The following is a 70,608-nucleotide window of genomic DNA, read 5'->3' as shown; positions in this document are numbered from 1 at the left end:
TTTTGAGTGAGAAGAACCAAATATGGGTAAATAGTACGAGTTCAGATGTGGAATCTTAGTTGGCATGGACGAGTTGGGCTGAAGGGTTCGTTTCCATGCTGTACGACTCCATGGCTCCATATGACCATATGACAATATGTTTAGCCTATAGTCAGGGAATTGAGTATAGCGGTTGGGACGTTATGTTACAGTTGATTGAGACCTTGGTGAGGCTGCACAGTTAAATAAACACTGCACAGATAACACAGATAAATAAATTAGATGGCACAATGACGCAGTGGGAGAGTTATTGCATTACTCCTCCAGAGACCAAGTTTCGATCCAGGCTACGGGTGTTGGCTGTATGGAGTTTGTAGGTTCTCCCTGTAACGGTGTGGGTTTTTGCCGGGTGCTCCAGTTTCCTCCCACATTCCAACGTCGTACAGATTAGTAGGTTAATTGGCGTCTGTAAATTGATCCTAGTGTGTAGGATAGAACGAGTGTACGGACGGTCATTGGTCGACGCAGACGGTGGACCGAAGAGCCTGTTTCCACGCATAATTCCTAAACCAAAATAAACTAAAGTGGCAGATAAGGCATATGGTAGACTTGCCTTCTTTGATCGTGACACTGGGTCTATGTGTCAGCTCGTCATAATGCAGGTTAGTGCATTAGTTAACATTAGTTAAGCTACATTTGGAGTATTGCGTGCAATTGTAGTCGGCCCATTATAAGAAGGTTGTGGAAGCTTTGGAACGAATGCAGAGAACATTATGATAATTAAATTAGGGGGTATTAGCCACAGGGTGAGGTTGAACAACTTGGATTGTTTTCTCTGGAACACTGGTGATTGTGACAAGACCTGAGATAAACAGATAACATTATGAGAGGTACAGACAGGGTAGACAGAATGTACTATCGGGAATGGACTCGGGAAATTGAGGCTCTGGTCAAGAGTTAGAAGGCGGCATTTGGCAGGTATAAGCAACTGGGTCCAGTGTATCCCCGGAGGAGCTTTGGGAACTAAGGAACAATCTAAAAAACAGAAATCAAGAGGGGAAGAAAGGGGACAGAGATATTGGGCACACAGGCGAACAGATCCAGTGTGATGCAAACACAGGAAGGCCGTGTATATTCGGTGGTGATACAATGAACGATGTTGGTGCTCAGTAGGCCCCGCTCCCCTTGAAAACAAATCACTGCACGGTAACATCTAGAGACAAAAAAGGAACTGGGCGTCAAGTGACAACTTGGCCTTGATGGCCAGAGGATCTGACCAAGTGTCCCGTTCAGTTCTATACAGACCTCGGAACACCACATCTAGAATGTTGTGGTCAGCTCTGGTCTCTCCACCATATGATTATGTCCCAGCGATAGCGAGTGTGCGATAGGGTCCTCAGATATACTCACTCCTGTGCTCATTGGATTGTCCACGTTCACAAGAACGTGTGTATATAAACGGGGTCTTTACTCCCTGCAGGGCTGATCTCACTGCAGCCTACAAAGTTCTACTGCTGCTTGGTGGGGTAGATGCGGGGAATATGTTTGTCCTGACTTGGCCGTCCGGGACCAGGGTTCACAGTCTCTGAATCAGTGACTTGTTATTCGGCAAGCTTCATTCTTATGTCAGCTTTCTCTTCCTCTTGGTTACGGATGTCGAGGAAGTGATACGTATTGATAATCAGAAACCGGGTTCTGGAAGATGCAGCGTGCTCCATGCAGTTTAACCCTGGAAAGACCATTCGCCGAATCGTCCGTACATCCCATTTCAGGGAACGTCGGAATAATGACATGGGACTTTGGGGACTTTACAAGCAGCCCCCGAATTCCGGTCTGACTCTCCCGCTACCCTATAAAACGTAGACGGAGTGGAAGCTGCTCAGTCACTGGGTCCCAGCTAGCACTTCCATCCTAGGAAGCACCATGAAGACAGCGCTCTGCGTCGTTGCCCTTGTAGGAGCCCTGGCGATCTGCAGTTTCCAGAATGTTGCAGCCGCCGTGGGTAAGATATCGTCCTTATTAGTATAGGTTGATGAGTACGGGTGTTAGAGGTAAAGGGGAGAAGGCAGGAGAATCGGATTAGGAGGGAGAGATGGAACAGCCATGATTGAATGGCGGGCTAGACGATGCGTAGAGTGGCCTAATTCTATTCTCCTGACAATGAACCGCGAGCAGCTCATTGCCGTTTAACTCCGACTGGTGGTATCATTGAATAGCTCTCGGTAGAATTTGGAGGGAGGGGTAGGGAAGAATACAACAGCATCTGAGGGGTTGAGAGGTTAGCAGGCTGGAAAATTGTATTGATGGGGCGGGGGGGGGGGGGGGGGGGGGGGGGGCGGGGGGCAGAGATTGTTAGAGGAGGGATTGGCCAGCTAGTGTAAAACACGGAAACCTCTACAGAGACGAGGGCACCAATGCCCTCCTTGCTGTGCATTTTCTGTAAACGTGGGGCAGTACGGTAAACTGCGATGGTGAATGCTGGAAAATCCCTCAGTATGTAACGTTGCCTCTTCCTCCCTCTCCCCCAGTGGAATCGATAATCCCGGAATGCTGTGAGACGTTTAAGACCACTCCGCTTCGTCACTGGAGGCTTAAAAGCTACGAGGCAACTCATTGGTGCTCGACTGCCGCTGTCATGTAAGTATTTTAATGTGTTGCTCCAAACTGTGTTTGAACAAGTGGTGATTGACTCTCAGGTAATCACACCTGCTTGGTCTGCTTCAGATTCGTCAACCGGAGGAATATGAAGATTTGCACCAGAGCCGGAGAGAGATGGGTCAAAGCTGCAATGAAGTATCTGGACAGGAAACACAAGAAGGGAGAGACGAAGTGAAAGATCTGCATTCCAATGGACTGCCAAGAGTCGTCCGTGAAAGTCCGTTCCAACCCCTCAGACCCACTGGTGTGGATGAAAGCGTCGGCATTGCGTCCACATCCCACAGAGGTCGGATTTGTGCCTGGTGCGTTGTGGAGTTGTACATCGTTGATTTTTCACTCGTTCTCCTTATAAACTATATATCCTGTATATTATTTGTATTTCTGCACTTATCTTTTTTTCATTTGTCGAGTTGCTCAGTGTTAATAAACTTTCAACATGCTCTGGGCGATTAATGTGTGTGAGCTTTGATCAGGGTGACTGTGCTCAGAGAATCCATGGGAGCCACAACTACCTACTTGGGGGGGCGATGGGTATGCGGTCGGCGGAAGAAGACGGGTCCGTATCGTTCCTTTCAAAGATAGCGAGGAAAGGGATGAAAGATGTCCGAATAAGAAACCTGAGAAATGGATGTAACCTCTGGTAATCTACATATTCTTTATGCTGCAATAGTGCACTTGCTCCCTCAATCTGGGCCGATCAGAGAAACTATGGAGAGTTAAGACCCCATCACTGATCGCTAGGAAGGTAGTTGTCCATCCCACCGATTCTCTCAGCTCAATAATGTCACCTCTCAGCCACCTGCCACGGCGGCTCAGCTGGTGGAGCTGATTGTGGATGGTCTGCCATAATCACTTTGAATGGCGGTGCTGCCTGAAGGGCCGAATGGCCTACTCCTGCACCTATTGTCTATTGCCAGAGACCCGGGTTCAATTCTGATCGTGTGGAGTTTGCACGTTCTCCTAGGACCTCCAGATGCTCCGGTTTCCTCTCACATCCCCAACACGTTCCCGTCGGTAGGTTAATTGTCCTCTGTAAATTGCCCTGAGTGTGTAAGAAGGAGATGACTAAATGGAACAGCATTGAATTGGTGTGACGGGTGGTCGGCGCGGTGGGCAGACGGGCCTGTTTCCATGCTGTGTCTTTAAACATATCTCTAAAAAGATGGTGACAGTAAGTACGATTATCAACACTTACAGAGGGGAGACAGCCAGGGTTGTGCGGGAACGGGCTGGAAATGTGGAATTGAAGCAAATCAAAAGCGCCTGAAAATTCCCTACTTTGTTCAACAGCAAAGCTGGAAGGAATGGTGGGTGGGCCGAGTAAAAGCACGCCCTACCTTATCACTGAATTATTGTAACGCGGATATTGGATGCATAGATGAGTCGGACAGAGAATGCAAAGAGGGCGAGAAGAGGATAAAAAAAACAATAATAGGATCTAGTCTAAACTATCGAACACGCTGAATGGAGAGAACTAACCAATTAACTCAGCTGGATGATCAAACTGAAACCACAGAAACCACTGTCAGGATTATACTACCATAGAATTACAAGAAACAGGAGCCAGGATGAAACAGCCACCTGGTGAGCCATTGTCTACATAGATTACCCGGCTGTGCGCTCAGGGTGCTGGCCAAATTGATTTACAAGAGACTGAAATAAGACACATGGGCGCCTTGAGTACAGATACACTTGTGGCAGCAATACCTATCGATAATAGACACATAATCTCTGGTACTGGATCACTTAGTCTGTGAGAGACTGCTACCCCATGGTCACAGATTGGGAATCAGAACCCCAGACCTGGCGCACAGTTTGAGAAGCTATTTCTAGATTACGGGGCAAGGTTTCTCATATGGAGATGTGTAAGCAGCTTTTTGAATGTCAGGAGGCGGGAAGATTTAGTGGCATGTGTAGCTATCTGACAAGAAGAGGGCCCATCCCTCTGCGGAGATCTTGTTAGCTGTGCTTTAGGGAGGATCGTAATATGCTATTCTGCTTGTCAACTGGAGGCGGTAAAATGGGCACTGATTAAAACTAAGGCAGCCAAAATAAATCCAGGACAACACAAGACTGAAAATAAAGGGAGGCAAAGCTAAACCGAAATAAGGGGGAGCTTACTCAGAAAGAGATTTTTTTGGAGCCAGATATATGAATTATCGCTAGACATGGGTGAGGTGCCAGATGACTGGAGGATGACTAATGTTGCTCCACTATTTAAGAAGGGTTTGAAGGAAAACCCTGGGTACTATAGGCCAGTGAGCCTACGATCTGTAGTGGACAAATTACTGGAGGGGATATTGATGGATAATATACATAGACATTTGGATAGACCGAGGCTAATTGGAGATGGTCAACAGTGGCTCGGCTGGTAGAGCTGTTGCCCTTCAGAACGAGAGACCCTGGTTCGAACCTTGAGTGCTGTCTGTGTGAAGTTTGTACATTCTCCCCGTGACTGTAGGTTTCTGTCCGGGTACTCTGGTTTCCTCTCACATCCCAAATATGCGTGGGTTTGGGGAGTTAATTGGCCTCTGTAAATTGCCCCTAGTGGACGGAAATGTCGGAGAACATAAAACTGGTGTGACAGACACAAAATGCTGGAGTAACTCAGCGGGACAGGCAGTAGGAGAGAAGGCATGCGTGACGTTTCGGGTCGAGATTCTTCTTCAGACTGAACTAGTGTGAATGGATGATCAATGGTCGGCGTTGACTAGGTGATCCGAAGGGCCTGTTTCCATGCTGTATCACTAAACTAAACTAAACATGCTTTTGTATATAGGTGATCATATCTCATGAATTTAATTGAGTTTTTTGAAGAACCTACCAAGAAGGTTGACACAGACAAGGCCGTGAACATTCTCTATGTGGACTACAGCAAGTCGTTTGATATGGATCCGCATGATAGGCTGTTCTGGAAGGTATGATTGCCGGACATAGAATTGGCTTAATTGATGGAAGCAGAGGATGGCGGTGGCAGGTTATTTTTCAGACTGGAGGCCTGTGCTAGTGGTGTGCCATGGTGATTGGTGCTGGGCCAGTTGCTCTTTGTGGTTTATTTCATGATTTAGATGAGAATGTGCAATGCATGATTAATTGGTTTGCAGATAACACTAAAGTAGGTTGCGTGACACCTCTCGCTGTATAAAATGCTTGATGACAGGGGCAATGTTGTCTCTTCCTCCCTCTCCCCCAGTGGGATCGATAATCCCGGAATGCTGTGAGACGTTTAAGACCACTCATATTCCTCACGGGAGGCTTAAAGGCTACATGGAAGCTCCCTGGTGCTGACTCCCGCTGTCATGTAAGTATTTTAATGTGTTGCTCCAAAGTGTGTTTGAACAAGTGGTGAGTGACTTTCAGGTAATCACATCTGCTTGGTCTGCTTCAGATTCGTCAACCGGAGGGATATGAAGATTTGCACCAAAGCCGGCGAGGGATGGGTCAAAACTGCAATGAAGTATCTGGACAGGAAACACAAGAAGGGAGAGACGAAGTGAAATCTCTGCATTCCAACAGACTGCCAAGAGTCGTCCCTGAAAGTCCGTTCCATTCCTTCAGACCCACTGGTGTGGATGAAAGCGTCGGCATTGCGTCCACATCCCACAGAGGTCGGATTACTGCCTGGTGCGTTGTAGAATTGGACACCATAAAGCATTCACTCGTTCTCCTTATCGACGATATAACCTGTATATTATGTTAATTTATTTGTAGTTCTTGCAATTATCTTCTTTTATTTGTCGAGTTGCAATGTTAATAAAATTTGAACATGCGGTTAATGTGTGTGAGCTTTGATCAGTGTGATCGTATCTGCAAGGGTTCGGGCTGTGCTCAGAGAATCGGTGGGAGCGAAAACTACCTGCTTATAGTGGTGGGCGGTCTGCGCCGGTGGAAGAAGTTGGGTCCGTGTCATTCCTTTCAAAAATAGCGAGGAAAGGGAGGAAACCTCCGGATAAGGAACCTGAGATAGAAATAGACACAAAAAATTGGAGTCACTCAGCGGCACAGGCAGCATCTCTGGAGAGAAGGAATGGGTGACGTTTCGGGTCGAGACCCTTCTTCAGACCATCCAGAGATGCTGCCTGTCCCGCTGAGTAACTCCAGCTTTTTGTGTCTATCTTCGGTTTAAACCAGCATCTGCAGTTCCTTCATCTACATAAGAAACCTATGAAATGGATATAATCTCTGGTAATTTGCATGCCTTCTTTATGCTGCGATAGTGCACTTGCTTCTTCAATCTTAGCCGATCAGATAAACTGTGGAGAATTAAGACACCACCACTGACCGCTGGGAAGGTAGTTGTCCATCCCACCGATTCTCTCAAATTAATAATGTCACCTCTCAGCCCCCTACCACGGTGGCGCAGCTGGTGGAGCTGCTGCCTCACATTGCCAGAGACCCGGGTTCGATTCTGATTGTGTGGAGTTTGCACGTTCTCACAGGACTGCTTGGAGTTCCTCCGGATGCTCCGGTTTCCATTCACATCCCCAACACGTGCGAGTTGGTAGGTTAAATGGCCTCTGTAAATTGCCCCGAGTATGTAAGAAGGAGATGAATAAGTGGAATAGCATTGAATTAGTTTGAACTGGTGGTCGGCGCGGTGGGCAGACGGGCTTGTTTCCATGCTGTATCTCTAAACATATCTCTAAAAAGGTGGTGACAGTAACCACTCACGGAAGGATCTTAAACATATGTCAAAAATAAAACCTTGAATCTGAAATGTTGCAAAGAGAGTTAACCACCCTGGAAAAAAAACACCTCTTCGCCTTAGTTGAGACAGCCAAGGCTGTGCGGAACGCGAAGGAAATGTGGAATTGAAACAAATCAATAGCAAAGCTGGAAGAAGTGGCGGGTGGGCCGAGTAAAAAACCGCGCTACGTTATCACTGGATGACTGGTACGCGGATATTGGGTATATAGATGAGTCGAACAAGCAATTCAAAGAGGGCGAGAAGAGGATACAAAATAATAGTAGGAGCTAGTCCAAACTGACGTTCAAATTGAATAGAGAGAAAATAACCAATTACCTCATCTGGAGGATGATCAATCTGAAACCACAGAAAGCACTGTCAGGATTATACTACCATAAAATTACAAGAAACAGGAGCCAGGATGAAACAGCCACCTGGCGAGCCATTGTCTACATAGATCACCCGGTTGTGGGCTCAGGGTGCCGGCCAAATTGATTTACAAGAGACTGAAGTAAGACACATGGGTCCGTTAAGTACAATGCACTTGTGGCAGCAACACCTGTCGGTAACAGACACATAATCTCTGGTACTGGATCACTCGGCCCCTTACAAACTGCTAACCCATGATCACAAATTGGGAATCAGAACCCCAGAACTGGCGCACAGTTTGAGAAGCTATTTCTAGATTACGGGGCAAGGTTTCTCATATGGAGATGTGTACGCAGCTTTTTGAATGTCCGGAGGCTGAAATATTTGGTGACGTGTAGCTGTCTGACAAGAAGAGGACCCAAACTCTGCATGAGATCTTCTTAACTGTGCTGGGCTGACTTTAGACAGGATCGTAATAGGTTACTATGCTTGCACAACTGGATGCGGTAAAAGTGGAACTAATTAAAACTAAGGCAGCCAAAATAAATCTAGCACAAAACAAGAGTGAAAATAAAGGGAAAACAAAGCTAATCCGAAATAAGCGGGAGCTTACTCAGAAATATATATTTTGGAGCCCAGACAGAGATATATGAATTGTCACTAGACATGGGTGAGGTGCCAGATGACTTGGGGATGACTAATGTTGCTGCTCTGTTTTAGAAGTGTTTGAAGACAAACCCTGGGTACTATAGACCAATGAGTCTACCATCTCTGGTCGACAAGTTACCGGAGAGGCCATCAGTAGCCTCTCCGGTAACTTGTCGACCAGAGATGGTAGACTCATAGACTCGTGCTATGAGGCAACAGCTCTACCAGCCATGCCACTGTTGACCATCTCGGTCTATATATTTGGATAGACCGAGATGGTCAACAGTGGCATGGCTGGTAGAGCTGTTGCCTCATAGCACGAGAGAACCTGGTTCGATCCTGACCTTGGATGCTGTATGTGTGAAGTCTGTACATTCTCCCTGTGACTGTGTGGGTTTCCTCTGGGTACTCTGGTTTCCTACAACATCCCAAAGGTGTGTGGTTTTGTGGATTAATTGGCCTCTGTAAATTGCCCCAAGTGTGTAAGGAGTGGGTGGAACTGTGGGATAACATAAAATTAGTGTGACAGACACAAAATGCTGGAGTAACTCAGCGGGACAGGCAACATCTCTGGAGAGAAGGCGTGGGTGACGTTTTGGGTCAAGCCCCTTCTTCATATCTTATGAATTTGATTGAATTTTTTGAAGAACTAACCAAGAAGGTTGATATGGGCAAGGCCGTGAACGTCCTCTACGTGGATTACAGCAAGTCCTTTGATATGGTTCCACATGATAGGCTGCTCTGGAAGGTAAGGTTAACATAGAACATGGAAACATAGAAAATAGTTGCAGGAGGAGGCCATTCGGCCCTTCGAGTCAGCACCGCCATTCATTGAGATCGTTGCTGATGAGCCCCAATCAATAACCCGTGCCTGCCTTCTCCCTGTATTCCTCTGTGGCAGGGAATTCCACAAATTCACAATTTTCTGGGTGAAAACGTTTTTTCTCACTGCAGTCTTAAATGGCCTTCTCTTTATTCTAAGAATGTGGCCCCTGGTTCTGGGCTCGCCCAACATTGGGAGCATTTTTCCTGCATCTAGCTTGTCCAGTCCTTTTATAATTTTAAATGTTTCTATAAGATCCCCCCCCATCCTTCTAAACACCGGTGAGCACAAGCCTCATCTTTTCAATCTTTCCTCATATGACAGTCCCGGTCATCCCAGGGATCAACCTCGTGAACCTACGCTGCACTGGACATAGATTTGGGTTCATTGATGGGAGCAGAGGATGGCAGTGGGAAGTTATTTTTCGGACTGGAGGCCTGTGCTCGTGGTGAATGTTGCTGGGCCCGTTGTTCTTTGTGGTTTATTTCATGATTTAGATGAGAATGTGCAAGGCATGATTAGCAGGTTTACAGATAACACTGACGTGGGTGACAAATGACACCCCTCCCCGAGTAGAATGTTTGGTGACTGGGGCAAGGAAAGGGTGAATAAGAAAAAGGAATCTTCAAACACGCAGCATGGCGAAGAAATAACACGAAAGGGTGAAAGGGTGCGCACAGGATGGGGAAAGCCATGCATGAGAATGGTGCTTATGATGAGGACTACGGGACAATGTTAAAATGGAGAGAGCAGTGTGTAACTTCCTGGGCCCGAGATTCTCAGTATCGGCAGCACTCACTTCCTTCAGGCAATCCCACAACATCCGTGCAGGAGAGGAAGAAACCTGGGCGACAGCAATCCAGTTTCCTGACCGGCAAGTCCCTCATTCTGAGAGGATGGGCCAGGTTCTGAACAGTCCAGTTAAAAGAAACATCATCCCTGCAATTACCCACCAAGAGGAATTAGTCTGTGCTGCAGTGAAATTAATGTTCCCTGCTGGCGAATAAAGCCCCAGTTTGTGTAAGAAGTAACTGCAGATGCTGATTTAAACCGAAAAGAGACACAACAAGCTGGGTTAACTCAGCGGGTCAGACAGCATCTCTGGAGAAAATGAATAGGTGACATTTCGGGTGTAAACCCTTCTTCAGACTGTCAGAACAAACGTCACCTATTCCCTTTCTCCAGAGATACTGCCTTTTCCGCTGAGTTACTCCAGCAAGGCCAATCGCGTGGACATAGGAATGACGCTGGGGAGTCTTAACTGTGCTCCTTTTATTCGAGGGATATCATTCCTTTTGTAGGGAACCAGAGCTGACCATAATATTCAGCATATGGTCCACCTTGGGCCGTAAAGAAGTGAATGCTAGCGCTTTATCTTGGATTCAGATCCTCTAGTAATGAGGACCATTGTGTCATTTACCGCACAGTGGTCCCGCAGTTGCAGCGCTTTGTGTAGAAGGACAGCGGGTCCACCTGAGTACAGATATTCTTCACTCTGTCACTATTGAAAATACAACGCTTTCCTGTGGCTGGATCACACTGACTCAGCTGCCTATGTTCTCAATGCGTTTCACTCATTCACTCCGTCTGCTACACCCCGTTCAGCTTCTCTACCCCCTGTACTGGGCTGCTCCGGCACCAGGTTTATTTCACCGAATACCCTGGGTCATTTAGGTGGAAATGCCGGCTCGGCTGCTGATCGGGTGGGTAGATTCAGCAGGAGGGTGTGTCGAGTATTCATCAACATACCGAGTCTCCTCAATCTTCCAAGGAAGTACATATATTGGTGGCTCTCTTTATGATTGCATCAGTATGCTAAGACCAGGACAGGTCTTCAGAGATATACACATCCACGAACTTGAACGCTCTCCACCCCCAGATCTCTCTCCATTTGAACTTCCACTTTAGTCTGCCTTATATTTCCCCAATTATGCGCCTATCCCAAAGTTCAGCGGGTCCTTGTCTGCTCCTTTGAGCTCCGACAAAGCTCCCCTAACTTGCCTGTTCTCCTGTTGTTCCAAGGACAAATGGGGCTGCAATGTATGGACTCTTACCACGGGAACCTCTTAATGATACAAATTATAATCAGCCGAGGCCGAGCTCTGTGTAATCCATCCGTCAATGATAACATTGTCCTGATTTTCGGGACTCTGTTAGTTGCCGATTCATGCTAACATTGTGGGATGATCTGGTAACTTCGTGTAACAGCCAGCACTCCGAATTCAACACTCACTCTTGTGATCAATATTCCAGTGATATGGTAAGAATGATAATGTCAAGGAATATGGTTGATTTATTCAGGTGCATTTTATTTTGATTAGAGCTGTTAAGATAGGCTTGGCACTTGTTTAAATGGTAATAACCCTATAACATTCACCCAGAGAGTTGTGAATCTGTGGAATTCTCTGCCACAGAACGCAGTGGAGGCCAATTCACTGATGTTTTCAAGAGAGAGTTAGGTTTAGCTCTTAGGGCTAAAGGAATCAATGGATGTGGAGGAAAAAGCAGGAAAGGGGTGCTGATTTTAGATGATCAGCCATGATCATATTAAATGGCGGTGCTGGCTCGAAGGGCCGAATGGCCTACTGTTGCACCTATTTTTCTATGTTTCTGTGTTTCTAATTCTTACATTTTATACCTGCATTTGGACAAATGGTCTGAGCATTTATTGCAGCCTAGCTGCTTCATATTCACAAATCCAGCCCCCTGCCATCGTATGAGAAGTCTGGTGACTATTTCCCAGCCAGTGTTATCGAAAACCTCTCCCTGCGATGCTCTTGGGACATTGCATAAGGAAACTAACTTTCCATCAAATGCTTTTTTTTGCACATTTAATTAGAAAGAATTCGTGGAGTTTCTTTCTGAAATTACCCAATTGTGATCTTCATGGAAAACTAGGAAGCAGTTTGTTTCCACGTTCACCAGCACCACTCTAAAATTAAAAATCTGACATAAACCAGAAAATGTTGCAACCACTTCCTCTAACCGTCCATTTTATAAATGAGTCAGCACACAGTTTAGCTTTGCTGAATGAAAATTATATGTTAAAGATTTAGAGATTTTGAGTGAGAAGAACCAAATATGGGTAAATAGTACGAGTTCAGATGTGGAATCTTAGTTGGCATGGACGAGTTGGGCTGAAGGGTTCGTTTCCATGCTGTACGACTCCATGGCTCCATATGACCATATGACAATATGTTTAGCCTATAGTCAGGGAATTGAGTATAGCGGTTGGGACGTTATGTTACAGTTGATTGAGACCTTGGTGAGGCTGCACAGTTAAATAAACACTGCACAGATAACACAGATAAATAAATTAGATGGTACAATGACGCAGTGGGAGAGTTATTGCATTACTGCACCAGAGGCCAAGTTTCGATCCAGACTACGGGTGTTGGCTGTATGGAGTTTGTAGGTTCTCCCTGTAACGGTGTGGGTTTTTGCCGGGTGCTCCAGTTTCCTCCCACATTCCAACGTCGTACAGATTAGTAGGTTAATTGGCGTCTGTAAATTGATCCTAGTGTGTAGGATAGAACGAGTGTACGGACGGTCATTGGTCGACGCAGACGGTGGACCGAAGAGCCTGTTTCCACGCATAATTCCTAAACCAAAATAAACTAAAGTAGCAGATAAGGCATATGGTAGACTTGCCTTCTTTGATCGTGACACTGGGTGTATGTGTCAGCTCGTCATAATGCAGGTTAGTGCATTAGTTAACATTAGTTAAGCTACATTTGGAGTATTGCGTGCAATTGTAGTCGGCGCATTATAAGAAGGTTGTGGAAGCTTTGGAACGAATGCAGAGAACATTATGATAATTAAATTAGGGGGTATTAGCCACAGGGTGAGGTTGAACAACTTGGATTGTTTTCTCTGGGACACTGGTGATTGTGACAAGACCTGAGATAAACAGATAACATTATGAGAGGTACAGACAGGGTAGACAGAATGTACTATCGGGAATGGACTCTGGAAATTGAGGCTCTGGTCAAGAGTTAGAAGGCGGCATTTGGCAGGTATAAGCAACTGGGTCCAGTGTATCCCCGGAGGAGCTTTGGGAACTAAGGAACAATCTAAAAAACAGAAATCAAGAGGGGAAGAAAGGGGACAGAGATATTGGGCACACAGGCGAACAGATCCAGTGTGATGCAAACACAGGAAGGCCGTGTATATTCGGTGGTGATACAATGAACGATGTTGGTGCTCAGTAGGCCCCGCTCCCCTTGAAAACAAATCACTGCACGGTAACATCTAGAGACAAAAAAGGAACTGGGCGTCAAGTGACAACTTGGTCTTGATGGCCAGAGGATCTGACCAAGTGTCCCGTTCAGTTCTATACAGACCTCGGAACACCACATCTAGAATGTTGTGGTCAGCTCTGGTCTCTCCGCCATATGATTATGTCCCAGCGATAGCGAGTGTGCGATAGGGTCCTCAGATATGCTCACTCCTGTGCTCATTGGATTGTCTTGTGAAAGTGTGTACATAAACGGGGTCTTTACTCCCTGCAGGGCTGATCTCACTGCAGCCTACAATGTTCTACTGCTGCTTGGTGGGGTAGATGCGGGGAATATGTTTGTCCTGACTTGGCCGTCCGGGACCAGGGTTCACAGTCTCTGAATCAGTGACTTGTTATTCGGCAAGCTTCATTCTTATGTCAGCTTTCTCTTCCTCTTGGTTACGGATGTCGAGGAAGTGATACGTATTGATAATCAGAAACCGGGTTCTGGAAGATGCAGCGTGCTCCATGCAGTTTAACCCTGGAAAGACCATTCGCCGAATCGTCCGTACTTCCCATTTCAGGGAACGTCGGAATAATGACATGGGACTTTGGGGACTTTACAAGCAGCCCCCGAATTCCGGTCTGACTCTCCCGCTACCCTATAAAACGTAGACGGAGTGGAAGCTGCTCAGTCACTGGGTCCCAGCTAGCAATTCCATCCTAGGAAGCACCATGAAGACAGCGCTCTGCGTCGTTGCCCTTGTAGGAGCCCTGGTGATCTGCAGTTTCCAGAATGTTACAGCCGCCCCGGGTAAGATATCGTCCTTATTAGTATAGGTTGATGAGTACGGGTGTTAGAGGTAAAGGGGAGAAGGCAGGAGAATCGGATTAGGAGGGAGAGATGGAACAGCCATGATTGAATGGCGGGCTAGACGATGCGTAGAGTGGCCTAATTCTATTCTCCTGACAATGAACCGCGAGCAGCTCATTGCCGTTTAACTCCGACTGGTGGTATCATTGAATAGCTCTCGGTAGAATTTGGAGGGAGGGGTAGGGAAGAATACAACAGCATCTGAGGGGGTGAGAGGTTAGCAGGCTGGAAAATTGTATTGATGGGGGGGGGGGGGGGGGGGCAGAGATTGTTAGAGGAGGGGTTGGCCAGCTAGTGTAAAACACGGAAACCTCTACAGAGACGAGGGCACCAATGCCCTCCTTGCTGTGCAATTTCTGTAAACGTGGGGCAGTACGGTAAACTGCGATGGTGAATGCTGGAAAATCCCTCAGTGTGTAACGTTGCCTCTTCCTCCCTCTCCCCCAGTGGGATCGATAATCCCGGAATGCTGTGAGACGTTTAAGACCACTCCGATTCGTCACTGGAGGCTTAAAAGCTACGAGGCAACTCCTTGGTGCTCGACTGCCGCTGTCATGTAAGTATTTTAATGTGTTGCTCCAAACTGTGTTTGAACAAGTGGTGATTGACTCTCAGGTAATCACACCTGCTTGGTCTGCTTCAGATTCGTCAACCGGAGGAATATGAAGATTTGTACCAGAGCCGGAGAGAGATGGGTCAAAGCTGCAATGAAGTATCTGGACAGGAAACACAAGAAGGGAGAGACGAAGTGAAAGATCTGCATTCCAATGGACTGCCAAGAGTCGTCCGTGAAAGTCCGTTCCATCCCCTCAGACCCACTGGTGTGGATGAAAGCGTCGGCATTGCGTCCACATCCCACAGAGGTCGGATTTGTGCCTGGTGCGTTGTGGAGTTGTACATCATTGATTTTTCACTCGTTCTCCTTATAAACTATATATCCTGTATATTATTTGTATTTCTGCACTTATCTTTTTTTCATTTGTCGAGTTGCTCAGTGTTAATAAACTTTCAACATGCTCTGGGCGATTAATGTGCGTGAGCTTTGATCAGGGTGACTGTGCTCAGAGAATCCATGGGAGCCACAACTACCTACTTGGGGGGGGGGGGGGGGGGGGGGGGCGATGGGTATGCGGTCGGCGGAAGAAGACGGGTCCGTATCGTTCCTTTCAAAGATAGCGAGGAAAGGGATGAAAGATGTCCGAATAAGAAACCTGAGAAATGGATGTAACCTCTGGTAATCTACATATTCTTTATGCTGCGATAGTGCATTTGCTCCCTCAATCTGGGCCGATCAGATAAACTATGGAGAGTTAAGACCCCATCACTGATCGCTAGGAAGGTAGTTGTCCATCCCACCGATTCTCTCAGCTCAATAATGTCACCTCTCAGCCCCCTACCACGGTGGCTCAGCTGGTGGAGCAGATTGTGGATGGTCTGCCATAATCACTTTGAATGGCGGTGCTGCCTGAAGGGCCGAATGGCCTACTCCTGCACCTATTGTCTATTGCCAGAGACCCGGGTTCAATTCTGATCGTGTGGAGTTTGCACGTTCTCCTAGGACCTCCAGATGCTCCGGTTTCCTCTCACATCCCCAACACGTTCCCGTCGCTAGGTTAATTGTCCTCTGTAAATTGCCCTGAGTGTGTAAGAAGGAGATGACTAAGTGGAATAGCATTGAATTGGTGTGACGGGTGGTCGGCGCGGTGGGCAGACGGGCCTGTTTCCATGCTGTATCTCTAAACATATCTCTAAAAAGATGGTGACAGTAAGTACGATTATCAACACTTACAGAGGGGAGACAGCCAGGGTTGTGCGGGAACGGGCTGGAAATGTGGAATTGAAGCAAATCAAAAGCGCCTGAAAATTCCCTACTTTGTTCAACAGCAAAGCTGGAAGGAATGGTGGGTGGGCCGAGTAAAAGCACGCCCTACCTTATCACTGAATTATTGTAACGCGGATATTGGATGCATAGATGAGTCGGACAGAGAATGCAAAGAGGGCTAGAAGAGGATAAAAAAAACAATAATAGGATCTAGTCTAAACTATCGAACACGTTGAATGGAGAGAACTAACCAATTAACTCAGCTGGATGATCAAACTGAAACCACAGAAACCACTGTCAGGATTATACTACCATAGAATTACAAGAAACAGGAGCCAGGATGAAAGCCACCTGGTGAGCCATTGTCTACATAGATCACCCGGCTGTGCGCTCAGGGTGCTGGCCAAATTGATTTACAAGAGACTGAAATAAGACACATGGGTGCCTTGAGTACAGATACACTTGTGGCAGCAATACCTATCGATAATAGACACATAATCTCTGGTACCGGATCACTTAGTCTGTGAGAGACTGCTAGCCCATGGTCACAGATTGGGAATCAGAACCCCAGACCTGGCGCACAGTTTGAGAAGCTATTTCTAGATTACGGGGCAAGGTTTCTCATATGGAGATGTGTAAGTAGCTTTTTGAATGTCAGGAGGCGGGAATATTTAGTGGCATGTGTAGCTGTCTGACAAGAAGAGGGCCCACCCCTCTGCGGAGATCTTGTTAGCTGTGCTTTAGGGAGGATCGTAATATGCTATTCTGCTTGTCAACTGGAGGCGGTAAAATGGGCACTGATTGAAACTAAGGCAGCCAAAATAAATCCAGGACAACACAATACTGAAAATAGAGGGAAGCAAAGCTAAACCGAAATAAGGGGGAGCTTACTCAGAAAGAGATTTTTTTTGGAGCCAGATATATGAATTATCGCTAGACATGGGTGAGGTGCCAGATGACTGGAGGATGACTAATGTTGCTCCACTATTTAAGAAGGGTTTGAAGGAAACCCCTGGGTACTATAGGCCAGTGAGCCTACGATCTGTAGTGGACAAATTACTGGAGGGGATATTGATGGATAATATACATAAACATTTGGATAGACCGAGGCTAATTGGAGATGGTCAACAGTGGCTCGGCTGGTAGAGCTGTTGCCCTTCAGAACGAGAGACCCTGGTTCGAACCTTGAGTGCTGTCTGTGTGAAGTTTGTACATTCTCCCCGTGACTGTAGGTTTCTGTCCGGGTACTCTGGTTTCCTCTCACATCCCAAATATGCGTAGGTTTGGGGGGTTAATTGGCCTCTGTAAATTGCCCCTAGTGGACGGAAATGTCGGAGAACATAAAACTGGTGTGACAGACACAAAATGCTGGAGTAACTCAGCGGGACAGGCAGTATCTCTGGAGAGAAGGCATGGGTGACGTTTCGGGTCGAGATTCTTTTTCAGACTGAACTAGTGTGAATGGATGATCAATGGTCGGCGTTGACTACGTGATCCGAAGGGCCTGTTTCCATGCTGTATCACTAAACTAAACTAAACATGCTTTTGTATATAGGTGATCATATCTCATGAATTTAATTGAGTTTTTTGAAGAACCTACCAAGAAGGTTGACACAGACAAGGCCGTGAACATTCTCTATGTGGACTACAGCAAGTCCTTTGATATGGATCCGCATGATAGGCTGTTCTGGAAGGTATGATTGCCGGACATAGAATTGGCTTAATTGATGGAAGCAGAGGATGGCGGTGGCAGGTTATTTTTCAGACTGGAGGCCTGTGCTAGTGGTGTGCCATGGTGATTGGTGCTGGGCCAGTTGCTCTTTGTGGTTTATTTCATGATTTAGATGAGAATGTGCAATGCATGATTAATTGGTTTGCAGATAACACTAAAGTAGGTTGCGTGACACCTCTCGCTGTATAAAATGCTTCATGACAGGGGCAAGGAACAGGTGAATTTGAAAAACGAATTCTTATACATGTAGCATGGCGGAGAAATAACAGGAAAGTGTAAAATTAGCTACAGTGGAGTACGCACAGGATAGGGAATGGAAAAAAGCCATGCATGAGAATGGTTGAAATTGTGTTGTCCACCTCCCCGCTAGAGGATGGAGATGACATTGACGAGGGAAGTTTAGATTTTGAGGCGCATTGATGTGTTTATGATGACTATGGGTTTCCCGCACCCTATGACAAGTAAAGAAACTAGCCACAGAACTGATTAGCCACGGCACTGATTAGGACAGGGGCAGTTAATGGACAGTATTACAGTTGAGGAAGTTGCCTACATTTGGCCCATATCCCTCTAGACCAGTCATATCCATGTACTTAAGAAGGAACTGCAGATGCTGGAAAATCGAAGGTACACAGAAATGCTGGAGAAACTCAGCGGGTGCAGCAGCATCTATGGAGCGAAGGAAATAGGCAACGTTTCGGGCCCGAAACGTTTCCTTCGCTCCATAGATGCTGCTGCACCCGCTGAGTTTCTCCAGCATTTTTGTGTACCTTTTATCCATGTACTTATCTGATTGTTTCTTAAATATTGCGATAGTCCCTGCCTCAACTACCTCCTCTGCCAGTTCGGTCTATACAACAAACCTTTGTGTGAAAAAGTTACCTCTCAGATTCCATTTAAATATTTCCCCCCCCCCCCCCCCCCCCCCCCCCCCCCTCCTTAAACTAATTGTGCTCGATTCTTGTGCTCGATTCCCCTACTCAGGGCATGAGATTATGTGCGTCTACCCGATTTATTCCTCCGATGGTGTTATGCACCTCTATAAAATCACACCACATCCTCCTACGCTCCAAAGAATAGAGTCCCAGCCTACTCAACCTCTCCCTATAGTTGAGATCCTCGAGTCCTGGCAACATCCTCATAAATCTTCTCTGTACCCTAACAAAAAACAGAATTATACTGGTATAATGTCATAATCCATGGTCTCACGAGACATGGTCACGGTTGGAGACATGAAATTGAACATTACAAGAACATCTGATACCAATAAGCTTTGCTGTGTTCGTGATAGACTCGGATTAACGTGATTTGTCGGTACCAAGTTTCTACCAATACCATACCTCCACGCTGATTGGAAGGCACTAATGAAGGAGGGCGAGATGGTCGTTGAGGAATTGTCCAGGAAAACTAACCCTCTCTGCGTGCGCCGATTTCCTGCTGCATCCAAAGACGTGCTGGTTGGCAGGTTAATTGACCTCGGTAAATTCCCCCTTGTGTGCAGATGAGTGGTAGCACTTTGAGTTTAATCAGAGTGTCTCTCCGTATATACTGCCAAGGCTGAATAAACAAACTTGCTCGAGAAACTCGCCACTGCTCTACAAGATTTTCTTTGTGTAGAGTCCCGATGTGCGTCCCAATCGAGAAGGCGACAGTGCCCCACGTAAATGCTAACATCGTGGTACACGTCAAACAATTCCATCTAACCGAAGGTTTACCTGGAAAAGCTGTCAGAGGAAATTGTGATGGCAGATACAATTACAATATTGAAAAGACATTTGGACAGGTAGATGGATAGGAAATATGGGACTAACATGGGCGAATGGAAGTAGTGTAGACAGGCCATCACATACATACAGAGCTGTATGATTCTATAATCCCGCGGAATATATTCGCAGTTAAAGGAAACTGTTTATTTTCTTCTTGCATCTCGTTTCACAGCCAATGTTTATCCCCAGGGAAGGAAGACAACATTCTTCTCGGGTCGCTCAGTCTGGGCGCTGATCGCGGAGCCACGCTGCGTTGGAGAGGGGGTTCCGGGATTTAGGCCCAGCAATAATGAAGGGTCACATCAGGATGGTGAGCGACGACATGGATGTTATGTCCCCTGCTCATTCCTTCAGCCAGGGTTTGTGCTTTTGGCAGATGATTGCAGTATTTTCCTCATCTTTTCTAAATTAGTTTACCTCATATCCTCAGAGTGTGACTCATGAACCTGAACGTTCTGTTGGGTCTAACCTGTAACGTAATAGCATCCGTTTACGTACAAGTAGCGTTCAATGTTAACTTGGAGAGGAATTGATAGGAAAATTAACAGGAATACTGACACTGTTGTCTCTGTACTGTACACTGCACAATGATAATAAAGTTTGAATCTGAATCTGAACAAGGTCTTTCTGTTCTTCAGCTTGCTCGAAAGACAATACAATAATTATGTGAACTGGACGGGTGCCAGCCACACTGGCAACTGTATCAATACCAACTGTTGCTGAGTCTTGAGTTTTCTCTCTGCTGTCCCATGCAGTGCAAGGCTTGCTGACCAACACAAGGACCATCTCCACGGTAACGCTGAGCACGGGGGGCGCTCTGCCCGACATGGGTCAATGGCAGCTCGGCTTGATAGTCCGCCCCAAACCCCAGCGAGGTAGCCTTGTTATGTTGACGTGGCCAGGATTGGGAATCCAATAAATCAGCTCTGTGGGACTTGGCGCAGAAATCCTGTCATTCCATTGTAACTTGGCGTGAAAGTTTCCTCATTAATTAATCAGCAGGCGTGCATTCCTGGCACAAGAACGAAGAAAATGCCATGTCAGCCTTTCTCGTTCCAAAACCTCTCTCTCTCTCTCTCTGCTTCAGTATAAATAGTGGACTGCTTCTATGTTTCTATTTACACCGCTTTCCGTGCATCTGCCCATCCCGGGTGTGGTTGGGAGCTAGAGATGAAGGGTCACCTTGTCCTCGGACTCCTTCTCTTGGAACTGGCCCACATCCGGCTCGCTGGTTCTGCAGGTAAGGTCGTCAGGCGAGAGCGATCACATTCTCACAGTTACATCGCGGCGTTTCAAATCTACATTCCGAAGGTCAGCTTGGTGACAGTGGCATGGTGATCTCAGAGAGAGATTGTGGTCCGGGTTACCATCCAGTAATTCCGCCAGGGCGAGGTAAATCCCAGGATCCCCGCCCCTATGCAACGTTACCCGAATTAACAACTTGAAAATGCCCGGGCTACCTACCCCTGATCAACGGCATTTCAGATATTGAGTCCCTAGAATCGCCTGGGCATCTGCTCCTGACCAATGTGATGTGCATCGTGTGCCGGGTAGGAATGACGCCGCAGACATCGTGGCTGGAAACATGTGCGGAGGATCTCGTCAGAAGCAGCGTTTGCTAGACCGGAAGCTTCGTATAGGGAACGTTCCCGAAAACAGTCCTCCCCTACCCCCCATTAAGCAGAGATGGTAGGATTAATTTCCCAGCCAAATCCGGCAGAGAGGCGGGTAGTGCGTCTCGCCCTGTTACAGGCGCTCGCCTCTGGAATAATGGAGGAGCTGATGCTGTGTGGGGATAATGGGTTGCAGCCGGGGTCCATCTACAGCAATGGGTGTAGTTATGGCCCGTGCAGGTTGAATTAACCCTGCAATATGTCACTTGAGAGGGTGAGATAATTCTGGAATCACCGGCTCACTCTCTTAAAAACTATAATTATCCAGTCATATGGTTGGGGCAAAAATAGACACAGAACAATTTTCCTTTATCCTTTTCAAAGATTTCACCATGCAGTCGATCATTGGTGCAGACCGAGTGTACGTACGGGACTGGCTCTCCACTGCTGGGGTATGAGGTCCAATGAGATTGAATGGTTGGGTTTAGATGGGGAATGTCTGAAGTTTCTGGATGTAGGATGAAAGAGAATCGACGTTGAGAAAACGAAAGAGTCCCGAGAGGAAGTGGGGAGCCCTTTGGGGTCAGAGCATCGTGGGGTCTCAGAGAGGCAGATACAAGTCGGCTGAGGGGGTAGGGAATTAATTTCCACATTAGGTCTCAGGGAATGCACAGTCACTTGACCACAGCAGGTCACGAAACAGGTGGCTGAGCCGAGATAATCCTTTAAATGAAAGTCATAAATTCATATGATAGAAGCATAATTAGACCATTCGGCCATCAAGTCTACCCCGCCATTTAATCGCGGCTAATCTATCTCTCCCTCCGAACCCCATTTTTCTCCTTCTCCCTATAACCCCTGACACATACCCCGAGGTCGGTGGCCTGTGGTGCCACACTGCTTCGTTGTTCAACATTGAACCGGGGTGGTAAAGGGACATCCAAATGAACGTCAGGCTGCTTTTCTCCACTGCCCGAGATACTGGGTATATCCAGCCCTTTCCGCAGCCAGAATGTGGCGTATTGTCGTAGAATGGAGGCACGCTGGCCAATAGAATTACGAACATGAATGGCCTGCTCTGAGGTCAGTCAGAAAGCGGGGTTGTCTCCGGAGAGCTGAACACCGGTGCAAGACTACAATGGCATCTGGCAGTGGATGGAATGTTGATGCGTTTTTTATTTGCACACAGCGGTTCCAACCGTCCCTTTCCTGTCAGAGGAAAGACCCATTGATGGGCCGAAGGTGGAACTGAAATGCATCGCTCCCAGTGTACTGTAAGTTGGCTGCAATTTGCCATTCTAATGTGCAAGCACTCGGGCGCAAGCACTGCTCAACGCGGATGCATCTGCTGCCCTCACACCCTAGTATCAGCCAAGGGGGGCATCAGACAACACATCCCATTAGTCAAAAATACCACACTGCAGGTGCCGGGAAAGTAAAGAGCAAATGCTGCCAGCACTCAACAGGTCAGGCAGGGTCTCTGGGGAAAGACACACGTGGACACACATAGCTCAGGCCTATGCTCTTTCATAATGGTGAGATTTGGGAAGCAGGGCACTCGTTCCGCCAGACGATCCGTTATATCCCAACGCCCATTCCTGTCACCATGCTTGTACACCGATCCCTCCTGTTTTCCAGACCACTGTGGCATTGATGGAGAACAATAAACTGCCCAGGAAATGTTCCACGTCGCAGAGATAACATGAATTGGGTCAATGGTGGGGTGTCAGAGTTGTTGACGACAGTTGAGGGGAGATTGTAGCCGCGTGTACCTGGACCGTCACCTCACACCAACCTCGTTATACTCTGCACAGGTTCAAAACGAAGGGCGGCGTGGAGATCTGCGTGGAACCTTCTGAGACATGGATGCAGAAAGCACTAGATGCGCTGAAGAAACGCTTTCAGCAAGGCTAGTACGAAGAAGCCGCCAGAGCCCTGGGACAGAGGCGACTCGTCAAATACAACATGTGTCCAGGGCAATATCAGCCGGCTATAATCGCCGTCTCTGCTTGCAATATCATTCGCTTCAGGCCATGTAACCGGCGGCCCTGGGCATATGTCCTTTCGGCAGTATATTTGCAAACCTATGGTTTACTCTGTCCTTGCTCAGTCTACCTCCCTCTTGGTTCTGGCGATGCTCGGAGTACTTGCTTCCGCAGTCGGAGAAGAGAGCCAGATCTATACACCTAAACATCAGTATAATAATGTAGATAATAAATTCAGCCATGCACCTCTCTGTGGCTTGGTATTAAACGAGTACGTTTCTCATTGCACTATCGCTAACACAGGGAATCCATGATCGTCGCCGTCAATAATCTTCTGGATTTTTTTGAGGATGCAACAAGTAGAATGGGTAAGAGTGAGGCCATGTATATGGTGTATCTGGACTCTAAAAGCCCTTGACAAGGTCCCACACAAGAGATTAGTGTGCAAAATTAGAGCACTTGGTATTGGGCGTAGGGTATTGATATGGAAGGAGAATTGGTTGGCAGACAGGAAGCAAATAGTAGGAATTAACGGATCATTTTCAGAGTAGTAGGCAGTGACTTTAGGGGTGCCGCATGGCTCGGTGCAGGAACCTCAGTTATTTACAATATCTATTAACAATTTAGATGAGGGAATTAAAGGGGACATCTCCAAGTTTGAGGATAACACAAAGCTGGGTGGCTGTGTGAGGTGCGATGAGGATGCTATGACGCTGCAGTGTGACTTGCATGGCAGATGCAGTATAATGTGAATAAATGTGAGATTATACATTTTGGTGGCAAGAACAGGAAGGTAGATTATTATCTGAATGGTGTCAGATTAGGAAAAGGGCAGTTGCAACGAGACCTGGGTGTGCTTGTACATCTGTCACTAAAAGTAAGCAAGCAGGCACAGCAGGCAGTGAGGAAAGCTGATGGCATGTTGGCCTTCATTGCGAGAGAATTTGGAGTTTAGGAGCAAGGAGGTCCTACTGCAGTTATACAGGGCCCTGGTGAGACCGCACCTGGGGTATTGCGTGCAATTTTGGTTTCCTAATGTGAGGAAGGACATTATTGCTATTGAGGGAGCGCAGCGTAGGTTCACCAGATTAAAATCCCGGTTGGCGGGACTGACATATAACCATATAATAACCATATAACAATTACAGCACGGAAACAGGCCATCTCGACCCTTCTAGTCCGTGCCGAACACATAATCTCCCCTAGTCCCATATACCTGCGCTCAGACCATAACCCTCCATTCCTTTCCCATCCATATAACTATCCAATTTATTTTTAAACGATAAAAACGAACCTGCCTCCACCACCTTCACTGGAAGCTCATTCCACACAGCTACCACTCTCTGAGTAAAGAGGTTCCCCCTCATGTTACCCCTAAACTTCAGTCCCTTAATTCTCAAGTCATGTCCCCTTGTTTGAATCTTCCCTACTCTCAGTGGGAAAAGCTTTTCCACGTCAACTCTGTCTATCCCTCTCATCATTTAAAAAACCTCTATCAAGTCCCCCCTTAACCTTCTGCGCTCCAAAGAATAAAGCCCTAACTTGTTCAACCTTTCTCTGTAACTTAGTTGCTGAAACCCAGGCAACATTCTAGTAAATCTCCTCTGTACTCTCTCTATTTTGTTGACATCCTTCCTATAATTAGGCGACCAAAATTGTACACCATACTCCAGAATTGGCCTCACCAATGTCTTGTACAATTTTAACATTACATCCCAACGTCTATACTCAATGCTCTGATTTATAAAGGCCAGCACACAAAAAGCTTTCTTTACCACCCTATCTACATGAGATTCCACTTTCAGGGAACTGTGCACAGTTATTCCCAGATCCCTCTGTTCACCTACATTCTTCAATTCCCTACCATTTACCATGTACGTCCTATTTTGATTTGTCCTGCCAAGATGTAGCACCTCACACTTATCAGCATTAAACTCCATCTGCCATCTTTCAGCCCACTCTTCCAACTGGCATAAATCTCTCTGTAGACTTTGAAACTCTACTTCATTACCCGCAACCCCACCTATCTTAGTATCATCTGCATACTTACTAATCCAATTTACCACACCATCGTCCAGATCATTGATGTACATGACAAACAACAGTGGACCCAACACAGATCCCTGTGGCACCCCACTCGTCACTGGCCTCCAACCTGACAAACAACCATCCACCATTGTGTTCAAAATACATATTTTGTATTTGTCTGAATATGTGTCTGAAGAAGGGTTTCGGCCCGAAACGTCGCCTATTTCCTTCGCTCCATAGATGCTGCTGCACCCGCTGAGTTTCCCCAGCAATTTTGTGTACCTAACCATCCACCATTACTCTCTGGCATCTCCCATTCAGCCACTGTTGAATCCATCTTGCTACTCCACCATTAATACCCAACCATTGAACCTTCTTAACCAACCTTCCATGAGGAACCTTGTCAAAGGCCTTACTGAAGTCCATATACACAACATCCACTGCTTTACCCTCATCAATTTCCCGAGTAACATCTTCAAAAAATTCAAGAAGATTAGTTAAACATGACCTTCCAGGCACAAATCCATTTTGACTGTTCCTAATCAGACCCTGTTTATCCAGATGCTTATATATATTATCTCTAAGTATTCTTTCCATTAATTTGCCCACCACTGACATCAAACTAACAGGTCTATAATTGCTAGGTTTACTCTTAGACCCCTTTTTAAACAATGGAACAACATGCGCAGTACGCCAATCCTCCGGCACTATTCCCGTTTCTAATGACATTTGAAATATTTCTGCCATAGCCCCTGCTATTTCTACACTAACTTCCCTCAATGTCCTAGGGAATATCCTGTCCGGACCTGGAGACTTATCCACTTTTATATTTCTCAAAAGTGTCAGTACTTCCTCTTCTTTGATCCTCATAGTTTCCATAGCTACTCTACTTGTTTCCCTTACCTCACATAATTCAATATCCTTCTCCTTGGTGAATACCGAAGAAAAGAAACTGTTCAATATCTCCCCCATCTCTTTTGGCTCTGCAGATAGTTGGCCACTCTGACTCTCTAATGGACCAATTTTATCCCTCGTTATCCTTTTGCTATTAATATAGCGGTAGAAACCCTTCGGATTTACTTTTACCTTACTTGCCAAAGCAACCTCATATCTTCTTTTAGCTTTTCTAATTTCTTTCTTAAGATTCTTTTTACATTCTTTATACTCCTCAAGCACCTCATTTACTCCATGCTGCCTATAACTATTGTAGATCTCCCTCTTTTTCCGAACCAAGTGTCCAATTTCCCTTGAAAACCATGGCTCTTTACAATTTTTACGATTTCCTTTCAACCGAACAGGGACATAAAGATTCTGTACTCTTAAAATTTCACCTTTAAATGTACTCCATTTCTCTTCCACATCTTTCCCATAAAACAAACTGTCCCAATTTACTCCTTTTAAATCCTTTCGCATCTCCTCAAAGTTAGCCTTTCTCCAATCAAAAATCTCAACCCTAGGTCCAGTTTTGTCCCTCTCCATAATTATATTGAAACTAATGGTATTGTGATCACTGGACCCGAACTGTTCCCCGACGCATACCTCTGCCACCTGACCCATCTCATTTCCTAACAGGAGGTCCAGTACCGCCCCTTCTCTAGTAGGTACTTCTATGTATTGTTGCAAAAAACTATCCTGCACACATTTTACAAACTCCAACCCATCCAGCCCATTTACAGAATGTGTTTCCCAGTCTATGTGTGGAAAATTGAAATCTCCCACAATCACTACCTTGTGCTTACTACTAATATCTGCAATCTCCTTACATATTTGCTCTTCCAATTCTCGCTCCCCATTTGGCGGTCTATAATACACCCCTATAAGTGTTGCTACCCCTTTCCCATTTCTCAGTTCCACCCAAATAGCCTCCCTAGACGAGCCCTCTAATCTATCCTGCCAAAGCACTGCTGTAATATCTTCCCTGATAAGCAATGCAACACCTCCACCTCTTGCCCCTCCAATTCTATCACACCTGAAGCAACGAAATCCTGGAATATTTAGTTTCCAATCACAGCCCTCCTGCAACCATGTTTCAGTGATCGCCACATCATACTTCCAGGTGTCAATCCAGGCTCTAAGTTCATCCACTTTTCTTACAATGCTCCTAGCATTAAAATATACACATTTAAGAAACCCACCCTCTCTTATTCTCTGATTATTTTCTTTTTCTTCTCTCTCCCCTACATTTTGGGTCAGAGTGCTACCATTCTCTGCCCCCTGCTTCACACACTGACTGCTAGCTTTCCCAATTTGAGTCCCTCCCCCCAACCATACTAGTTTAAAGTCTCCCCAGTAGCCTTTGCAAATCTCCCCGCCAGGATATTGGTCCCCCTTGAGTTCAAGTGCAACCCGTCCTTTCTGTACAGGTCCCACCTTCCCCAAAAGAGGTCCCAATGATCCAGAAACTTGAATCCATACCCACTGCACCAGTCCCTCATCCACACATTTATCCTCCACCTCGCTCCATTCCTACTCTCACTGTCGCGTGGCACAGGCAGTAATCCTGAGATTGTTACCTTTCCAGTCCTTCTCCTTAACTCTCTACCTAACTCCCTAAATTCTTCTTTCAGGACCTCTTCTCGTTTTTTACCTATGTCGTTGGTACCTATATGCACCACAACCTCAGGCTCCTCTCCCTCCCATTTCAGGATTTCTTGGACACGTTCAGACACATCCCTGACCCTGGCATATGATGAAAAAATAGGTTGATTAGGCTTGTATTCACTGGAATTTAGAGTGATGAGAGGGGATCTTATAGAAACATATAAAACTCTTAAAGAATTGGACAGGATAGATGCAGGAAAAAAAAAATCCCACAGCACTGCCCCCCCCCCCCCCCACAGTGCCGTAGTTTCTCGCTACTGCCTCTCCCACAGCGCAGTAATTCCTTAGTAATGCCCTTTTAATAGTTTGTTGCTCCCTCAGTACTCCTCCCACAATGAAGCATGCAAACTGATAATAATGGGAGACAAGTGATGGATCTAGCAAAATATGAAGCAGCATCGCTGAGAGCACAAAGCACATGGCATGAATCTGTGTACAAGACATTCACATCTGCTCTGGCAGAAGAACTGCAAGATATTATTTACAATTTATTTCCCCACCTCAATAAACTCCCGGAATTGAGATCACAAATTAGTTCAGTTACTTTGTAATGAAATAATAATTCAGTCTGACTGCATCAAATCCAACGATTCACTGATTTGGTTGAGGTAAGAGAGCACAGATCTGACAGTTCTAATGGAAGGAACAGAATCTCCCAGGTGTGGAGACAGGCAGCGACAGTCCATCAAAGACTTTCTTCAAACACATCAGGCATCGCTCAGAGTCTTGTTCGTCAGCAGGATCTGTTCACCAGGCTTGAAGGCGGGCATCCCCATGTATGGACAACTGGCACAGCGGAACGCATCGCCCAGATAGCACTGCAAAGTCAAGCAGCAACTTTAGAGCTCTTCACACTATTACACAGAGAAAATCAGGCCCAATAAAATAAGAGTAGCAAGGCCATGAGGAGAAAGGGCCAGCAGTATAACAATACAGGGAACATTCACCCATTAGCAGAGGTAAGAGGTCCTTGCAAATAACAGGCAGTATCCAGTGCACAGAGATGATAAATAGAGAGCCAAGAGCTGATCCATGGAGCTCTCCACCAGTTATAATTTGGACAAGGTGGAGGGCCCTAACCCAACTGTTTATTTCACCCCCATCTTCTACATGATAAATCACCCACCTTTCCCCAGTAGTGTCAGCTTGTATTTTGTACACTGAATGGAATATCTGTTGAAAATTATCGATATTAACACCTCCCCCTCTATCAACGCAGTTTGTTTTATCCTACAAGATCAATTTCCCTTAAAAACTCCAATATGATTTTTATTCCTTCTCTCCTAGTTCCTGACACATCTATTTCCAGGATATTACATGAAAGCCCCCAGTGTTATAAGGTTTAATTGGACTCATGCAGAGCAAGACTAGGTCTCTGCATGCTTCATTGATTCTTGTTTCTTACTGCCTTGTTGGGAAGGATTGGACACCAGATCAAGCTCCGATATTCATTTGGGCAATCACACTTTGAGGAAACTTACACTTCCACAAGACGATTTGACCTGCAGGGACTTCACATCTTTGGGTCCTTTCACCACCAACTCTTCTGCGAGACCACATGTGCTGAAAAAGAAAGACCAAGTCATACATAAACACAAGCACCTTGCTTTAACTAATCACAACAGCAGTGAGACCGTGAGAGTTGATGGGTGGACCTGGAGGGAGGGGAGCGCCAAGAGTGATGGGGGGAGGGGGGGGGGGGGGGGGGGGAGTGCCGAAAACGAAGGAAACCAGGAAAGTGGGGGAAGAGGCCTGCTACCACGTGCAATGGCAGGCACTAGTTAAAACTGTTCGGTGAACTTTTTTAACTTTGCCAAAACATGGCGACACTTGTGTACTGCCTAGGTGAGGTCTGCTGTATGATTTTACCGAGTTGTATGAAAAACAAAACATTTCACTGTACCTCGGTATATATGACAATAAAGTATAATTGACTCATTAAATCATTGGAGAGATCAACTGGGAGCGCCCCTCGTGGAGGGCAAAAGCAATGACAGCGCCCCTTGGGAGGGTTTTGGAGGTGGTGGGAAGGGCATGTTGATTTGGGGAGGTGGACACCTGAAATTGGAGGGGCAAAGCGAAAGGTGTTGTTTACAGAGAGTGGGTACAGAAGGAGGAAGATCTGAGTAGCTGGCATCACAGACACAACATGACTTGAAGTAGATGATTCACGTGATCACCACAGTACTGAAGGGCTTGAGTGCGAGCAGGACACTGACCAGTTTTTACAGGCACGCTTTTTCTTTTTGCTGTCTCCACAATTCATGACCCGGAGCGAGGCTGGGTCAGGTTTCTTTAAATCATTTTCGTCCAGCAACTCGTCAGAATCTATGAAATCCTGTGAAAGAACAGGAAGGGAAAATCTGTTACTGAATGGACTGAATTCCTTCCCATTGTTTTCTTGGATGAGCACCCGACACCTCCAACCCAACAGATTCCATCATGCAGATATTACAGCTCAGAGCAGCATCTCTTTCTACGTATACATCCCTTTAATAATAAAAGATGTGAGAAAGATGTGCCAGTGCGGAGTAGAGCAATGGAAGAGCACAGCTTTGACTGGTAGCTTTGGATGTTCCCTCTCCATGATGTTCCCTTGGAGAACCGCAAGCTAAAGGGTTTTCATCATTCTCAGTGCGTGGGAGCCTCGGCCTCGAGCAGCATTTGATCAGCAGCAAAATATCACAACAATCCAGTTTTAATTGTCATATGTAGATTAACACGATGTCAACGTTACAATGAAATGTGTTTGACAAGACAACGGGTCACCTCAACAATAATATAACAAGGATAAGATAAAAATGACATTGGTAAGATAAAAAGACAATAATAAAATAATCAACATATATGATGTGAAATGGCCTGATGGTAAAAACTGTTCTTAAGTCTGGTGGTACGTGCAGCCATGCTCCTGTGTCGTCTGCCTGACGGTAACAAGAATAGTCTGCGTGCTGGGTGGCTGTGGTCCTTGATGATACTGTGTGCCTTCCGCAGGCACCGCCGGTGGAAAATGTCCTGAATGGCCGGGAGACAGTTGCCAGTGATGTGCTGTGTCGCCTTCACCACTCTCTGTAGTGATTTGCGACTGTGGGCAGAACAGTTCCCGTTTCAGACTGTGATGCAGCCCATCAGCAGACTCTCGATGGTGCAACTGTAGAACTTTGTGAGGATGCTGCCGTTCGTGTCAAACTTCCTCAGTCTTCTCAGGAAAAAGAGCCGCTGGCGGACTTTCTTAGTTATTGTGTCCGTGTGCAGTGTCCAGGAGAGGTCCTCAGTGATGTGCACACAGAGGAACTTGAAGCTGCTGACCCTTTCAATCTCAGCATCACCGATATGGATGGGGAGGTGTCCACTCCCCTGCTGTCTTCTGTAGTCCACGATCATCTCTTTAGTTTTGCGAACATTGAGAGGTTATTTTCCTGGCACCAGCTGTTTAGTGCCCTTACCTTCTCCCTATAGGCCATCTCATTGTTGTCTGTGATGAGGCCCAGGAAGGTTGTGTCGTCAGCAAACTTTAGGATGATGTTTGAGCTGTGCTTAGCAGTACAGTCGTGCGTGAACAGGGAGTACAGGAGAGGACTGAGCACACAGCCCTGTGGTGTGCCTTTGTTGAAGATCAGTGAGGAAGAGGTGTGGCTGCCAATTCTCACCACCTGGGGCCTGCCCGTCAGGAAGTCGAATATCCAGCCGCAGATGGAGGTCTCCAGTCCAAGATCAAGGAGCTTGGGGACGAGTTTTGAGGGAATGATAGTGTTGAATGCCGAGCTGTAGTCAATGAAGAGCATTCTCACATATGTATTCCCTTTGTCCAGGTGGGTGAGCGCAGTGTGAGTTGCCATGGCGATGGCATCGTCCGTGGCCCTGTTTGGTATATACGCAAACTGAAGAGGGTCCAAGGTGTCAGCAGGGAGAGAGGAGCAGATGTGAGTTTTGATTAGCCGCTCGAAGCACTTCATGATGACCGATGTCAGTGCGACAGAACGGTAGTCATTTAAACAGGTTTCTTTGGAACAGGAATGATGGTGAATGTTTTGAAGGGTGTGGGAACCACAGACTGACTCAGGGAGAGGTTGAAGATAGTGGTGAATCTGGCAGTTGATCAGCGTCGCCCTGAGAGCGCGCCCTGGAATACCATCCGGCCCTGGAGCTTTGCGGTAGTTGACCTTTTAGAAGGTCTGCCTCACGTCTGCCGTTTGTAGGGTCAGTGAGGTAGTCCCCCTGCACACCTGTGGGCTCACGGTGGGTGCTGTGTTGTCTGTATCCAACCGGGCGTAAAAGGTGTTAAGCTCATCCGGGAGCGATGCGGTCGGCTGAACAGTGCTCCTATTTTTCCCTTTGTAGTCTGTGATGCAGCATAATCCACTCCACCTTTGTCTGGGGTCAGAACTGTAGTAGTTAGATTCCACTTTGTTTCTGTAGTCTCTCTTGGCTTTCGTGATGGACTTCCGGAGGTCATATCTGACTGCTTTGTAGGCGTCGGGGTCCCCTGAGTTGAAGGCAGTGATCCGTGCTTTGAGTTTAGCGTGAATTTCCCGTCCGACCCAGGGTTTCTGATTTGGGTAAGTGCAGATGGTGGCTTCTGGAGCAAATCATCGATGCACTTACTTATGTAGCCTAAGACAGAGGCTTGAAATAAAATCAGAAAACGTCTGGAACAAACATTTGATGAGGCAGCTTCCAACAGAAGCAAGAAAATAAATTGTAGGAGCCCAAGCTGAGATATACAAATCATCATAAGACATGGGTCTAATGCTGGCTAATGTTGTGCCTCTATTTAAGAAGGGCTGCAAGGATAAGCCTGTGAACTAAAGACCACTAAGTCAAACATCTATAGTAGGTATATGGAATGAACTTCCTAGGAGGTAGTTGAGGCAGGTACTATCACAACATTTAAAAAACATTTAGGCAGCTACATGAATAGGAGAGTTTTAGAAGGACATGGGCCCAATCAGGCAGGTGGGACTAGTGCAGATGGTGCATGTTGGTCAGTGTGGGCAAGTTGGGCCGAACAGCCTGTTTCCACACTGTGACTCTATGACTGAGAGATCCCACCACAAACAGGAGAAGGTAATGGTGACAAGAGGAATCCCACCACTAACACAGAAAGGTTGCAGGTACAGAGGGATCTCACCACATTATACAGGGTAAGGCAATGAGGAATTAAGGATCTTACCACACCAACTATGGAAAGGTAGTGGGGACTGAGGGATCTCAACACAAACAGAGTAAGGTAGTGTGGAGGGAGGGATATCGCCACATTGAACAGGCAAAGGTAGTGAGGATTGAGGGATCTCACCACATCGTCGTCATTCATATCGGTAGCTGACAAGGTCCAAGCCTTTGCTGCATTGGGGTCCAACTGTAGCTTCTCTGGAATAGTAAATTCCATCAATTAGTCCAACTGCCTGCACCCGCTCCTTAACAGCCTCCTATCTTCCACCCACCCGCCGTCACCTGATAGCATTGCAGCCGGCCACATTACCTTGTACATTACATTACATGAAAAGACAATCACTTTCCTGCTGCTCACCGGTGAATACACCCATTCCATCATCTTCAAACCTTGGGAGCTGCCTGTGAAGTGATCTCTATTAACAATTTTACATATAACTGGATTGTAGCATCTTTTATCGCTACCAAAAATGAATTTGTTTGACTGGTGGATTTACTATCTTGGTTACATACCAGAAACTCCATTGTGGTTAGCCTATAGCATAAAAACATGACAAGGAAAACCCATGAAGAACAGTGGAAACAGGGACATTGTATAGACCGGGAGCTGCGTTCTGGGGGCAAATCTGTGCTTTACCTGCCCTGGGACAGTTAAGTGTGGTGGAGACTTCATTTTACATCATTCTAATATTGTGGATTAATAAGACATTCTCATCATGCTTATAGTTGCAAAGTGACTTTCCCCTTTGACTGCTTACCAACACTTACCTGGTGCCTGGTTGTTTTTTTTAACAAACGACAGTTTGAGTTGAGACGAGGATCCGACTTCAAAGTCTGGTTTCTTGGCCTTTATTCCGTGCTTCACCAAGTTGCCACTTGGGGAGCCGATGCCATGGTCTATGGAACTTAGTTGATCAGCAGTTAAAAGTTCTTTTCCCATCTGTGACAAAGTCAGTGGTACAATCACTGCTGATGTGTGTGCAAAGTGGAGCTGGAACAAACCACAGCAATGCAGGAACAATGAAGCACAGGGACCCCAATGCCACTGCCATTGGTTTGTTGACTACGTACATTTATGGAACAGAGCAACTGAGCGGCAAGTTTCTTGCGCAAGCACGAGTGGCAAACACCTGCCTCAGGTTGCAGCGAAAGAAATGCAGCTGGGCTAATGCTCCAGTGTCGGGGGAAACAAAGTCGGCAAGTGCGAATCTTTAAGGTTAGAGGAGACATTTTAAACATTTGAAAAAGAGGATAACAAAAGGAAAGGGCCTGTTACACTATCAGAAATGTAACCTGAGCAAAGGCATGGATCTAGTCCAATGAACTCTTCACAGCTGTCTTTATAAAAGGACAGGGAACACAGGCACTGACATCAAAGAGTAATGTGCGATGCATTGAATGTGATTATACATAACGCCTCCTCTCCAGCCCTTCAGGCATCCCAATCGCTCCTACTCTCTGAGAATCTCTGGAATTCTCTGCCACAGAATGTAGTTGAGGCCAGTTCATTGGCTATATTTAAGAGGGAGTTAGATGTGGCCCTTGTGGCTAAAGGGATCAGGGGGTATGGAGAGAAAGCAGGTACAGGATACTGAGTTGGATGATCAGCCATGATCATATTGAATGGCGGTGCAGGCTCGAAGGGCTGAATGGCCTACTCCTGCACCTATTTTCTATGTTTCTACAGTCGACACCCTCCTCTCACCAACCCATCAGGCCACCCTGATGTCCTCCTCATGCCCTTTCCACAGGAACTCTCCAAGCTGCTCCTTCATTTTACTCATCTGTAACCTAAAAAACCCCACCCGAGCCACTTCACCCCCACCTCTCACCTCCTACATGGCTCATTCTCTCCTTCAACACTCCAGCCTCCATACATGTATGTACTCCCCACTCTAGCACAGTAAAAGATCCTCTCCAGAATAATACTACACCTGCTTAGCTGTAGTAGACCACCCTTACCCCTTCGGCGTGTCCCCATCTCTCAGCATGTCCAATTTCCCAGACCGCTCTCTTTACAAAACAACACTCCATCCCCCAATGACATTCCCGGCTCGTACCGCACCAAGAGGGCAGTTTTCTCATTTTCTGGATAGTGCGACTATCTGGTCTGAACCATACCTCACAGATCTCCGTAAAGCCAGCCATTTTAAGCAGAGAGGCGAGCTGGGACGCAGTCTTCAATCTCCCATTATCACCTAATGCAAAGAAAAGACAGTGGTAAAGAGCAGCAACCTTCACATTAATGACTGATATTATGCTTTTAAGACCTAGTGAATGCTGGTTTAACCCTCGACTACTGCATGCTGAGACTTGAAGGAAGATGCTTGATGAGAGGATGATCAAATACCTGTGAAAGCAGGATGCATTAAAGCAGCAGGAAGCATGCTGGAAATGTGCTGGACACGCAGGCATCAGCAAACATTTCTGTTCACTGCCCTGGGTGGTCTCCTGCCCCAGCACTACAGAGCAACACCACTTGCTACTGCTGTGACTTGAAAGGTGAGACAGACCAGAGACAAAGATTCATCAGAACATAGAGGCCTTTGAGTGGGCAGACATCGTTGGGGATGGGATAATGAGACTATACTCCAACAGTTTTTCCACTCCACAGTGGATGGCCCTGCCCATTAATTTCAAAATGAATGAATGAAGAAGCAGGACCACAGCTGGAACACTGTGAACGTTAAGCCTCGGGATAATCTGGCATAACAGCCATTACATTAGAGCCTGAAGATTTGAACAGAAAAAAATTGCATTTCATTCATCTTGTGTGTTGACTTAAGCCTGATTGATGAGTAGGAATTCATTAGAACTGGTGGCAGACATCTGGAAGAGCAGTCACAAGGCAGTCTGTGGTCCAATGTTCAAGAACGCTAATGTCAACAGGAATCTGTTTTTATTGGTTAATACTACCATAATATTTACTATATTATTGATATCTGAATGATAAATTTCAATTTGGGTTTGGCCAAAACAATTTAATTAATTAAAAAAAAACGTTTCCCGAGGGTGGATCTAAGACAAGTATTGCTTCCCAATTACTAGCGGTGTTACAAAACCTACCTTCAGCGGCGCTGCAGATCTGCCACGGGCTGTGTGTGCGACTCCGGCGCCTTTGGAGGAGGGGGGGGGGGGCGGGATTAAAATGCAGATTTGTATCGCTTGTCGGAGAGGGATTTCCTCGGGCTGCTAGTAGATGAAGAAAAATCGATCGAAACTTCCTTTCCCGTTTTTTAAATTTTTTTATTAATATAAATCGCTGGACAATTTAATAGTTGGATTAAAGTAAAAGGCGACTTCGAAGGCCCTCAACGCCTTCAACGTGACGGATCGTAATATCAGGACAAAACAAAGGGTACGTCGTTTATTTCACATATAATCTTGCTTCTTGGGGCGGCTTTAGTCTAATTTTACGATGCGAAAATGTTATTTAGTCCCCAAACGATTCGGCCGTGTCTTGCCTGCCGATATGGGGTTAAAATTCACTGCAACGGCAACGTTCCAATCGATCACATGCCAGAAACACCCACTCGCAAGATGATTACATTTCTCTTTTTTTTGGACAATCATGTCATAAGAGCATCTAAATCGTCTATATTTTGTGTAATTGTCTAACCGTTATCAATATTTTTATACTAAATATCCACAACAGTTTTAGTCAGATGTATTGCGCAAAAAATAATAATTTTGATTATGAGAGTGGATGTTTCTAGATTAATTATGGGAATTAAACATTAAATTCCTTCCATTTGCATATGTTCATGACAGTAAAATTTCCCTGCTGTTTGACTCGACTTGATATCTCACTTTTGAAAGCTTCTCACTGGCCAGAAATCCCCTTACCTGACACTCTGAATCGACCACTGCAAGCTCCGACCACATGCTTCCAAAGTCAGTCTTTTCCCGATTTAAGACCTTAACATATGGACCAGTCCTATACTTCTCCCTAACTACTTCAAAACTAATAGAATTATGGTCACTTACACCAGTCACTTGCCACCTCATTCCCTATTAGGTGGTCCAGTGTTTCAACCTCCCGAGTCGGAATCCCTTATATTGATTAATTAAGTTTGCTTGGACAAATTTAACAAACTCTCTCTCTCGCACCCCATCCTACACATGGGGTGCGAGAGAGAGTTCTACACATTATAGAGGACCCAGTCAATTTCAGGGAAGTTGAAATCTCGCATTAATAATACCCTGTTATATTTACAGCCATCTGCAACCTCCCTAGACATCTGTTCCTCTAATTCACCCTGTCAATTGGGAGGTCGATAATGCAGTCCCATCAAAATGATGCTCCCTTCCTGTTTTTAAATGCCACCCATATGACCTCACTAAACGATCCTCCAAGAATAGCCTCTCTTTACTGTAATTATGTTTCCTTGATCAAAAAGCCCCCCCCCAAATTTCCCCAAATTTTGGCTTCACTCGTACCTGGATCCAGGACCTGCAACAGAATCACAACAGGCCCCAGTACTCACATTCCAAAATTTCTTGCTTTAAATGCATACCATAAAAAAACAACAACATTCCTGCGTACATTAGGACTACATACTTCCTTGTTTCTGCATGTCACCAGGAGCTGCCCCTCTATGACAAACTGTCTCACTCTCCCAACACTCCAATAACTGTCTTGTTCCCTGTGGCACCTGCCTGTTCAGGGGCATAATACACGCCCTTCCACTTTCTCCCTCTCCACCTTCCTGAATTCTGAACACGAGTTCATGATGTTACTTCCGTTCCATGGGGACTCATAGACATAGGCTGAGTGATTGTTTTTCAGAACCACCTTCTTCAGTTATGAATTTGGGAGCTACTGGCATAGTTAAACAATTTCATATGTAGTCACTAGCAATGATCTTCCCGCCAGTCCCAGCTCTTGCTCCGCCATCTTTAGTTTAGTGACTTGTCCCACTTATACCTCCTTTTGCCTTTCATATCCATTCAGATCATTGAATCTGTATTGCCTGATGAAATCACTCGAATATTTTCCAGTTCCAACAGGAGGTCATAGACAATGTCAAGTCTATTTCTGTGTTCACAGTTGCCATCTAACCTGTGCATTTCCAGATGTTGTAATTTTACTTTTTCAACTTAACACATTAAATGTTTTATCATCATCACCATCTGCATTTTATCACTTATATATTTTGTAAAGCTTGCACAAGAACTTATGTTACACTGCATATCAAAAGTCCAAAGTACAATGCTACCTGATATACACCCGGGCTCCTTGAAGTAAAATCTTCCTCCAGGCTTCAGAATTCGAGCTATTTCAGCAAATACGTCAAAACTGTGCAGAGTGGTAGACTCTGGCACGACACCAGAGAGCACAACGTCAAAGCTGGAGTCCTTGTGAGCAGCTGAAAATAGAACAGAGGGTGATTCACAGTCTGACACACTGACAACCGTCTACATGACATACAAGGGGCAGCAGCCACTGTACAATCAACAGGACCCTAGTGCCATGCAACATCAAAGGCAGCTTATTAATGCAGACAAGGAGTTGCAGATGCTAGAATCTTGAACAAAACACAATGTGTTGGGGGAATTCGGCAGGTCAGGCAGTATCAATGGAGCAAATGGGCAGATGATATTTCGGGTCAGTATCCTTCTTCAAACTGATCAGTCTGAAAAAGGGTCCAAATCCAAAAGGTCATCTGTCCATTCTCTCCACAGATGCTGCTTGATCCACTGATTTTCTCCAGCATGTTGTGTTTTGCTCATTTATTTGTATAGCTAGATATTAAACAAATACTATAACTGGATAATATATCTAATAAAGAAGAGTCTTTTCACTTTACACAGATATTTGTAGAATATGCAATATATCAGCATGAGTTAGAGATCATGCAGGAATTTGTAGGTCAGTGCTGAGAATAAAGGGCCCTGGAACAAAGCAGGAAATTATGATTGGAGCAGAACGTGGACATGAGAGACTGCACGTATTGAAATCTGGAAAAACAAACAATCTGCGGGGGAAACTCAGCCGGTGAGCAGCTTTGGATTAGAGTACTATTTGTGTAGAGGATAAATCTTTCACCCTACAAAATTTCTATTGCAGTTTCTCGAGGATATTGACAATGGACGAACCAGAACTTAATTAGCCAAAAACTGTGGGGAACTGCACCGAGGAAGTGTTAATGGGAACATGATGTTCCACAGAGAGATAATGCACAGCACAGGAAAATGTCAGCAACTCACTGGTGTGTGTCCAGCTACCTGACTTCAGCCAGTTATAGACCATGGCTGAGTATGGGGCAAAACAGTAACTAGTTCATCAAGAAGGAGTCAAAAATCATGAAGTTTTAAGATCAAAATTGTATTGGTCAGATCACTGGATCAAAGTCATGAATATCAGGCACAAAGTTGAAAAAGTTATTTCTGAGACATAGCCAGCATGTGTAAAAGCCAGCCATAGCATTGGAAGACATAATGTACAGACCTGACCTCTGAACATCAAGTAGTAAGTGGGAGCTAATGCTAGCACAGTCTGGGCAAGATGTCCAGTGCCGAGTATAGAAGCCGTGCTGACTGTGCAAGCTGAGCACAGGTCAGTCACCTGAGGGTAGTATAAAAATGCAGCTTGTAGTGCCACAGCTCGAGTGACCCAGGTTCAAACTTGACCTCGTGTGCTATTTTGTAGTTTATATGTTCTCCCAGTGATTGCATGGGTTTCCCACAGTGACTATGGATTCCTCGCACATCCCAAAGATGTCCCGGTTGGTGATGAATCGGCCGCAATAACGTAGCAACCCTAAATGTGTAGATTAGTCGCAGCATCTGGCGGTTGAAGGGAATTTGGAGAGAATAAAAATGGGATTAATGTAGGACCAGTGTAAATGCGAGTCGAAGGACCTGTTTCCATGCTGTATGACTCATTGGTTAAGCAGTTAGGGAGAACTGATATGCTGTGAATATTGACAATGGACTGTGGAAACACCAAATTGGTTATTGTCCCATGGTTTGAGGCACAATTGCAGAAACTGGAGGATTCTGGTCTCCAAGCTAAAGGAAGGAACTTATTAAGCTGGAAAAAGTACAGAAAAGATTCATAAGAGTGTTACCAGAACTGGGGGGCTTGAGTTATAATGCTTTTCACTGTATCATGGTATATGTGGCAATAATAAACCAATCCCCCCCTCCCCCATCATTAACATAAGTTGTAAATATCTGAGGGCTAAGAACTGACTCTTGGACCACTGCACTATTTACCCCATTCCCGCCTGTCTAAAAAGGACTTATTTATGCTCTGTGTTCTGTGTGATAACTAATCCTTATTCCATGCTGACACACCATAAGCTCTTATCTTGTGCACCAGCCACGAGGCATCTTGCACGAGGTCACATGCACTTGCCAAGTAACCCCATCGGGACTCGCACCAATTTCTCCCCTCCCCTTCCACCTACATTCCTTCCTCGAGTTTCACATTTCTTATTTCACATTTTTTATTTTGTCTCATAAGTTCTGCCTTTTCATTTCTGGCCTCTGTCCATCTCTCTGCCTGTAAAAAAAACACCCTTCCCTGTATAAACCTATTACCTGCCATGCTTTGTCATCCTTCCTGCTTTCTTCCCCCCGCCCACAATCTGTCTGAAAAAGGTTCACGACACAAATCTATGTTTTACAGAAGTGCTGCCTGACCCACTGAGTTACTCCAGCATTTGTGTTTTTTAAAGGTGTTGATGGACAGACGAGAGTGATTCAGGAGAAATGTTACAAAGGAGTGGGAAGAGAAATTGACATGGGATTGCTCTACTGGGAGCTGGCAGGAGTCGAATGACCAAGTTATGGACAAGCTGGTAAGAGTTCTTATCAGACACAGTACTAAAAGCTGCATTTTGTTAAAAGGTGATAGGGGGAGAAAGCGACTACGTAGTCTTGTTCTCCATACTTACATAGCTGAAGCCTCTCAATGTTTTCCATTGCTACATTTCCTGAAGAACCAGTAACTGCCCGAATGTCCTGCACCAGCTTGGAATTGGATTCAGCTGTGGTCAAATCATCCCAGATCACTACCACATAGTGTCCTGGCTTTATATCAAACTGATCCATTGTAAACCTGTTTTAGAAGAAGAAGTAAATATTACATAATTACATCAGTCGCAGATGTGAAGGAAGTGAAATCTACACGATTATTCACCATGGAGAGCTGGGGAATACAATCTAAAAAAACAGTGAGGATGGGGTGAAAGTAGGGATTGTGCTGATTGGGAGAAGGCAAGGCTCAGGATAAGGAGGGAGGAAGGTATGCAAGTAGGGAGGTGGAGGGAAGTAGAATGTAGGTGCTTAGTTATGAGATGGAGCAATTTCAACTGCGATAAGAAAAGTTCCATAGAACATATATCATAAAAAAGTACAGCACAGGGTCAGGCTCGTTGACCCACTATGTCTGTGCCGAACATGATGCCTGGCTAAATAAATCTCATCAGCCTGCACATGATACATACCCCTCCATTCCCTGCATATCTATGTGCCCATCTACCGTATCTGCCATCTATCCTATCCACACCTCTCAATTATATGCACTTCTATCAGGTCTCCGCTCAGCCTCTGATGCTCCAGAGACAGCAATACAAGTTTGTTCCATCTCTCCTTATAGTAATATCCTCTAATCCAGGCAACAATCTGGTAAACCTCTTCTGCACCACCTCCAAAGTCTCCACATCCTTTCTCCAAAGGGCAACCAGCATTGCACTCAATATTCCAAATGTGGCCTAACTGAATTCTTATAAAGCTGCAAAATGACTGTCGTATTCAATGCCCTGTTCAATAAAAGGAAGCATACTAAATGCCTTCTTTACTTTATATTTACTTTACACTTCCCCCTTGCATTGGACCTCCCAAAGTGCAATATCTTATACATGCATGGATTACATAGAACAGTACAGCGCAGGGACAGGTTCTTTGGTCCACAATATTTGTGCAGAATATGATGCCCAGTTAAACTGTTCTCACCTGTCAAATGATCTATATCCCTTTATTCCACACACTTCCTTGGGGAAAAGGTTCTGATTGTCTACTCTATCTATGCCTCTCATATTAAACCGGCTTCTTCCTGTCTTTCCACACACCTGATCACCGACCCCATCGGAAATGTTGTAATCTCTTCTGCACCTCCTTCAAGTACTTGACAACCTCTAGTTAAAGAAATTCCTCCTCATTTCCATTCTAAAGGTACGCCCATTAATAGAAGCTGGGATGTTACATTATAGTTGCACAAGATGTTGGTGAGGCCACATTTGGCGCATTGTGTTCAGTTTTGGTCACCCTGCTATAGGAAGGATGCTGTTAAGATAGAAAAGGTGCAGAGAAGATTTACAAGGATGTTGCCAAGACTTGAGGACCTGAGCTCCAGAGAGAGGTTGGGCAGGCAAGAACTTTATTCCTTGGAGTGCAGGAGGATGAGGGGTGATCGTATAAAGGAGTATAAGGTCATGAGGAGAACAGATACACAGTCTATTACTCAGAGTAGGGGACTTAAGAACCACATGGACTGTTATGGGCATATGGCTGCCAGATGAGGTAATTGAGGATGAGGGGAATGTGGAACAAGTTGTCAGAGGAAGTGACTGAGGCAGGTTCAATTATTAAGTTTAACAGGTATTTAGACATTTATATAGATATGAATGGTTTAAAGGGACATCAGCCAAATGCAGAGAAATTAGTCAAAAGGTCTGTTTCTGTGCTGTATAACTGGGATTAATTCCCCTTGATTATAATCCTAGTGATGAGTCCATAGTGTCCCCCACCCTCCAGTGCACAATCCCAAACCCGCTCGCTCACTCCTGCCCTCACTGCAACATATCCACCTCCTCTGTGCCCAAGAACACGCAACACCCCTGTACAGGCAACACCGCTTCAACCCCCATGTACTGGCAGCACCTCTTCTGCACCGTCCTATTACTGCCCCTCGGTGCCCAACACCCACCATTGCCCCGTCCTCCTCCTCCCACCATTGCCCCGATCCTCATGCCTCCACCAGAAGCCCACCTCTTTAACTCACCGCCCGGCCGACAAACAACCCCGTCACTCGGCCGCCAACAAGCCCGTCACTCGCCGCAGTCCCGGGACTCGAGCTCCTGCGCACGGTGTCGCGCGGGTGACGTTCCGTGGGCCCGGCGCGTACCAATGACGTTGGCGACCCGGCGATGGCGCTGGCGCTGTGCCGGAGACCTGCTCTGCGGCTTCTGCACCGATTACTCGCCGGAGGTCGACCTGTCCCAGTGCAGGAAGCGCGCCATGGTGCTGACCGTTAGATGGTCGGAGACGCGAAGAGAATGGAACGAGGGCGGGGGGGGACATGGGACAGGGAGGGGAATTAGAGGGGTGCCCTTCAATTCTCCTCCAAGGAGAATAGAAGGGGAGGGAGGAGTGGGATGCAGAGGCGAGAGGATAGAGTAGATGCGGTGGTACAGTGGTTAGAGGGGCTGCAGGGGGGGGGGGGGGGGAGAAGGAAGGGGTAGGGTGCGAGGGGAGACAAGGTTACAGTGGCACGCAGGGGTGAGGAGTTGAGTCAGGTGCAGGGGCAAGTGTAGAGGGGGGGGGGGGGGAAGAATGAGGGAGATGCAAGTGGCAGAGGGGGATACAGCGGCAAGGGGGAAGGGCAGGTCTATGCCTAGGACAGTGGGTTTGTGTAGTTGTCGAAGAGTGGCCGGGTTTGTGCAGACAGGAGGGAGGGGGTGGCATACAATTTTGTGATCTGAATTTTACCTCCTTCCTCCCCACCCCACCGCTTAGTGGAATTAGTGAATACTCTCTGGAGATTGTAACTGTGTGATCCCATGTTCCTCTAATGTAACAACTCCCATCCACCCCAAGTAATGTTTGTGAGAGAGCAGTGTTAGGCAAATATTTACTGCGTGCAGCCTGATCGATCAGTGTCTTCTCAGAGGAGATAATACCTATGCAGTATTGATATTTTTTGGCTTATATTTGTAACATGTACCGAGATGTAGTGAAAAACTTTGTCTCTCACCTGTGAAGAACCTGTGTAATGTTTGATGGGAGTGGTGGGTTTTGTGTTCTCTGTTGACCGGGGCGAACTGAGGCTCTCTTTCTCTCGTGCCAGCTGGGCTAAGTTTCCACAAGGAGCTGCATAGGGGACTGCGATCGTCAATATACTTAAGAATGGTGCATGAGGAGCACTCCTATGCAGACCCTGGACACCAGGACTCGTACTCTAGGTATGCTGAACTGCTCCATTTCTTTGCTGTAGGGCAATAAACTCACATTATTTACAATATAATCCAGAATCTGCTTTCTAGCATATCAAAAGCTGAAACGTGTGCAAAACCAGAGATAAGTTACTAAGTTGTTTGTCAGGCATCGGTTGACAAATTTGAGATATAAGACAATAATATAGGGAGTTAAGACTGTAACATTTTATTTAGGATGTTTTGTTTTGGGAAGTGCACAGAGTAATATAGGTGGTAACTTTCACACCTGAATGTTCATATAAAATTGGTCTATTTACAGTCGTATGCAGAAAGTATGTGTTGTTCTTTCAAAAAACTGAAACCTCATCTTAGGTGGAGCTCAAATTTTTTTTTGTGCTCCACGCAAGAAGTAACAGCAACAGGATGCAGCGTAAATTCGCTGGATGCTTGGGTATGAGGAAATATAATTGCAAAGACAAATGGATTGTGTTTGTTACAACCGTTACATAGCATCAATGAATGTGGTGGAAGTACAGGAAAGTGGACAGTAAGGAAAAAGTTCAACTGTGATCTAATTAAACAGAGTAGACATGGGGGTTTGAATCGCCTATTGGTGTTTCGATGCTCTGTATCTGCAGGAGACCCTGAGGTAATTTAGTGTTTTCTGGTTTCTATTGTATTAGCCAATGCTGTTATGTACCTTGTGGTTTAACTTGTGCCTATAGGATGCCATCTGCTGGTCACTGGTGCTTATGCATTAGCATGGTTGTGCCTGGCATCCTCTCTGGTTGGCTGGTGTCTGACTATGTTCAGCCAAGTTAGCTGATACATGTTGGGTGACCTTGTTGGGATACTTGTTATCTGATTTGTTATTCACTGGTGGGTTAGTTGGTGCCTGCTTGCAATAGAGGACTGGCATCTGGGGCTTTTGGGTGAAGTCCTGGCTGAAGTTTGCCGCTTCCCACTGTGTCCCCAGATATACCTGATCTGGTCAAGGAGATTTATCTGCCTTCGTACGCCTTAGCTCATTCAGCACCTCCTCGACCTTGGAAAACTCTTATTCTAAGGGTGATAAATCTTTGGAATTCTTGAACCCTGGAAAGCACAGTCATTGAACACATGCAGGGCAGTGACTGAGTTTAGATTACAAGAGATTGGGTTGTGAGGAGAGAAAGGTACAAGGGTGTTGAGGTCAAGATTGGACCTGTATGGCGCTTCTGCATTTAAATGTGCCTGTGGCCAGACATCATGTTGTTGAGATAACAGGCCAGCAGTTTGCTGTGGCTTTTCCCAACAAGACTTGGCACAGTGACAACTGGGAAGTAATGGGGCTCACTGACAAGAGTTTGCTCTGGGTAATATGTGACACAAGTGTTAGGTTCACTTACCATTCCATTCTCCTTTCCACAGCAGTAATTCAGATCAGAGTGCAGAAAAGGGAGAGGGCTTCGAGTCTGAGGATCAGCTGAGGCACCAGCTCCTTTCAGCGGCACTGAAATTTGTCCCTAAGTTTGGCTGGACAGTGGAGGCCATTGCGGAAGGAGCCAAGGTAGAAACTGGTTATAGTTGTGACAATTTAAAAACAATATATCTGCATCACCCACTCTACTAATCACTTTGTTAGCATGTCTATGCTGATATCATGTTCCTCTCTAAACAGCACTTGGCCCGTAGCCTACTATGCCATGATGATTCACTGCTAATGCTAACAAGATCCTGCCTCCATATCACCTCGGGTTCCAGATTCCAACCAACCTCTGGGTAAATAGATTTTGCTCTCACCATTTGAATCGGCTTTCCATGTGGGACCTTGTCAAAGGCTTCAGAGATTCATATTAACCACATCAACCGTACTGCCCTCATCAGCATAATTTGTTATAACTTCTGAATCAATTTAGTCAAATAGGATCTCCCACCTATATCCGTGCTAATCATCCCTGATCAATCCCAGTCTTTACAAGTGTGACTTAATCCCATCCCTCTGTATTTTTACCAAAACTATTCCTACCATTGGTATTTGGCTCATTCACCTGAACGTAACTGTCCTATCCATGCAACCTGTCTTGAATAAAGGAAGCACATTTGCTGTCTTTCATCATCCTCTACCTCCCCTGTCACCAGCTGCGATATGAAAATCTCTGCCAATGCCCCAGTAATCTCTGCCTTCTCTACAGAAAGGCCCCAAATTGCTGGAGTAACTCTGCAGGTTACGCATCTCTGGAGAACATGAATACGATATCCATGTAATGACAAGGAACTGAAGATGCTAGTTTATACCAAAGATAGACACAAAATGCTGGAGTAACCGGCAGTCCACCATGTCGATTTTGGGAATGAGATAGAAAAGGGCAGTGTGGTTTTGGGAGGGTATAAGAAAGGTGATTGCCAGAGGTGATGAGATCGGGAACGGTCTGGGAGATGCTAGCCTGGTGTTCATACTTATGGTCATAGTAAAGTGGTGATATAAGGTGTGCCTATTGGGATTGTTACTGTGTGAATGGGGGGGCTGTGCATTCAGAGGTTTGAGATGGAGTGTGTAAGCAGATTGGAGAAGTCAACACAGTTGTTCTCAGGATTTCCAGGGTAGATGTCAGGAAACACAGAGACTGTAGATGAAGTCACCAAGTAATTCAGCGGGTCAGGCAGCAACCTTGGCGAACATAGATGGTGGACGTTAAGATCGGGGCCCTTCTTCGGACTGCAGATGTTAGAGTCTCAAACAATTAACAAACTTGCAAGAAGTCAACAAGTCAGACATCACATTGGAGAGAAATGGACTGTCTAATAGCTGGGTGGAAGTCACAATGCGACAACTAACATTCTCTCCTCTTGTTAAAGGTGTTGGATCTGTCGCCAGCAGTGACTGGGATGTTCAGTCATGGTTCGGGTGACTTAGTGCTGCACTTTATCACTCAGTGCAACAACCAGCTCTCACAGATGCTGGCCGAGCACCGCAGTCTGGTCGAGCAGGGACAGGAGGAGTAAGTACCACACCATGGAGCACTCTCTCTGCCAGTGGCAGACTTGAGCACTTGCGTGGGAATTCAGCGAGTCTGAACCTCTGTAGAAGGGGGAGAATTTCAGGTCAGTTTCAAGGCAACAAAACTCTGCTGTCAAAGTGACTGTGGTCCTAAGGGATTGGCATAAAAGTCCAGTGGATCAGCTGGGGTAGTAGGAGTTCTCCCTTCACTTCGTGCTCTGCCCCGCTGGGACTTACCCCCTGCCCCTCAACGTTGACGTGCTACTGTTATGTTGAGACGGCGGCTCAGTCCATTCTGTGGGCCAGCAGGAATGGAGAATGAACCCCAATATGGAAAACAACCGTACCCCTCTGTGGACCTGTCGACTGCTGATCTGGATCTTGTGGAGGCATGCCCATCGGGAAGGTGATTGTGATGGTAGGGTGGACAGCAGTGTGGTCCTGAGGAAGGGGCTTTGCACCATTTATTACTTGGCTTCTGCTGCTGTCTTTGGGTTTTGGGAGGTGGGGGGGGAGGGTTGCTGCCAGTTCGGGTGGGGAGGCTAGGCCAAAGACAGCAAAAGCTGCTGTAACACTGGGACGAGGCCGTTCAACCCCTCAGCCTGCCCTGCTATTCATCCAGGTAATAGTGTAAATCCTTCAGCGTCATTTTCCTGCCCAATTACCATGCCCATCGATTCCCATCCAACTCATTAAATAATCTAAATGCCTATAACTTCATGGGGAAGAGAATTCCAATGATCCACCACTCTCTGGGTGAAGACATTTCTTTTCATCTCAATCCTAAATGGCCTGCCCTTTACTCTGGGAGGGCAATCCTAATTCTAGGAAAATACCCACCTGCATCCAGCCTGCAAGCGCCGTTGCAATTCTGTTCATTTCAAGGAGGCTGTCTCCCCTTCTAAATTCTTGCGATGCTGGCCCAGGTCACTTGACTCCTGTTCTCTCATTTCCTCAACAGTGTAGTCACATTTTCTGCCTTTCAATCCACAGGAAAGAATGCAGAATCTGAGACCTCTGGGAGATGATAATTAGAACATCCCCTCTCTAAAAAGCTATCTTATTCCAAGCTCTGCGTCACTGTGGCACAGTGCCGGAGACCCGGATTCAATCCTGATTATGGGTGCTGTGTACGGGGTTTGTACATTCTCCCTGTGACCATGTGGGTTTTCTCCAGGTACCCTGATTTCCTCCCACAACCCAAAGATGTGCAAGTTTGTAGGTAAATTGACTTCTGTAAATTGTCCCGAGTGTCTGGATAGAACTAGTGGGCAGGTGATCATGGTCAGCGTGGACTCGGTAGGCCGACAGGACTGTGTTCAAGAAGGAACTGCAGATGCTGGAAAATCGAAGGTACACAAAAATGCTGGAGAAACTCAGCGGGTGCAGCAGCATCTATGGAGCGATGGAAATAGGCAACGTTTCGGGCCAAAACCCTTCTTCAGACTGATGGGGGGTGGCGGGGAGAAGGAAGGAAAAAGGAGGAGGCGGAGCCCTGGGGCTGTTTCCTGGATCTCTAAGCTAAACTATGCTCTGCTATATTGATCATTGGGTCTTTGCGATTTATCAACCTTTAGTTTGACCAACCCCTCCAGTATAATTTTTTATTTAATGCTTATTTTGTTGGTTCTCGTTGTCACTTGGTTGTCCAATACCTCTTGCGGAATTTTGCAAACACAAAGCGGGGGCAACATGGTAGTATAGCGCCAGAGACCTGGGTTCGACCCTGACTATGAGTGCTGCCTGTACTGCGTTTATATGTTCTCGCTATGACCACGTGGATTTTCTACGAGTGCTCCAGCTCCTTCCACACTCCAAAGACGTACAGATTTTTAGGTGAATTGGCTTCTGTAAGTTATAAATTGTCCCTAGTTTGTAGTATAGTGCTAGTGTACAGGTTGATCACTGGTTGGTGCAGACTCAGTGGGCCGAAGTGGCTGTTTTCATGCTGCATCTCCCTAATTCAGTCATTTAAAGGACTTTTCCTTGTTGCCCATAATAAATTCCCCCATCTCTCCTACAAGGACACCATGTCTTCTTTTGTTTTCCTTCCTTTTAATGTGAAATAGGTTTTCCTGATGATGGGAGTACCTTCAGGAAAGGTCTGAGAGATGTTTGGTTCGTTGCCTCATTGGAATATTCCATTTTTTCATTGTCCGCAGGGTGAAGAAGACTGAGGTATTTGTTAGAGATGCAGTGGAGGCCCGGCTGCGGATGATCATCCCGTACATTTACAACTGGCCACAGGTAGGGGTGCATCTGTCACCAAAGGGTATGACTTCAAATATGGGCTGGTGGGATTCTGAGGGCACGAGGAAATATCACATCACTAGGATGAGGACATTGCCTTTCAATCTGGTGTCAGCACTGGACGCAGGACAGATCTGATCCCAGGGAGCAGGTCTCATGGGACCAGGCCCCACTGGACAAGGTCTTGGTGGGGGGGAAGGTTCTAGGAAACACCCTGAGTCCAGGGGTATCCGAAGGAATGGACTCCACCGAGCCCAGATGGGGGTTGCCTGAACGAATAGATCCCACCAACCCCAGTCCGGGGATGTCTGTGAGCATGGTGGGAATGCTGTTGGCTCTTGGTTGGACATTTCACCTCTTACTTCCACACTCACTTGGGATCCAGCTCACAAAGAATATCAACACTTCTCCATACACCATCCTTCCTCCCATTCCCCAACGTAACCACTGAATATCCAGGCCCACGATGATACCAGCCGAACAGTCAGCGCTTCCTTCCCCGTGGCTCTATTGGGGTTTACGCCGATGTCTCTGGGCTAGGAGAAACCCTCCTGTTGTAGGTTGGCGACAGGTCTGTCACGACTGAGCTGCAAAAGTCGCCTGGGTCTGTATTCGTTATTGAATGCTCATCAGTGGTAAAGAAGTAACTCAACTATCTCCTGTCTAATAGGCAATGAGCATTCTACTGATGCCGGAGAATGTTGCCGATAGTTTGAGGAGCCTGACAGAAATGGTGGATGAGATATGGTACTACGCAGGTGACAAGTCTACAGACGTGAGTAAAGAGTGTGACTCACTATGTACATAACAGGGTGCAGCTGGCAGGAGTTCCTTTCACGGATTCAGCTGGCGTGCGTCAGCAGAGGTGGCGAGTGAGAGCAATGGGGAAGGAGGCGAGGGCAGTAGGAAAGGGGAGGACTGTCTGGGGAGGGGGATTAAAGAGGTATCAGGATGGAGGATTTGGTAGTATCATTTTTCACAGCTCCCGAGATCCAGGTTCAATCCTGACCTCGGGGACTGTCTGTGTGGGGTTTACAAGTTCTCCCTGTGGTTGTGTCGAGTTCCCCCCCAGGGATGTGTAGGTTCATGGGTTACTTGGCCGTTCTAAATTGTACCCAACGAACAGATTAGTGGCAGGAGAATCATCTGGTGTCACAAAACAAGTTAAAGAAAAAGCTTGCAGAACTGCAGAGCAAAGAGGGGCAAAAGGACTGATGGGATTTCTGGGAGCACACACTCGATGGACTGAATGATCGGCTGCTGTGTTGAATGAGGAACTGAGCAGCTGGAATAGGAGAAAGAAAAGAAGGGTGGAGGATGGGTTTGGGGACTGGGAGATCATTGAGGGAGGCAGAGGAGGTGATGAGGCAGGAGATCAGCGAAAGAGAGAGCAGGTCTGCTTGAAGCTGGGGGTGAATGTTCCTGGTGGCTCAGTGCCTGTCACAAGGAGCTCTCTCGCTCAATGCAGGGCAGCCCTAAGGGAGTTGGATGCTGCTCTTTGATGATCTCTGCATTCTGTTACTGGGATATTTCAGGAGTCCGTTCTCACTGAGCGGTAGCTAGAGAGATGATAAACCCTCAGCTTGTCCTGTGTCACACATCCCCCTACTCCCTCAAACTGCCATGGTCCTCTGGAAAGTTACAAGACCAGAATACAGGCCACCCTCAATCTGCCTGACAGGGTCAGAACACAGCCAACCAGCCATGCACCTTCCTAACAGGGAGGGTGTACAGCCCATCAACCTGCCACTGCCTTAGGAGTCCAGAATATAGTCCATCAGCCCTGAGAACAACACATCAAACCTACCTCGCTCTGATTGATAGGGCTGGTGTACCGCCTGCAGGCCTGAAAGTCACACAGCGTGGAAACAGGCCCTTCAACCCAACTTGCCCAAGCGGACCAACGTACCCCATCTACACTTTTCCCATCTGCCTTCATTTGGCCCATATCCTTCTAAACCTATTCTATCCATGTAACTGTCCAAATGTATTTTAAAATTTGTGATGGTACCTGCCTCAAATACCTCCTCTGGCAGCTGGTTTCATATACCCACCACCCTTTGTGTAAAAAAAAAGTTAATTCACAGGTTCCTATTCCCCTCTCACTATGTCCTCTGGTTCTTGATTTCCCTAATCTGGGTTAAAGACTGTACATTTACCCTGTCTATTCCCCTCATGAACTTATGCACCTCTATAAGATCACCCCTCACCCTCCTGCGCTGCAAGGAATAAAGTTCAAGCCTGCTCAATCTCCCCTTATAGGTCAGGCCCTCATCTCCTGGCACATCCTTGTAAATCTTCTCTGCAGCCTTTCTAGCTTGGGAGGGGCCAGAGTACGGGCCGCCGGCCAATCCAGGCCCACCAGATGTTGGGACTGGAATGCAAGCCATCTCCTACCTACCTCTGCCTGACGGGGCCAGAGTACAGGCAGCTGGCCACCAGCAACACATCACCCCGTGCCTGGCGAGGCTGGATTGCAGGCCATCGGCTCAGGCTGACGGCCCTACTTCCATCTATCTCGGTGATATCTGAAGGTTGGAGCTGTTGCTGTTGTCTGCTAACCTCCATTCAATTAATGAACCTCCACATCACGTGCAGCCCCAACAGCGGTCACCACAGCACGCGCGGCACACCTCTTGCCAAAAATGTCCGCTGACCCTTATGCCTTTTCTTCCCTGAGCAGTTTAACTGGTACACAAAGAGGGCAATTCTGACTGGAATCTACAGCACCACAGAACTGGTGCTGGTGCAGGACTCCTCCCCAGATTATGAGAACACCTGGACCTTCCTTCATCACCGTGTTAGTGACGTGGTCAGCATGGCTCATTCCGCCCAGCAGGTGAGTCGCTGGAGCTGCCATTTCAAAAAACAATAATGCAATCCTTATTGAGGATATGTGCTGGTGTATTGGAGTTGCTGGTCAGCACGGACTCAGTGGACCAAACGTCCTGTTTCCACACTGTATCTCTAAACTAAAACCAAACTAAATAAAAATGCAATCACCAAGAATCAATTAACACTGATCGGTAAGTTTACAGTAGGATCTTGATCAGTTGGTGATGGGCTTGACCAGGAATGGCAAATGATATTTAATTCTGAGAAGTGTGTGGTGTTGTAGTTTTGCATGTCAAATTGGTGCTAGACTTGCACAGTAAATGATAGAGCTCTGGAGGGTGCTGCAAAACAGATATCTGCGAGTACAGGTGCATAATTCCCTGAAAGTGGCGAATCAGGGCAGGACGGTAGGGAAGGCCTTTACTTGCTTGCTTTCATTGGGAAGTTATGACATCATGATGTAGCTTTACATGTCATAGGTGAGAGCACACTTGGATCATTGGTGCAATGCTGGTTACCAAGCTATAGGAAGCATGTCATTCCTATAGCCTGGAAACAACAGGCAGGTGAGCCCTACATCACAGTTCAGAGTGGTAAAGGCAGTAATCAAACTATAAACAGAAACAGCCATTTGGCTCATCTTGCAAGTTTAGTTCAGAGATACAGTGCAGAAATAGGCCCTTCGGCCGACCTAGTCTGCACCAACCACGATCCCCGTACACTAGCACTACCCTGACATTAGGGACGATTTACAACCAAAGCCAGTTAACTTACCAACATGTGCATCTTTGGAATTTTGGAGGAAACCGAAGCACCCGGGTTAACTGGCTTTGGCGGCGCGACCGACGTCGCAGCGGTCTCTGCAGTCCGTCTGTCTTTTTTTATTTTATTGTCCTGTAGAGTGTAAAGTTTGTGGTGGGTTTTTGACTGTGTGTGGGGGGGCGGGGGGTGGGTGGGGGAAACTTTTAGATCTCTTCCCTGTATGGGGACCCGGCCTTTTCCCTGTCGGGTCTCCGTTGCCGTTGGGGCCTAGCACCGTGGAGCGGCCTCCAACCGGAACGACAGCTCAAGTCACGGAGCCTGCGGAGCTGCAGACCTACCATCGTGGAGCTGGCCGGCTTCGGAGCGTGGAGAGCTGTGGTGGCCCGCTGTGCGACCCGACTCCGGTGGATGGTGACACCGGGAGCTCGCGGGTCCCCGGTGGGAGACCGCTTTGCGGGGCACCGGCAACAGCGACTTCTCCCTCTCGAATTGAGGGGTTGAGAGTGACCTGGAGCGGGTCCTTACATCGCCCCGCGCGGCTTTAAATGGCCGCGGGACTTGTTAGCGCCCATCGGGGGCTCCAACACCAAGACCCGGAGCAGGGCCTTACATCGCCCGGTGCGGCTTTAAGTGGCCGTGGGACTTGCTAGCGCCCGCCGGGGGCTTTGATTTTGACTTCGGGAGAGGAATGGAGAGCAGGGGAGAGACAAGACTTTGCCTTCCATCACAGTGAGGAGGAGATTCACTGTGATGGATGTTTGTGTAAATTGTGTTGGTGTGTGTCTTGGTTCTTTTCTTGTATGGCTGCAGAAACCAAATTTCGTTTGAACTTCATGTGAGGTTCAAATGACAAATAAACGGTATTGTATTGTATTGTTGAAAACCCACGTGGTCATGGGGAGAACGTACAAACTCTGTACAGACAGCACCCGTAGTCAGGTTTGAACCTGGGCCTCTGGCGCTGTAAGTCAGCAACTCTACCGCTATGCCACCGTGCCGCCCTTGATCTATTTGTGGATCTCCACAGATGCTGCCTGACCTGCTAAATATCACAGCAATTCTGGATTTCTAATTAGGTCCCACAATATGAAAACCACAGCAAGATTTCATGCTCATAGTTAGTCCTATATGCTTACATCTGACCCCCATCTCTCCAACCCTTCCTATCCAGATTATTGTTCAAATGTCTTTTGAAAGTTGTATTTGTATCCACTTCTTCCGGTTCCTCTTCCAACTCATTGCAGATATGAACTGCCTCAGGGTGCAAAAGAAGTTCTCCAAGATGTTTAATTTAGAGATATAGCATGGAAACTAACACCAGGTTGTAACATCAACTTGTGGGCTTGATGTCGTAAGGAGAAGCTGGATAGGCTGGCACTATTTTGAGAGTAGGAGGCTGAGGGGTGAGGATTGGATAATTTAGTTTAGAGATACAGCGTGGAATAGACCCTTTGGTCTTCCGAGTCTGCGCTGACCAGCATACACTAGTTCTGTCCTATACACTAAGGACAATTTACAGAAGTCAATTATCCTACAAACCTGCACATCTTTGGAAAGTGGGAGGAAACCAGAGCACCTGGAAAAAACCCATGTGGTCACTGGGAGATCGTACAAACTCCATACGAACAACACCCGTAGTCAGGATCGAAACCGGGTCTCTGGTGTTTAAGGCAGCAACTATCGTTGTGCCACCAATGTACAAGATCATGAGAGATAAAATGAACATTGTTACTTTTCCAGAGTAGTGTATTCTAAAAGTAGAGGGCATTAGCTTAAGGTGTGAGGGGAGAGCTTTACGAACAATATCGGGGATAACCTTTTCGAGCAGAGGCAGTAGATATCTGGAATAAGCTGCCAGAGGAAGCCATAAAAGTGGATGCAATTATGACTGTCAAAATTTGGATAGATATGTGGATAGGAGGAATTTAGAGGGATGAGGGCAAAATGCCAAGTTGGTCAGCATGGACAAAGTGAGCCAATGGGCATGTTTCTGACACCATACAGCTCTATGACTCTACCGCTCATGTAGGGCTCACTGACCTGTAGTTTCCAGGCTTCACAACATTCACTATCTGGTACCTCACATCTACATGATCACAGGGATAACATGCACACTCCACACAGTGTCTCTGTGGTCAGGATTGAACTCTAGTTGTGAGAGCTAAGAAGTTGCAGCTCTTCACTGCGACAGTCCAAGCTGAACTTTGTAGTTTTTTTTCTCTGCAGGCTCAGTTAACAGGGAAGGCTGTGTGTCAGGGGCTGCTGGGAGCTGCGGTTACAGTAAGTATCACACATTGAGTCCAGGCTGTGTAACTCCCGATTTCTCCTTGTGTGCTGTACGCAAGGGGCCAGGGGCTGTCTGACTATGCTGAGGTAACAGATTCCAGTTGATGGCGAGAGTATGTTTGATCTCTCCCAACCCCAGCTTAGTCTCTGCTCTTGAGCTCAACAGTAAGGGGGTAAGATAGAAATAGACAGCACCAGGCCCATTGCAGTTCAACGTCTCACTGTTCTGGCAATTGAGGATCATGCCTGGTGACTGGGAGTGTTTCAGCACCAGTCATGACCAAGAGATGTCAGGTGGTGTTTTACAAAAAGTGAGGATGGGGAAAGATCGTCCAAGTCCTCCATTCCCCTTCTCCCTGTGCCAAGTCTCCCTTCTTTAGCCATTGTAATGTGTGTTCCCTTGTTCTGTTTGCACAGGTGAAGAACTTAGCCGGGATCGCTAAGAATCGATGAGCTCTGCCTGTGGGCATGCAGGCAAAGACTTGGGGCTGTGTGTGTGAGAGCAGGGTTGTGTTACCTGCAGCCTTTGTGTTAGAATCCAGATATGAAGCAATGTAGTGAGACAATAAACAATGGTATCAATCTACTGTATGAATGATCATTTTGGAGAATCCATTGCAGAGCTGGGATCATGGTTATGGGCAGTAGTAACACACAGGAATTGGTGCCCAAGAGAACTTCAATTATTGATAAAATTCAGACACTGCGAGGAAAATAGAAAAAGGTTGGCCTTTGGAGGCACGGTTAGGTATGTTCCACAGAGGGAGGGAGGAATAATACAGTCAGAGTTCTCCGGGGAGTGATTGGGAGCAGCAGAAAACAAAATGTGATAAGATGAGTAGGGAAGATTAAAGGAAGTAGAGGCGGAGAAAGTGCAGGAAAAGATTGATAGCAATCATTGAACGGAATCCAAAATATCCGATAAGAACATGAACAGAGAATGGTTGCAGGGGGAGAGGGCTCTGACCAGAGGCAAAGAGGAAACAACGCTGGAGGTGAAGAGAATGGCTGTGGTATAAAGAAAAGCAGTGGCCACTTGGAGGATCTTCTATATGTCAGTCTTCACCAAGAAGAGTTCTGGAGTTTCAGCAGAATATAAGCGAAAGTCCAGCAGGAAGTGAAGTAGTTGATTCTTCAGGAGTGGTGCCCAGGACTGGAAAACTGCCAGTCTTGCAATCTTGGTTAAGATGTAGAGATAAGGTCAGTAAGCACAGGAAGCCAATTTAACATCAATTAATCCCAGACCCAATTATCAGGATGTGCGTCAAAGATCCCCATCCTCATCATGGCAGAGCAAGAACTAGGGATTTAATGTCTGACCCTCCTTCCATTTATGGACTTCAAAAAGACTTCTTGTAAACTGTTGTCTGGATTGACATCAAGATTGTAACCGTGCAATAAAAGGGCTGTTGCTACACGGACAAAAAAAGTAGCTGGGAACGGGACGTGTTGAGTTTTATGGCGGGCGGGGGGGGGGGGGGGGGCGTACATAAAGAGCAAAGTTTGGCCCATATCCCTCTAAACTTGTCCGATCAATGTGCCTGCCTAATTGCTTCTTAAACATTGCGATAGTAGTACCTGCTTCAACAACCTCCTCCCGCAAGTTCCATGCACCCACCCTTCCGTACCTTCTGAATTTTGTAGTCGGCAGGGCAGTACTCTGCATATCGCCAACTTGGACAATTTTACTTCTTTTAATCAAGCCAATTTATCAAGCCAATTAACCTACAAATCTGTTTAAGAAGGTGCAGCAGCATCTATGGAGCGAAGGAAATGGGAAACGTCCTTCGCTCCATAGGACGTTTCGGGCCGACGTCTGATGCTGCTGCACCCGCTGAGTTTCTCCAGCATTTTTGTGTACCTTCGATTTTCCAGCATCTGCAGTTCCCGCTGATTTTCTCCAGCATTTTTGTGTACCTTTAACCTGTACGTCTTTGGGGAAACCGAAGATCTCGGAGAAAACCCACGCAGATCACTGGGAGAACGTACAAACTCCATGCAGACAGCACCCATTGAACTGGGTCTCTGGCGCTGCATTTTGCTGTAAGGCAGCAACTCTAGCGCTGTACCACCGTGAACGCCCACTACCCTTTGTGTGGAAAAGGTTACCACTCAGATTCCCATAAAATCTTTCCCCCTACAGTTACTTTTCGTTGTTCTCAACTGATACAAGGGGGTTCAGATCAGTTACAGACATAGAGAGGGGGTGGTATGGGTGAGGGTGATGTTAGGCTGGGAATGGAGGCAGGCGAGGTCAAAGATGCTCCGCTATAAGATCTTTGGGCGAGGTGACGGGCCGAAGGTGCTTGTTCTTGGACATGTAAACTGGAGGTGGTGCTGCCCTCTCCCGGGCGGCCTGAGAAGCGCAGGGACTGCGGCGCGGGGCTCGCCGGGAAACGGAAGGTCGGCTTTGGCGCGCAGTGTTCGGCGGGTAGGGAGCAGGATCCAGGCCCGGTGGGGGAGGGCTGTGTTTGGTAGACGGGGCCGCTGCCTGATCCTTGGTCGCCGCCATGCCGTACGCCAGCCAGCCGACGGTGCGGATCACCGAGCTAACGGACGAGAACGTGAAGTTCATCGTGGAGAATACGGAGCTGTCGTGAGTACCGGCGAAGGATGTGCGTGAGGGGGAGGAGTAGCACGGCCACGGTGAAGAGGGGACTGACTGACCGACCAAGGACAGCGGTTCCACATCGTTGCTGCCGATCAACTTGTCCACCTGAGCTAGTACCAGTTACCCGCGTGTTGCCCAATTCCCTCTAAACCTTTCCTTTCCACCCACTGTCCAGATGTCTCTGAAATGCAGTAATTGTACCCTGCCTGTGGCAGCTCGTTCCATATTCCCACCAGCCTCGGTGTAAAACACTTGCCTCTCAGACCACCTTTAAACCTTCGCCACTCACCATACGCCTCTGCCCACTTGTTTAAGACACCCTTCCCCTGGGTATAAGACTGATCATCCACCTTGTCTACTTCTTTCATGATTTTATAAATCTCTATAAAGTCAGCCTTCTACAACTCTGGAAGGAAACTGGGTTGAGACCCTTCTGAAGAACCGAAACGTCACATTCGTTTTCTCCAGAGATGCTGTCTGACCCGTTGAGTTACTCCAGCTTTTTGTGTCTATCTTCGGTTTAAACCAGCGTCTGCAGTTCCTTCCTACAGAATCCAAAGGGTCATGCATACCCGTTATTGTGGGAAATGGCCTCAGGCGATCCTTGCTCTTTCTGCCTACTTTCTTTTCTAGTGGTCACCATCTACTTTCTTCCTGTACCCGAGCAGCAACCACCTCGATGTCCTATCTCCCGAATGTCCTAATCTCCAGAATGATCCTGAGGCCATCCAGCTGCTGCTCCAGTCCCCCAACGTGGGTCTGTGAGAAGCTGCAGCTAGACACACCTCCCAGGTGTGTTGTGCTCAGGGATACTGGAAGTCTCGCTGACATCCCATATCATGCAGGTGGAGCATATAATTGCTGTAGCTGCCAGTGTTGCTGCACTAAACCATGGAAGATTTATGAAAGAAAGAAAAACTTGATCCATCTTTTTCCATAACTAATTTAAACTAGTAGACTTATGGACCTGTCCCACTTGGGCAACTGCAGGAGACTATGCAGTCGCCACATGTTTGCGGATGGTTGCCGGGGGGTCACCTTCATGGTCATGAGGAGTTCCCACATTCTGGGATCTAGTCATGGCCTCATTATGGTCACTGCGAATTTTATCAACATGTTGATATCGACTAGAATGAAGCCGCCATGGAGAGTAGCGAGAATTCTCGTGCCGTAGCTGGGTTGCCAGGAGGTCGAAGGTTCTCTTAGGTTCTCATAGGTTGTAGCCGGTGCTGACCGGTGAATTTCATTGGCTCATTTGGGGGGAAATAACATAAACAGTAGTTTTCAGACCAAGGATAACCGACCGGTAATGTCAATGTCAGCCGAGTTTCACAACCGTGTATCTCTGGCTTCTTAAAATTTGTCTCCACTCCGTCTCCTCCCTCTCTCCCCCTTCTCCCCCCTGTCTCACCCTTCTCCCCCCCTCCCACCCCCTCTTTTAAAGGAGTACACTGTGCTTTTTAGCTTCTTAATTACAGCGCCAACCTTCCTGTTCATTGCAGTGTGTGTCTGTATCACAGTGGCTTTGCACCATGTGAATTTCACTCAGACAGCGCTCCCCCCCGCTTGCCCTGTACCACACCTGCATAACGGACTGGTGAAGGAAGCGATGTGTGTGTGTATGTGTGTTCCACTCTGACAGTCGTCGTTCCAGTTGCCAGTTTTTCGAAAAATCGCCGAAGTAGGACAGGCCCAATGGTCACTGGGTCGAAACCACTTCCCCACGGACACTTCAGTTGCTTGGAAACTTGTTTTCCAACAGGATCTCCTCTAATAGGGTCATCTACGTACAGCTTGATACAACTTTCGTCGACGTGTATGACAAATTCCATCCGAGCAGCACTAGCAAATATCCCAGTTCGGATATAGCAGGTCAGACTTCCACTGTGAGTGTCTAGGGGGTGTGGGGGGACAATCGGGGGGTTGAGGTGTCGGGGTCATTATGCAGTGGTGGTGTGCAGAGGGAGATCCGTCTGGGGTGTTAGAGGGGGGAGGGGGGTTTGTCCCATTCTGGGGTTGTTACGGTGCTCTGGGGTTGGAGGTGTCCGGTGGGAATCTTTCCAGGGAATGGGAGAATGTTTGGTGTGACGTTCTGTAGATGGATGATGGATGGATGGTGGTGTTGCAGTATGTCAGTCTGGGAGGTGGAGGTGTCGTTGCCCGACTCTGGGCTTTGTTCCGATATTGGGGTATGTGGATATCTGTCTGTGTGTGGGTCCCAGGGTCGTACCTCAGCAGTGAATTCTCCACATGTGTGTTGCAGGGTGGCCAACGCTTTGCGCAGAGTTCTGATGGCCGAAGTAGCTACGTTGGGTGAGTTGGCATTCATTGTTTGCACTCGCCGTCCTCACCAAGTCGGGGAATCTCACACGTGTTTTCTCTTTGCAGCAATCGACTGGGTTCAGATCGATGCAAATTCTTCGGTTCTCCACGATGAATTCATTGCACACAGAATTGGTGAGTCATAGAATCAAACAGCATGGAAACAGTCCCTATGGCTCAACTCGTCCATGCCCAATTTAAGCGAGTCCCAGTTATCCCTGTTTGGTTCATTTCGTTCCTATCATGTTCTTGCCCAAATATCTTTTAAATATTGTTATTGTATCTGCTCACTTCTTCTGGCAGGTCATTCCACATAAGTCTTATTGAGTTTTTTGAGGAGGTGACAAATGTGATCGATGAGGGTAGGGCAGTGGATGTTGTCTTTTTTTGCAAGGCATTTGATAAAATCCCCCATGATAAGTTTATACTCAAGATTAAGATGCATGTGACTAACAGTGACTTAGATGTGTGAATTCGGAACTGGCTTACTGGTAGAGGACAGTGGTGGATTAGGGGGTATTAGCTTCAGGGAGACGTTGGACAGACTTTAGTCAGAGGGTGGTGAATCTAGAATTATTTGCCACAGAAGGCTGTGGAGGCCAAGTTAATGGATAATTTTAAAGCAGAGATGGATAGATTCTTGATTAGTACAGGTGTCAGGGTTTATGGGGAGATGGCAGGAGAATGGGGTTAGGAGAGAGAGATAGATCAGCAATGATTGAATGGCGGAGCAGACTTGATGGGCCGAATGGCTTAATTCTGTTCCTTTCACTTATGACCTTATGACTTGGATCAATTTACTCTGGAATGCGGAGAGATCTCATAACAGTATATAAAATTATGAGGCATAGATTGAGTAGACAGTCAGAATATTTTTTCCGGGATAGGAAAAATCAAATACTAGAGGGCATGGCTTTAAGGAGAGAGGGGCAAAGTTTAGACGTGCAGAGCAAGTATTTTAACACAGATGGAGGCGAGTGAGTGGGGTGCTCACCTAGAAATGTCTCAGTACGTCATGGCAGATGTTCACTGGTTGTTAAATTGGGCGGCTAAGACTGTATATCCTTGTCTCTCTGTAAGAAACACAAAGTGTTGGAGTAACTCAGTGGGCCAGATGGCATTTCTGGAAAACATGGATCGGTGACATTTCAGTTCTGAACTTTTTTTCGGACTCACCATGCAGAGTTCTGACCTGGAATGGCGCCTATCCGTGTTCTCTAGAGATGGGCTGCTGAGTTCCTCCAGCACCTCTTTTTTTCTCAAAATTCCAGCATGTACAGATCCCTGTGTCTCCTGTCCTTGTCTCTGTGCTGTAAATACTTTGTCAACCACACTGTGTCCATTGAACTTGCTGTGCTTGTTTCAGCTTTGTTTTATTTTGTTTTAGGATTGATTCCTCTAACAAGTGATGATATTGTGGATAAGATGCAGTACTCCAGGGTAAGTGGTATGTGTGAAAGGATGTATGTGGGACTAGTGGCGCAAGATTGAGTGTTATATTATTGGTTGGGGTTGCAAGTGAGAGCTGGTACAACATATATCAATGTACACCTGATGACTGTGTTACTGACTGCTGTCTCCATCACAGGACTGTACATGTGATGAGTTCTGCCCAGAATGTTCCGTGGAGCTGACTCTGGATGTTAAGTGTAACGAAGATCAGACACGGCATGTTACCTCCAGGGACCTGCTGTCTAACAATTCCCGTGTTATCCCAGTAAGTGCTTTGCAGTTATCCTGCTCTTTATACTTCACACTTTACGAGATACAGCGCTGAAACAGGCCCTTGAGCCCACGGAGTCTCACCAGCCAGCAATCACCCCCTGCTCAATGCTAAACTAAACACCAGAGATTAGGTTATAGAGCAAAGGCTGGGAGTATCGCTGGCAACAATGCATCCCTCCCCGATAAACTCAATGTATCTTACCCATACTTTGAAATTAAAAGCGAAAAAAAGACAAGCGCCATGTGCACAGTGCCTTAACCGGAATGATGAACATACAAACAAACAAATGCAGGCTTATCCCCTGGGCAGAGGATTCTAAAACTAGGATGCACCCCCCCTCCCGCACACCGTCCCTCACGGCGGTCCCTCCACGCCGGGTCCTCCATTGTCTTCCCCTCCCCCCTACATCTTTGGAGTACAGGAGGAAACCAGAACACCAGGTGAAATCCCATGCGGTCACAGGGAGAACGTAAAAAACTCCGTACAGACAGCCCCTGTAGTCCGGGTCGAACCTGGGTCTCTGGCTCTGTAAGGCAGCAGCTCTACTGCTACGCCACTGTGACACCCTCTTGTGTGCAATTAAGGAATCACAGCTACCAGGAAAGTAGTCTGGAAATGGGCCCTTTGGCCCTGGGAATCTGCACCGTCTACTATCTAACCTCAATCCTGGAACAATCTTACTCTTAGGTTTGAGTAACGTGATTCCTTTCCAATAAAAATGACACTGTAAATTTAGCTAGTAATCTGGGCTTGTGCTATCCCGCTGCCCCTTCTGTGCCTTTCTGATCGTAGTCAGAAAAATTACCTTCCATGTTACGAGGAGTTACGCTCCTGTCGGACTTTCCTTGCACACACACTGCTCCATAGATGCTGCCTCACCCGCTGAGTTCCTCCAGCATTTTTGGCTACCTTTTGTTTTTTCCTGCATCTGCAATTCTTTCTTAAACACTGATCTGATTGTTAACTTTGGGTCACATTGTCAGACTGTGTAGTCAAAACTGAGTGACCTGCCCAGGTCCGGTTTGTTGATTTGGGCCTTGCTTTCGAACGCTGTCTGCTGCTCGCTGTGTGTAGGTCAGGGACAGGCTCACCTTTGGTTATTTAGTAAGTAATCATCAATGTCACCAGGTCTCCACCTCTGTTACTTAAGAAGTCTGAAGAAGGATCCAGACTCGAAATGCCACCCATCCTTTTTCTCCAGAGATGCTGCCTGACCTGCTGAGTTTCTCCACCACTTTGTGTCTATCTCTGTTGCTTCAACCAGGTAACGTCGCGGAGCCGAGACAATGATCCCAATGACTACGTGGAACAAGATGGTGAGGAAAGGCTAGCAGTTGGGGCTTCTGGAGGGAGGGGACAGGGTTCCGGGGGGTGGGAAGAAGGGGATGTTCATATGGGAATGGATGGGGCAGGGCAGGTTTCTGAAGAAGGGACGCTTCCAAGGGAGGAGTGAAAGAGATGAGGTTTGTGGGAAGCATGGAGGTTCCCAGGAGGTGGTAGGCAGGGTTCCTGAGTAAGAGGGAGGGGTCAGGATTCCACGAGGGAGAAGAGTTTTTGGGGGTAGGGGGACAGAACTGTCAGGTTTATTATTGTCTCGTGGACCAAGTTACAGCGAAGAGCTTGGATGGGCATGCTCTCCAAATATATCAGATATTCCATACATAAATACAATCAATTCAGACTCGAGTACAATAGATAGAGCAAAGGGGAACATGCATAGTATCATAGATCGGAAAGGAGTAGTAAGTAGTTAAAGGTGTTTGGGAATACCAGCTGGTCCACACAGGTTAACATGGATACAACTTAGAGACAGGCCCTTCGGCCCACTGAGTCCACTCCGACCATCGTCACCCGTTCACATTAGTTCTATTCCGCACACTAGGGACAATTTGTAGAAGCCAATTAACCTACAAATCTGCACATCTTTGGAATGTGGGAGACAACTTGGAGAAAACCCACGCAGTCACAGGGAGAATGTACAAATGCCACACAGACAGCATCAGTAGTAAGGATCTCTGGCGCTGTGCCGCCCTGGAGTTCCTCAGATCCTGAGGAAATGGCCAGGAATTTCATCCTGACCAGTTGCTCTCTATGGATTCACTCTCAGGAAGGTCAATCTTACGTCTGCTACAGTAACCATTGCACCCGAGACTGGTGGGGTGGGTGATATTCCTCCACCGACCTTCTGTTCAGAGTATGGGTAAGATACATTGAGTTTATCGGGGGAGGGATGCATTGTTGCCAGCGATACTTCCTGCCCTTGCTCTATAGCCGGTTATAGAGCGCAAGCCCCGCAACAATCCACGGGTAACCATGTCATTGTCCCAAGACTCCAATTTGGTCCGAATTCCTTCTTGTCTTCCTAAGTATCTCTGTGAAGGCCATAGATAGATTTCTTGTGCTGGTTGGGAACGTTTCACTTGAATGCTGCAGACTAGGAGTTACCTGGAATTGGACCTTGTGGTTCATACATGGTTTTCAGTTTTGGAACACATGTATCATTTTCTTTGGTACTCAGTCCTCTAGATATTTGCTGATGAAGTTTGTGACAGTGGTGGAATATTCATCTAGGTTAGCCATCGAATCCTTGAATCTGGATCAGTCCACCAACTGAATTTGTGTCATCTATTTCCTCTGATCATCACTGCTGGACTTTCTGTGCCAGATCTGGAGGGGTGGGCCGTTCCCGTGAGTGTGTACAGATAAGAGAGAGGGGATTGGGTGGAGGGACTCTGTTGTGAGGAAGGGAGAGCATTTGAAGGAAGATACAATACAATAATACTTTATTAGCCAAGTATGTTTTGCAACATACGAAGAATTTCATTTGCCAAGTCAGTCATACAAATGAAAAGCAACAGAACACACAAAATACAATTTAACTTAACATCCACCAGTGACTGCTCCACATTCCTTACTGTGATGGAAGGCAAAACAAAAGTTCAATCTCTTCCCTTCTTTGTTCTCCTGTGGTCGGGGGCCGCGAGCCTTCCGTTGACGGGACGATCTTGACTCCCATGGCCGGCGGCGTTTGGGCCCCCCGCGTCTGGGCGATCTGCAGAGTAGTGACAGTTCTGGAAGGGAATGGAAGGGGACGGGCATGTTCTGGAGGAAGAGGAGGTAATGTTTTGGCGAGGGTCGAAAATATTGAGGAGGGTGATAGTTCTAGGGCAGGATATGGAAGTGTTCTGGGGTGGAGAAAGAGGGTCTGTTCTGGGCAGGGGGAGGCAACTGTTGAGGGAAGAGGGACCATTAATGAACAGGTTCCTAACTGCCTCCCTCAGACATCCTGATTGTGAAGCTGCGGAAAGGTCAGGAGCTGCGGCTCCGAGCTTATGCTAAGAAGGGCTTTGGAAAGGAGCACGCCAAATGGAACCCGACGGCAGGCGTCTCGTTCGAGTACGACCCCGACAACGCCCTGCGGCACACCGTCTTTCCCAAGCCCGAGGAATGGTAGGGCCAGCCTTATGACAATCCCCACCACCCCTTGGGTGAGAATTGGAGGGCTCCCTGGTCTGTAGGGGGGGGGGGAAGAGGGGGGGCATCCACGGTCTGCGGGGTGGAGGGACGTGCCTGGTCCGCGGGGTGGAGGGGTGTTCCCGGTCTGTTGGGGGGGGGGGAGGGATCATCCCTGGTCTGCTGGGGGGGACTGGCATCCCCGGTCATTGGGGTGCTTCCCAGATCTGTGGAGGGGCAGGAGGGACAGGGTGAGACCGGATGTTGACAGAACAAGACTTTTTTTTCTCCATGTTTTTATGGAACCTGCAGGCCTAAGAGCGAGTACTCGGAGCTCGACGACGAGGAGATCCAGGCACCCTATGACCCCAATGGGAAACCTGAACGGTGAGCACTCTGGTCCTACACACTCAGCGCCCCCCAGTGGAACACAGTACACTCTATCCTCCCAATACAGCTCTCCTTACACTGCGCCGAGTGCCATGTAAATGCACCCCCCAACAATACTGCTATTTCGGGTTCTTTAGAGTGTCTAAGTGAACTGGGAAAGTGGGCCAAGGAATGGCAGATGTGGAACATAAATGTTCGGCTCCAGTGAACTTCTGTAGAACAGAGGTACCTCTGGGTGCAGGTACCGACTTCTCTAAAAGTTGGTAAACGGGTGGATGGTGGTGAAGAAGGCTTTTTGCACACTTGCCTTCATCAGTCAGGGTATTGAGTACAGTAGTTGGGATGTCACGTTGCAACTCTATAAAACAGCCAGAGGAAGGGTGTCATTAAGCTGAAAAGCGTGTATATAAGATTCAGGAGGATGTTTCCAGGACTGGAAGGCTTGAGTTACAAGGAGAGGCAGAGACTTTTCTCCCCTAAAGCAAAGGAAGCTGAGGGGTGGCCTTGCAGACAATGTTAAATCATAAGGGGCATAGAGAAAATGGATGGTCACAGTCTTCAAGATTTAGAGAGTAAGTCTGAGGTGAGGGGGATCATTGAACAGTACAGCACAGCAACAGGCCCTTCAGTCCACAATGTTTGTGTCAAACATAATGCCAAGACCAACTCTTACCTGCCTGTGCATAATCCATATCCCTCCATTCTCTTCATATCATCATTTAATATCTAAAAGTGTCTCAAATGCCACTATTGTAACTGCCTCCAACACTACTCCCAGCAGCATGTGCAAGGCATAAAAAAAAAACATTCCCTGCACATCTCTTTTACACTTTGCTCTCTCGCTTTAAACCTACACCCTCTAATCTTTGACATTTTATCCCCGGGGGTGGGGTAAGGTTATGACCTCTTCCTTGTCACCTCGGCTCCAACATGCTTTCCGCTGGTGTGGGGCCAGTCTTCAGACAAGGTCACCTGCACATTGCACCATCTGGCAACCAGCAACAGTTCGCAGATAACCACCGTGTGTCCGTTCCATGGTTGACCATCAATCATCGACTTGTTGACTGGTGCACATGAGAGGATGACCTGTACATTTAGAATCGCAGAGCCTGAATTATATTTGTTCCCACCTCTTCCTCTAACATCATGTTCTATGTATCCACCATCCTCTTTATGGGGAAAACTTGACCCTCGGGTCCCTGTTAAATCTTTCCCATCTTGTCTAACACCTAAACCCAGTAGTTGTAAACTCCCCTACCCTGGGTAAAAGGCTGGGACTATCTATTCCCCTCATGATTTTATAAACATTTATAAGGTTACCCCTCAATTTCCTTTGCTCTGGGGAAAACTGTCCCAGCCCATCTAGTCTCTCTTTATTACACAATCCTTCCCATCCAGGTAACATTCCTGTGAACCTTTAACTTAATCATTATCGTTAGGCTTAATCAGATCCATCCTGCAGCATGGTAACCAAAACTACACATCAGATTCCATGTGTGGCCTCACCTGCATCCCACCGCATGACATCATAACTCTTCTATGTGATGCCACGATTTCCTTAAATGCCTTATTTTGCACTTGGCTGAGTTCCATCAACCATTCCCTTGCTCACTTTCCTTGTTGATCTGGATCCTGTTGTAACCTTGGACAACCATCTTCACTGTCCATCACAGTGCCAATTTAGACATCATCTGCAAACTCACTAATCATGCTACCTAGATTCTCATCCAAATCATTAACATAGATGACACATGACAAAGGGACTCAGCACAGATCCCTGCGGTATACCACTGGTCACTGTGAGAACTCACTGCGAAAGCTGGTGGTGAAGATTAGGGTCCGTGTATAATCGTTGATGTAGGAAACATTTAGAAAGATGTAGACAAGGCTTAGAAGGATACGGAACTAATGAAGGCAAATGCAATTTGTGTCGATAGCCAGAATCTGTGTTGTACGATTTCAGTGCACAGAACTGGAGTGAAAGCAAGTTACCATGATCACAGGGCTCGTCTGTGAAGGATCCTCTGTCTCCTGCTCTCTGAGGCACGGTCCTAGGGTATGTGCCCCTTTTTCCAGGATTGAAAAATCTGATACCCAGAGGGCATAACTTTATGTCCTGGAAGAGTTCAGTGTTGGGTTTAAGTTTAAAGTTTTTTTTTTACCTCACTAGCTTTTTTTTTCGCAGCAGGCAGTGAGTGCCTGGAACACGCTACCAGAGCTAATGGTTGAGGCACATACAGTGGTGGTATTTAATAAACTTTTGGATAAGCATATGGATTATGTGCAGGTGGATAAGAGATGGTCTTGGCATTATGTTCGGTGCAGACATTGTGTGCCGAAGGGCCTGTTCCTGCGCTGTAATGTTCTATATTCTCCAGCAGATTGCACATAAATGTTCTACCTCATTTGCATTTGAAGCAGTTTAAAATATTGTTCATTGGACATGAGGCCCCATTTGGAACATTAGTACACCACAGGAACAGGCTGGAAACAGATTCCGACTGCCTACCTATCTATGCCTTTCATCATTTTATACACTTCTGTCAGGTCTCCCCTCAACTTCTGGTGTTACAGGGAAATCAATCCAACTGTCCAATCTCTTCCAGTGGCTAAACCCCCCTAAATCCAAGGAACATTTTAGTAAATCTCTGCACCCTCGCCAAAACCTTCATATCGTTCCTGTAATGAGGCTACCAGAACTGCACCAATACTAAAAATATTGCAAGGAAGGAGCTGAGGTGATTCACATCCCTTAAGCAACAGATTAGAACTTTGTACTTTAAATCTTTCTCAGTTCTGATGAAAGGAGCTTGAGCTGAAACGTCAGCATTTTCTGTCGTTGCAGATTCTGCTGCCATATCCGGAAAAATGTTGGGTAATGTTGCTGGCAGGGAGAGGCAAGAAGCAGGTGGTGCCTGTCCTGTGCTGCCAATCTTTGGTGGCCTGGCTATGCGGTTTCAGAGGGGTGAAAGGGAAGACGAGGGCAGGGGTACAGTTCTGAAACCTGACGTCTGCAGTGTTGTTTTATCTGGTCATTGAGAGTTTGAAAATTGTTCCCATCAGATTTTACTTCAACGTTGAATCATCTGGAGCGCTGCGGCCAGAAACAATAGTCCTGTCTGCCCTGTCTGGGCTGAAGAAGAAACTCAGTGACCTGCAGACAATGCTGAGCCACGAGATCCAGAGCGACGTACTCACCATCAATTAGCAGGGCCGGCCCTCTCCCCCAACCCAACACTGAACCCTTCCAGGACTCATCCACCTGATACTTTGCTCAGTTCCAAACATCAATAAAGCTCACATTTGTTTACTGCTGCTGTTTTTCTGGATGAATCTGGAATTCTTTGAAGGTCAGCAGGTGGAATGTGGGGAGTCGGGACCCTGTGGAAGTATTGTCTGAGAACAAATCTATGGTTGGTGTAGGGATGCAGCCAGACCAGAGACCACAAAATTTAGATCGTAAACATTTATTTTAAGGAATCGTTGGTGCTGAGGACTATGGAAACCCATAGTTTGTTGTAACAACCCATCTGATTGTGAATCCATTTCTTGTGGAGCTGCACCCCTCCTCCGGAACGTTTGAATAAAGAGGTTTGGCATTTGTTTGTGGAATTTGGCTGTGATTTGGGCTTAATTTGGGGGTGATGGGCATGGTGTTTGACAATTTTAGGCCTTTGCAGGAAAAGGATTTCACCAAGGAGAACCAATTTCACAATTGTGTGTTACAGTCAGAGGAATATATCTCAGAGTTCTGCTTCCACAACCTCAAACCTTGGACAAAAAATCTTCGCCCATATCCATCTAACAATTGCCAGGCTATGCCCTGCTCCCACCACTTTCCCAGCTCCCCCCAACTAGTCAGAAGAAGGGTCCTGACCCGAAACGTTGCCTATCCATGCCTTCCACAGAGGCTCCTGAGCCGCTGAGCTACCTCAGCGCTTTGTTTTACTCAAGATTCTGGCAGTTGTGGTTCCATGTGACTCCAACCGTGGAAATTTGATGTGTTTAGTATTTAAGGCTTGAGGTTAATTATTTCTAAAATTGTGAAATGTTGTTAGTGCATAATTCCACAAGCTTTCTTTGTTAGTTGGAGGGAAACAAGCCATGTGTCAATGATAATCCTGGACAGCTCATCACTGAGGCAATACGGGTAGAGCTCAGATAAGAAGGAGCAATCTGCTGGAGTTTTACTAAAGACCACCCAATAGTCAGCGGGAGATAGAAGAACAGATATGTAGGCAAATTATGGAAAGATGTAAAAGCAACAGTACATTTACTTTAATTTCCCCAATAATAACTGGGGCTCTCAGTGCTAGAGGTTTAGAAGGGACATAATTTGTCAGGTGTGTCCAGGAAAGTTTCTTGAATCAATCTAACCAGAGAAGGTGACATACTTGATTTGGAAAAATCGAGCCAAGTGGTTGGTATTTCAGTGAGAACGTTTGGTCTGCGACGATCATAATTCTGTAAGTTTTGAGATGGGTATGGATAAGGACAAAACTGGACTTTGGGAGAAAGTGCAACTTGGAATCAACTGGGAGCAGCTGTTGGGTATCTGAAGATAGACACAAAATGCTGGAATAACTCAGCCGGACAGGCAGTATCTCTAGAGAGAAGTAACGGGTGACTTTTCGGGTCGAGACCTTTCTTCAGAGTCAGGGGAGAGGGAGCCTAGAGATATAAACAGGTAATGTGTGAAAACGACGGATCAAAGCAGGTGCTGTTCAAGGAAATGTAGAATGGTTCATTGTTACCTGAGGTGAAAGTGACCACGAGGCATATAGTCAGTAAAATTAATCAGGACAGTGAAACTAGTCGGAGAACTAGGGTGGGGAGCGACAGAGAGAGGGAT

General features: G+C 46.7%; 4 protein-coding genes across 8 annotated transcripts; 3 read left to right on the top strand and 1 right to left on the bottom strand.

Moving 5' to 3' along the window:
- The first annotated feature begins 20,646 nt into the window (after positions 1-20,646).
- LOC116982944 (C-C motif chemokine 4-like) lies at positions 20,647-23,447 on the top strand. Its single transcript, XM_033036490.1, has 3 exons — positions 20,647-20,817; positions 22,380-22,464; positions 23,005-23,447. The coding sequence occupies exons 1-3, from the start codon at positions 20,748-20,750 to the stop codon at positions 23,102-23,104; spliced, it is 255 nt and encodes an 84-aa protein (XP_032892381.1). The 5' UTR covers positions 20,647-20,747; the 3' UTR covers positions 23,105-23,447.
- A 4,832-nt stretch (positions 23,448-28,279) lies between these two features.
- Positions 28,280-43,097, bottom strand: ciapin1 (cytokine induced apoptosis inhibitor 1). 4 transcript variants are annotated; one of them, XM_033035945.1, is made up of 9 exons: positions 42,989-43,097; positions 40,881-41,044; positions 38,196-38,345; positions 35,098-35,174; positions 33,745-33,916; positions 33,101-33,174; positions 30,024-30,142; positions 29,286-29,367; positions 28,280-28,622 (listed from the first exon to the last, which is right to left on the bottom strand). In XM_033035945.1, the coding sequence occupies exons 2-9, from the start codon at positions 41,035-41,037 to the stop codon at positions 28,512-28,514; spliced, it is 942 nt and encodes a 313-aa protein (XP_032891836.1). In that variant the 5' UTR covers positions 41,038-41,044; positions 42,989-43,097; the 3' UTR covers positions 28,280-28,511. The 4 variants fall into 4 exon arrangements, with proteins under 4 accessions (XP_032891836.1, XP_032891838.1, XP_032891839.1 ...); XM_033035947.1 differs by having other exon boundaries at positions 42,976-43,092; XM_033035948.1 differs by lacking the exon at positions 42,989-43,097 and adding an exon at positions 42,939-42,962.
- A 4-nt stretch (positions 43,098-43,101) lies between these two features.
- coq9 (coenzyme Q9) lies at positions 43,102-55,840 on the top strand. Of its 2 annotated transcripts, none has more exons than XM_033035951.1 (9): positions 43,102-43,227; positions 44,054-44,168; positions 45,555-45,690; positions 46,980-47,122; positions 49,284-49,368; positions 50,042-50,146; positions 52,055-52,210; positions 55,195-55,248; positions 55,672-55,840. In XM_033035951.1, exons 1-9 carry the CDS (start codon positions 43,134-43,136, stop codon positions 55,705-55,707), a joined length of 924 nt encoding a protein of 307 aa, XP_032891842.1. In that variant the 5' UTR covers positions 43,102-43,133; the 3' UTR covers positions 55,708-55,840. The 2 variants fall into 2 exon arrangements, with proteins under 2 accessions (XP_032891842.1, XP_032891841.1); XM_033035950.1 differs by having other exon boundaries at positions 45,552-45,690.
- A 1,790-nt stretch (positions 55,841-57,630) lies between these two features.
- Positions 57,631-69,071, top strand: polr2c (RNA polymerase II subunit C). Its single transcript, XM_033035944.1, has 9 exons — positions 57,631-57,850; positions 60,129-60,178; positions 60,254-60,322; positions 61,575-61,627; positions 61,776-61,904; positions 63,178-63,229; positions 65,195-65,363; positions 65,679-65,753; positions 68,820-69,071. The coding sequence occupies exons 1-9, from the start codon at positions 57,765-57,767 to the stop codon at positions 68,962-68,964; spliced, it is 828 nt and encodes a 275-aa protein (XP_032891835.1). The 5' UTR covers positions 57,631-57,764; the 3' UTR covers positions 68,965-69,071.
- Positions 69,072-70,608: the final 1,537 nt, after the last annotated feature.

Source organism: Amblyraja radiata, chromosome 17 (assembly GCF_010909765.2).
Source record: "Amblyraja radiata isolate CabotCenter1 chromosome 17, sAmbRad1.1.pri, whole genome shotgun sequence".
Taxonomy (NCBI): Eukaryota; Metazoa; Chordata; class Chondrichthyes; order Rajiformes; family Rajidae; genus Amblyraja; species Amblyraja radiata.
This window is presented reverse-complemented; position numbering and strand designations above follow the sequence as displayed.

Coding starts and splice junctions, on each gene's coding strand:
- LOC116982944 (XM_033036490.1), top strand. CDS start 20,748: ATGAAGGGTCACCTTGTCCTCGGACTCCTTCTCTTGGAACTGGCCCAC. Junction 20,818..22,379: donor CCGGCTCGCTGGTTCTGCAG/GTAAGGTCGTCA, acceptor ATTTGCACACAG/CGGTTCCAACCGTCCCTTTC. Junction 22,465..23,004: donor TGCATCGCTCCCAGTGTACT/GTAAGTTGGCTG, acceptor TACTCTGCACAG/GTTCAAAACGAAGGGCGGCG.
- ciapin1 (XM_033035945.1), bottom strand. CDS start 41,037: ATGGATCAGTTTGATATAAAGCCAGGACACTATGTGGTAGTGATCTGG. Junction 35,175..38,195: donor GGAGCCCGGGTGTATATCAG/GTAGCATTGTAC, acceptor TCTTTGCATTAG/GTGATAATGGGAGATTGAAG. Junction 30,143..33,100: donor ATATGAATGACGACGATGTG/GTGAGATCCCTC, acceptor GTTCTTTCACAG/GATTTCATAGATTCTGACGA.
- coq9 (XM_033035950.1), top strand. CDS start 43,134: ATGGCGCTGGCGCTGTGCCGGAGACCTGCTCTGCGGCTTCTGCACCGA. Junction 50,147..52,054: donor CAGGTGACAAGTCTACAGAC/GTGAGTAAAGAG, acceptor TTCCCTGAGCAG/TTTAACTGGTACACAAAGAG. Junction 52,211..55,194: donor TGGCTCATTCCGCCCAGCAG/GTGAGTCGCTGG, acceptor TTTTCTCTGCAG/GCTCAGTTAACAGGGAAGGC.
- polr2c (XM_033035944.1), top strand. CDS start 57,765: ATGCCGTACGCCAGCCAGCCGACGGTGCGGATCACCGAGCTAACGGAC. Junction 60,323..61,574: donor ATTCATTGCACACAGAATTG/GTGAGTCATAGA, acceptor ATTTTGTTTTAG/GATTGATTCCTCTAACAAGT. Junction 63,230..65,194: donor TGACTACGTGGAACAAGATG/GTGAGGAAAGGC, acceptor TGCCTCCCTCAG/ACATCCTGATTGTGAAGCTG.